The sequence below is a fragment of the Carassius auratus genome, chromosome 21 (assembly GCF_003368295.1).
Source record: "Carassius auratus strain Wakin chromosome 21, ASM336829v1, whole genome shotgun sequence".
In the NCBI taxonomy this organism is placed as follows: domain Eukaryota; kingdom Metazoa; phylum Chordata; class Actinopteri; order Cypriniformes; family Cyprinidae; genus Carassius; species Carassius auratus.
This window is the reverse complement of record NC_039263.1, coordinates 17,898,575-17,970,663: the sequence shown is the minus strand read 5'-3', so window position 1 is coordinate 17,970,663 and position 72,089 is coordinate 17,898,575. Positions and strand designations below refer to the sequence as shown.

The 72,089-nt window shown below is 37.1% G+C and overlaps 2 protein-coding genes across 5 annotated transcripts; one reads left to right on the top strand and one right to left on the bottom strand.

Annotated features, from left to right (window-relative positions):
• Positions 1-32,690: 32,690 nt before the first annotated feature.
• On the top strand, positions 32,691-46,030 carry LOC113038776 (SWI/SNF-related matrix-associated actin-dependent regulator of chromatin subfamily B member 1-A). Of its 4 annotated transcripts, none has more exons than XM_026196422.1 (10): positions 32,691-32,833; positions 33,726-33,837; positions 33,982-34,090; positions 34,339-34,476; positions 36,018-36,145; positions 36,233-36,399; positions 36,517-36,707; positions 44,873-44,884; positions 45,330-45,461; positions 45,592-46,030. In XM_026196422.1, exons 1-10 carry the CDS (start codon positions 32,750-32,752, stop codon positions 45,629-45,631), a joined length of 1,113 nt encoding a protein of 370 aa, XP_026052207.1. In that variant the 5' UTR covers positions 32,691-32,749; the 3' UTR covers positions 45,632-46,030. The 4 variants fall into 4 exon arrangements, with proteins under 4 accessions (XP_026052207.1, XP_026052205.1, XP_026052208.1 ...); XM_026196420.1 differs by having other exon boundaries at positions 33,961-34,090; XM_026196423.1 differs by lacking the exon at positions 44,873-44,884.
• Positions 46,031-49,274: 3,244 nt separating this feature from the next.
• LOC113038775 (stromelysin-3-like) lies at positions 49,275-70,143 on the bottom strand. Its single transcript, XM_026196419.1, has 8 exons — positions 69,908-70,143; positions 61,925-62,223; positions 55,342-55,485; positions 53,204-53,337; positions 52,053-52,291; positions 51,754-51,958; positions 50,686-50,946; positions 49,275-50,584 (listed from the first exon to the last, which is right to left on the bottom strand). Exons 1-8 carry the CDS (start codon positions 70,010-70,012, stop codon positions 50,457-50,459), a joined length of 1,515 nt encoding a protein of 504 aa, XP_026052204.1. The 5' UTR covers positions 70,013-70,143; the 3' UTR covers positions 49,275-50,456.
• Between the last annotated feature and the right edge of the window lie 1,946 nt (positions 70,144-72,089).

Below are 72,089 nucleotides of genomic sequence, written 5' to 3'. Positions count from 1 at the left end.
TTTATCTCACAAATGCAAACTTTATGTTAAATAATATAATTTTATATCTCGCTATATGACATTACATCTAGCAATATGAATTCCGATCTCACAATATATCTCAGAAGATGTCCTTTACTGTAGCTCAAAACTGCCACTCTATACTGTAGCTCACAATATATCTTTTTATATCTCATAATTGAAAATTCATACCTGGCAGTAGGATCTTTTATCTATAAGACCAAAATATGACTATATCTCACACTTGCAATCGTATATTATGCCAACATATCCAACAATATGACTTTATACATCACAACTACAGAATTATCTCTCAATATAGCAACTTCATACTTCACAATACAAATATAGCTTACAATATTGATTTTTATCTTGCAATATGACCTTATACTGTCTAGGAGATGCAATTTTATAGCTCACAGTATTGTTTTATCTCACATTTCATTTATAATATCTCATGATATTAATTTCTCACATTTCCAACTTCATATGTGACAATTGGACTTTTTCATAAAAGCAACTTCAAACATCTGACAATGATCTCGCACTTTGTAACCTTTATATTACAATATATATATATATATATATATATATATATATATATATATATATATATATATATATAAATATATATATATAAAATTATATTACATTATATTATATTATATTATATTAAAATATTATGTCCCCAGTATCAAAGCATTAAAAGCACCAGACACTCCACCAAGGCATATCAGATTCAGTTATTTCATGCTATGTTCAATTCTTAGAAAGTTCTGTCTAAAAACTGTGTGGCTCATTAGCAATAAGAGATTTGGGACGCAATACAAAGTTCTAGATGTTTTATAAGATGGGCTTAATGGCATTTACTGAGCTATGGCACTAATGAGAAAGTTACTCAGTTCTTACAGAATTATCGTTTGAGCTAATTAGTTTACAGCATTCAAGGAAAAACTGTAGCCTGAGCCTCAATTAATAAGTTTTATGTGGGAAGCAAGGACTAATTGAGATAATAATCGTATTAAACAGATTCATCACAGAGAACTAATTTTCCCAAATGTAATTGCAAAATATTTTATATTCAGCTTGAGCAATTAAATGGGCCGAGCTTACAAATAAAGCACATGTAACGTCTTATGCTCTTGTCTGGCTCCCTTTTATCATCACAATAAAAGCCTTGAACTTAATTACATAACTTGAAATTAACTTGAAATAATACAAAACAGGCATATGTGAGTCATGCTCATTTCAGGCTTGATCAAGCTGACTGCCTTGTTTTAATAAAAGAAGACCGTTTGTCTCTGTCAGTAAACGCAAAGCCGAGAGACTGTTGTATCTTCTTTCTGTCTCTTAGAAGCAAAGACAGACACTGTGATTCAGAAATGGCCTGTGAACGTGTCTCTGCTTTGCAACGAGCCAATATTGAGCTTTCATCAAAACTCCTCCGTAGCTATGCAGCAGTTGCATGAATTAAAGAGATGAAATGCTTGTATTCTGTACTGCATATCCATTGCCTATTGATGTTTTCCTCACAAACACACAGTTGGACTGCTGACTGCATCTTCTGTCTGTGAAGCGCCTCTGTGAGCAGTGGAACAGGCTGCTTTGTGCTCAGCACACAGTGACATCCTTCCCACTCCTGCTCATCCATTTCTAGTTTTCTAGGTTTATCAGAACTGGGTTCTCATAAGGTTTTGCTATTTCACATTCACAAGAATTAATGCATGTAGAAATGTTCTATAACTCATTCTGTCAGATTCAGCTGTTTTTGTATCTATTTGTATGTATTTTCTTCATATCAGCACAGAATAAGATAAACTCCCTTAGTAAAATAAAATAAATCCCATTCCATTAAAAGTAAATATTTAGAATGTTATTCAAAAGGCAAAGAATGGAGCATTAAAGATAAATTCCTGTAGACAAAATTAAATTAAATTAAAATTAAATTAAAAAAATGGGATGTACTTTAAAAAGGAATGGACAATTAAAGATAAATTCATCTAGTGAAATAAAGATAAATCAAATTAAATTATTAGATTAAATAATAATGAAATGGTATGCAATGAAAAATAAAAGGAATTCACAATGTCATACAAAAAGAAAAGAATAGAAAAAAGAAAATAATTAATAAAATATATTTTAATCATTTTAATAACAAGGATTAGAATATTATAAAAAAATAATAGAAAGGGTTTTTTGGGGGGCTGATGATGATACCGATATTAGGGAGTAAAAAAGATTGATACAGATACATTGGCCGATATTCTTTATGTAGGCTAAATACACATATAGTATACATACAGTAAAGTTTGTCCAAAGTTTTGACTTGTACTTTATACAGAATACAGTATATAGCCTACATAAACAGAATATATATATATATATATATATATACATTAACAATTTTTTTTTCAATGATAAATCAAATGTGGTGATCAAACACTTATGAACTAGAGATGATGAATGTTTGTGGTAGATGACATTCATTTTGGATGAATGAGCCAATGAAGAGTGCATTTATTTTTTTCAGAACAAAGCTTGATAAATTGAAAGTAATAATCACGGTCATCATTGAAACATAGTTCATTAGTCCTCCTTCAGACTGAATTACAGAACAGTTTCTGTAGTAAATGATAGATTGAATTAGATCTAAGCAGGTCTACATTACCTGGATGTTGTCTTTGTCATTCACCTGAATCGCCTTTACTCAGCTGGCACAAGACTTCCCCTGGCTGAGCGAGAGTTTAGCTGAGTGACCAGCTTAAATCCAGGTTATTTGCTTACCAAAATAAGTAAAGATAGTTCTTTTGTTTGTTTATTTCTCTTTCCCATTATAGAATTGAATATGTAACTTCTGTAAGCATTTTTATTACAGAACAGTGTCCATGGTGATTTTTTTTTTCAGAAATGCAACATTATGCCATTTATTTGTTTATTTATTTGATTTTATTCTTATTTTTTTTTATTGTTTTGCTATTTAATTATACCATTTTTCATGCAAAAAGTATAACAATGCCAATCATTTCTCCTGGAGAAAGTAAAGCTATTGTGTAGCAGCAAGCAAAACAAAAGTAGCTGGCAGTGAAACACTACACACTGAATGGCATGTGCAGTAACACAAATTACTTATATAAAAAAAAAATATAATAACAACCTTCCCTAAAGGAAGCTGAACATGCTCAACAAAGAGAAGCAGACGTCAATGAAATTAGAAAAACAGAACAACATCCCATTAAGCGCCAGAGTTCATTTCATCTGACAAAAATGTGACAAATATAGTAGTTGAGGCAGGGTATTTGACAATTAAGCAATAAACTTTATTATTCAAAATGAGTCTGGCATCAGTGCACTTAACATTAAACTTCACTTCACTTATATATTATTAGAGTAGCAAACAAATATCGGCAGCATATTCAATGATACCGATATATCGGCAACAGGCTCATATCAGATAATATCAGCTAAATTATATATCGGTCGGGCTCTATTTAGAATGTTGTCCAAAAAGATACAACTTTTTTTTGACATTTTATTAAATTAAAAATAGGATTTATAATGTTCATCAAAATAGGGAAAATGAATCCAAATAAACATATATCATCTTATAATTATCTTATTATTTATGTACAATTAGCACGGAGGGGGAAAATACTGACAGATGTTACGTATTCAATTCTATAAAAATTTAAAGAAAGAAACATAAACAAACAAAAGAACTTACTAATTTTGGTAAGCAAATAACCAAAACTAATAACATAAGCCCAAAAAAAATTAACTTAAATTTGGATTTAGAGTGCTTTTAGGCACTTTTAAGCTGGTCACTCAGCTAAACTCTCGCTCAGCCAGGGGAAGTCTTGTGCCAGCTGAGTAAAGGTGATTCAGATAAAGACAAAGATAACAGGTAGCTTTCTCCAGGTAATGTAGACCTGTTTAGATCTAATTCAATCTATCATTTACTACAGATACTGTTCTGTAATTCAGTCTGAAGGAGGACTGATGAACTATGTTTCAATGATGACCGTGATTATTACTTTCAATTTATCAAGCTTTGTTCTGAAAAAAAATAAATGCACTCTACACTGGCTCATTCTTCCAAAATGAATGTTATCCACCACAAACATTCTTCATCTCTAGTTGAGCTAAGGCGGTAAAAGTGTCTTGATGGATAGCTAACATTCTTGCTAACAGACCTGGGGCTGTTTGGACACCATGGGGTTCCTCTCAAATAAAACCAGTGTGACATATAGTTCCCCTGAAGGGACGTTCTTCAAGCTGAAAACCTACATTGCGTGATTCAACCATAAGGTCTGGCACAGAATCTGCAAAGCTGAAGCCCTACGGGTGCTCATTCATAGTCTCGCTTCCAACATCATCTTACTATCTCTTTAAAAAGCATCTCTGTATTTGGTTGGCCTGCCACAGGGAATGTAGATTATGGAGGAAACAAAGAACATTCTATTTCTTCTCTCTAACTTCTTGTAAAAAGCTCTTGTAAAAAAAAAAAAAACAACAACAACAGTTTGTACTGTTTCTCCCATTTTCTGCATGTATCTGTTATCCTGCAGTTTTATAGATGTTATTTTGTATTGCTGGATACACAGTTGTTAGGCTACAATTGTTCTTAAAACATGGTTCTTACATCACAAAGGTCTTTGTCTTGTCTGCTGCCATATAATTTTGTAAGGTATTGACCACAACTTTGCTTTTAGAAAAATTCTTTTGAATTTAACAGCCATCATATCCTTTTTTATTTTTCAAAACTGCTACATTATGCCATTTATTCTGTTTTTTGTTTTTTTTTTTGCTATTTAATTATACCAATCTTCATGCAAAAAGTATAACCATGTCAATCATTTCTCGTGGAGAAAGAAAAGCTATTATGTAGCAGCAAGCAAAACAAAAGTAACTGGCAGTGAAACACTACACACTGAATGGCATGTGCAGTAACACAAATTACTTATAAAAAAAAAAAAAAATTATAATAACAACCTTCCCTAAAGGAAGCCGAACACGCTCAACAAAGAGAAGCAAACGTCAATGAAATTCGAAAAACATAACAACATACCATTAAGCGCCAGAGTTCATTTCATCTTGTTTGCATTAAAATTAGCCTCTGGGTAGTCTCTTTGCACCAGGGGAGAATCTGGATTTCAATAATTTATAAGATGGCTAAAAGAAGAGCTGGGGAAAAGGGCATTTTGTGTTATTTGAAGGTGTAAATAATTCATAAAGTATGAGGGAAGAACAACAGGTTAAACAGAGATATAATGTTGACAATGCTGCAGGCTATGTAGGCAACACTGGGAAACCCTGAGAGAGATTGGAATGAAATATGTTCTCTATAGATGTAATGTGAAAGGAAATGTTCATGCATAGGCCTGCATGTACAGTATTTTTCACATCAGGATGAAAAAAGAAATCAGCGCTACCAGTAAGAATCACACTTTGAATTGCCATCTTGTACAATTGATCAGTTCTAAATGAATTTGTGAGCAGTAACTGGTCCGAAATCAGTGCTTTAAGCAAGAACTGATTCGGCTGCGGGGATTTTCAAAACAAAAATGACTTTCTTTGGTTGTGTACACAGGAGGCAATTTGAGCCAAAAGCTGTGTTTATATGAAAGCAATGGCAATGGTTGATTGTGACTGTAAATCAAATCTTTCTTCTAGGAAAAACGTTAGTTGGGGTACGCAAAATAATAATAATAATAATAATAATAATAATAATTAATATCATTGTTATTTGTTTTCAACGAGAAAGGCAAAACAACACCATTTGGGTTTGAATTGGGGCTGGGTAAATAAATCTATGCATCGCGAATCGAGAAATGATTCCGCATCGATTCTGAGATTTTCCGCATGCATCGCAATTCTTTCTTGAATTGATTCTGAAATTAGTTTTTAGTTCTTATCCAAAGCGACTTACAATGCATTCTATCAATTTTTACCTATCATGTGTTCCCGGGGAAACAAACCACCAACCTTGTGCTTGATAAGGCAATGCTCTACCAATTGAGCTGCAGGAACAGTAACACTGGAGCAGGAACACTGTTTCACAGTTTTGAACAGCAGATGGTACTGCATGCTTTAGAAACACCCGTACTCTGCTCGTTTCCAAATCATTTCAGACACTTGAACCTAAAATAATCATTCATAAAATTAGAAGAGTTTGAAGCGAATTACAAAGGTGTTCACAGTGGGCTGTGTTTACATCAATCTTGCATACTAAAAGCATTGTGTATATATATATATATATATATGTGTGTGTGTGTGTGTGTGTGTGTGTGTGTGTGTGTGTGTGTGTGTGTGTGTGTGTGTGTGTGTCTGTGTGTGTGTGTGTGTGTGTGTGTGTGTGTGTGTGTGTGTGTGTGTGTGTGTGTGTGTGTGTGTGTGTGTGTATTAATATATAACAAATGTGAATAAAAAAAAAATACAATATTAAAAAAATGAAACAGCTCTGAGTTACACTATCAAATAGTACCCGAGATGAACAATCAGAATCTGTTCTAGTCGCATCACATTCCACCCCTCACATCTCAGGAAGGTAAGAGCTGTTTTTATCCCTTGGAGAACGAAAACATGTCTCGTGTGATAAGCTTGCAATCAGAAAGACTGGGGCAAACTATATAATTTTGTTTATTTCACAGAGGATTGCAATTTGTAGAGCCATCAATGTACTGTTCCGTAAGCCTGCACTTACACCACTTTTTGTAGCTTGACCTCACATGTTAGCTATGATTAGATTCTTGAAATTCTCTTCTGATAAAAAATAAAAAATAAAGAAATAAAACAATTTGGTTGGTTTTCTTGATTGAATATAAGACAGGATAGTTTTTGAATAGTAATAGTTTACATGCCAAAAGCTAATGAAAGATAGCAAGAGTGAATCTTTACATATTTGCGGTTGAGGAATAGTGTTTACACTACTATAATATAACTGATAATGGCAATATCACCCAATAATATGTTGAGCAAAAGCCAGGATCCAAAATTAACTGTCAAATGTGTGAAAAAGTGCCATTTTAACAACCAGTTTATACTTTTTCATTCACATCTTTATTGTTTTATATAAAAATGTTTCTACTCTATTTACACTTCACACTGATGCCATAGAAGAACCATTTTTGGTTCCATAAAGAACCATTCAGACAAAGGTTCTTTAAAGAACCATCTCTTTCTTAACTTTTTGTAATCTGAAGAACTGTCTTTCGCCACAAAGAACCATTTGTGAAACAGAAACATTCTTCAGATGTTAAAGCGTTAGTTCAGCCAAAAATGAAAATAATGTCATTAATAACCCTCATGTCGTTCCAAACCCATGAGACCTCCGTTTATCTTTGGAACACAGTTTAAGAGTAATTTTTAAAGTAAAAAGTAGTAATTGTTTTTCTACCAAAATGTATTTTCGATGCTTCAAAAAATTCTAACTGACCCTCTGATGTCACATGGACTACTTTGATGATGTTTTTCTTACCTTTCTGGACATGGACAGTATACCGTACACACAGCTTCAATGGAGGGACTGAGAGCTCTCGGACTAAATCTAAAATATCTTAAACTGTGTTCTGAAGATAAACGGAGGTCCTACGGGTTTGGAACGACATGAGGGTGAATTATTAATGACATCATTTTAATTTTTGGCTGAACTAACCCTTTAAAGGTTCTTTATGGAACCATTTAGACAAAATGTTCTTCTATGGCATCATGAAGCACCTTTACTTTTATTCTCTGAATATTACACAAATAGTGGAAAAACTAAAATGTAATAGTTTCTGGACAAAAAAAAAAAAAAAACTCTGCTAAATAAAACCAGACAGCTGACTGGCACTTCAACGTTAGATGGACTAACTGTGTCTTCAACTTTTTATAACAGGTACAAAGGAAAAACAACTAAATGACCGCAATGGCAAAAACAACAACAATAATAATTATGTGAAAAAAATAATGCACAATGATAGAGACATGGACTAGCATTCAGTAAGCATACCACAACAAGTCCATAATTAACTCACAACCAACCCTAACTCTAACTGCTATACAAATGTGGCAACAAAAAAATTCCATTCCATTCCTGGATGATAATAAATATTTTTGACAGTTATATTTTCTCAATTTACCAGCCATTGGCAGGTGTAGCAAAAAGTTTATTTGGGCCCTGAATGAACACACCTGGCCTTTTTCTGAACCTCTCCAACTGTGCTTGTGAAATATTATTTGGATACATCATTTACTTCATTTTCTAAATTGCCACATGGGATTTGTAGTTTAGATATAAATGACTAATTGAACGGAAAGACAAATCACAACATCCAGTTAATTTCACTAATTACATCAGTGGGTAATGAGATGGCTGGCGCTCATTTGCACGGTTACCGACCTATCCTAATGTGAGCAGACGGGACTCTCTATTTAGTCAACAGGGATTCCCGCATAAATCAGTTCATATTCAGCTCACTATGCAGCATAATTACTATTCAAATAAATTCAACCCAACATGCACGATTCAGAATTCTTTTAGAAATCCTCATTTTCAGTCTTTCTTCAATTTGCTTGTTACAGTAAAATCAGAAAGGGATTTTCTAAAACTTCTGAATCTTAAGTTCCTTCTTGCTGTCCACAGTGGCATGATGGACAAATAATGACTCATCCCCTCTTTCTCTAAAAACATGACACAGCAAATACAGACTGCCACTCACTGGAATTAGTCCTGACAGGCATATCATAGGACCTCTTATCTCTCCGGAGTGCATAATGTCTCCAGATAAAGTTAAGATTTGGAATAATTTGGCAAAAAGGGGTTTAAAATTGAATGACACGGGTATTAGTTGGATAACCAATGCCTGAGGAAAAATCTAACACCAAAAAGTTTTTTTTTCTATGATCCATGGGACAACAGAATAAGAAAATATTCAAATAATTCCCAGAATAAATGAAAATGCACTCATAAATGAAGTATTATATAGTGATGTTGTCATCCGTGCAATAACTTTAAACATGGGCTCTGAAAACAAACAAATCAAAACATTATCACAAATGCCTTGTAACAGTGAGCTATAGGCTGTATACAAGCTTTTAAATCAGTATTATTGTCATATTTGATTTCATCAACACTTATCCAGCAGGATATTTAAAAAACAATTAGGTGATGGTCTTGCAAATAAAACATTTGAGTCAAATGGGAGGTCTCAAAGGGTTGTGTCAGATAGTTTTTAAGCACTTAGAGGTAAATAAATGCAGCTTGTTCTTTTCTTGTGAGTTTACAATTATACCAGAAAGCAGAGCCCTTGGTATAATTTGTCAACTAATAAACCCATTCATCATTTGATAGAACTCTTGAAAAATAAGCATCAATCTTTGCTTAGATAAATCTGGTGTTCCGCTGGGCAAAAAAAAAAAAAAACATAATAAAAAAAGTTTCGCAATTTTTTACAATTAATAAAAGCCTGTAATCAAAGTAGATGGACTTATATTGAAAAAGCACACGTTCACTTTTTCTTTGCTGGTATGCAATCACTGAACTAATGTGATAGTATAATTGTAGCCTGTAAAATCAAGCTTAATTTTATATAATTCAGAATGCAAATGAGATTTGGATCCAGGTTTGTGCAGACAACTGCAAGCTGTTCAAGGCAAAAAGAAAAAAGCAGTGAGCCGCCACCAGAGTTTAACGGAAAATTAAGATAGAATAAAAGGAAAATACACAAAATGGTCAAGCATGTTCTCCTTACTCAAACAGCAAAAGCTCCCTGCTGAATAGACCAGGCTAGATGAGCTGCCCTGGCCCATAATTCATAAGGGCCTCAGACAGCAAGCACAGCCCATGAGCAGAGTGTGGAGAAATACTTTACAGGTTAGTGTGAAGGATGCCTTTTTTTGTGTCACGTGTCTCTTTAATGTGCAGACTGCAAATCAACTCTTCTTCAATTGCCCTTTATAATGACTAAAAAGGCCCAAAAAACTAGCTAAGTGTGACAATGCTGTTAGATCCACACTGAGATGGAGCTTTACTTAAATCATCAAAAACACTGTGTGTGGGAGTTGATTATGTCCTGCTCAGCCATGAGCGACTATTTCATGATGCACCATTGTGTCAAACATTACATGGAAAATATGATCAAATATTCACTGAATTCTTAGCTAATATGTATAACGAACAAAAGCACTAAACTTATCACTAATACATTTGCAACTGTCTATTCAAGTAACACTTTAAAAAACAAAATAATCCTCTCGTACATACACAATCAAACTACCCTCATATACTAGCTGACATTGCCTAATAAGCTTACTCTGTAATCACAGAGGCATTGCTTTTTTGAGAAAACTCTTTAGCTGTCAGTAAGCAATGTACAACTACAGGAGGCCACCCATAATAAAAGCAAATTAGAACACAATAATGTTCTGTGTTAATATTACTTTTATTTAAGCAAAATTCCTTTGATCCCTTCGGGTGTAAGAAAATAAACTTATTAGGAGCTTATTAGGGGAAAATAGCATGCAGTTTCAAGGGCTCATTAGCACACATCCATATCAATTCAAAGCTCTATAAAATAACACAATCAAAAACTCAATCATGGGGCTATTAAATGCACCATTCTAAAAGTATATCTGACTGGAAATAATAAAACTGACATTGTTAATTTAATATGAAGGTTAAAATTTGATTATTTTTTTTTGTACAGTTGTACTGTGGACATGTGGAATTTTATAATTACTGTAAACTATCCACCTTAATCATGTTTATATATATATATATATATATATACCACTACAATTCTGGAAAAATGTTTTTCAAATAGTTAATAATATACAAATGCAAGGTTTCTGTATATTAAGATAAATAAAAATAAAAAAATGCATATTCATTCAAGAGTGCCCCGTCATTACACGTAAATGAACATCAGGCTGAATTTTACAATATACTGTAGATGTGCTTTGTATAATAATACACGTATTATTACTTACTATTTATAACATGTGACAGAATAAACCAAGTTATTACATGCTATATCCAAAATACTAAAGCAATACTGAAAAACAAAACTTTTCTTTCACTCATATGCAGTCCATATGCAAGTAGTGATTTGTCTTCTCCAATGTTTAGAAGAAACCTACATCATCACAAACAATCAAAAACAATAAAAACTGATGACAATGTTCCAATTAACAAGCCCATATTTCCGCCAAAAATATTCATAGCAGTGACCTAAACAGAGCATGCTAGCAGGCAGAAAATAAACAGAGCTTCAATTGTTCAACTGGTTCTGTGTCTGACGCAGACAATGCTCTGAAAAATACTTTTCACAAATTTTCACAAAACCAAAGTAAATTCTCCCAGGGATCTGCTTTCACTTGAATGGCGACTTGCCTTTAAAGCGACAGCCACTCTGAAGTCTGACTGCTTTGCGGTTTGGGAGTGGAGTGGTTTGGCTCTGAAGTAAAGGTGGGCAAGAGAAGAGGTCTGGAACAACACTAGTGGCAAATGTCCTCCTGACAAGGAGGTTGAGTACATCAGTGGCTGGCTTTGTAACTAGGACTACACTCTGTGCTCCTCAAGACAAAGAAACTTAAAAAAAAATATATATATTTTCAGAGACTTATTCAGGCCATTTTGGAACAAAACTGCATGTCCACGTAAATGTTAGCATTGCAGATGCAAATAGACGGAACATTTACAGACTATTGAGTAGGCCTATGTAAAGCCTCAACTGAATGAAACAACAAAACATCATATTCTAATGTTTTTGTGTTTTATATGCATGGAGTTGGTTTGAGTACAGATTGTGTTGGATCCTTATGTGGTTTGATTGAATCTCCTTTTAAACCAACAGGACTGAAGTTACTTGCAGCTGGTTCCCTGTAAATGAACTGGGTTTGGTTCATTTACATTTGACTATATGCGAAAATACTCTCTGACTCAGAACATGTGCAAAAAAATTGATTCTAGGCCTCTGGTCAATGAGCCCAAGCAGCTTCATGTAATGAGAAGGACTGCAGAAAAGGATGAAGACTCTGTAAACATCAACACTTGTGAAATATATTCTGATTCCTACTGTGACAACCCAAATGCTTCGGAGGAAAAATATGAATTATAAAAAAAAATACAAGAAATATATGAGAGAGGTAAAATAACACATGAATTTTTCTGCATAACAGCTTCTGTCTATTGAGTTTATGACATTGATTCAGACTACATATATCAATTTAAGTTAGTTTTAAGCATAAATCTAAGAGAATTTATTGGTTAATAATTTTTAACATTTGAGCATGTACATGTCAGGTTATCATGGGATATTATTAACACCTCTGTAAAAGGAATAGGACGGGTCTAAAGCAGAGATTATATATATTCAGCATAATCCATTCTCATCCAGAGGATTTTAATTATGGGATAAACACTATCGGTCTCTGCACCTGCCAAAAGAAGCCTCTTTACCAAGACACAGATTCTCCCCTCATCACACGAAAGGTTTTATTCATTTATGCCTATTTATTTATTTGATTATTTTTGTTTGCAGCAAGATGCAAGTGATGAGCTGTTACAGCTCATTAAAATAAAAATAGAAAACTTATTCAAGCTCCTAATATAAAAAAAAATAAATTTGATTATAATAATGTGTTTTTGTATTTCAAAGGACCAAAGCATTCTTTGACCTTTCTCTGTCGTTTCTCTTATTTTTATCTCTGATTTTTTTCATCAGATATGTTGCTTGCCTATCACAACTATTCATCTCAACATTTTATCTGGTTTTATTTCAATCCAATTATAGATGTGTGGTTGTTTACATTTTTTCTTTCTAAATCTGAGATGACTGCATTATTGCACTAAAATATCTTCTTTTGTAGGAAAATATCCTAACTGGCTTGGTATGATTTTTTTTTTCTACTAGCAAGCACATACTCTAAATAAGATAGATCATAGGGGGTCTCTCTCCATGAAGTACCCCCAGCACTGCATGGTTTATATGTCTCTCTATATCTGACACATCCTCTTCAGGCCTTTCAGTCTCCATTAATGAGCTGATGAGTTGAATCAGATGCAGACCAGGGGGTACTCCAGGACAGGTTTGAGAACAAAAATTCAAAATGTGCTAAAAATGTAAATGGCTGTATACTGATTATAGTTTTATGGTTGTTTTATTTGCACTGGTGTTGTTTTTATTGTCCTGGTGAGGGTATTTTTGTAGTATTTCAATTAGCTTTAAACTTTTGTTTTAAAGTTGCATTGAAACAGACTTATACATGTTTAAAAGGTAATCCTAATCTAAATACTTGCCTTCAATTAGTTATGCCACATAAATTGACATCAAATTAATATTTATAAGAGTTTATAAAGTGCCCATCCTACTTTCATTCTTATGGCCCTATTAAATCATTATTTTTGATGGTATATACATTATTAGCATGATGTTTAGATCTTGCAAAAAATCTGATCAAAGAATACACATCAGACAAGAAGGTCTTTGATATAGCATTCAACCAACTAGACTGACTCCACTTTAATAAGTCAGGTCATTACAAACAGCATACCAAGCACAAGGCTTCCTTCATCAAACACAAAGTGATCATAAATAAAGAAGAGGTTATTCATTACATTGATTAGTCAATAAAACAAATCAGAACACAGCCCTCTTATCGATATTCATGATATAATGAGAGGGAGAAATTTGTAATTTCATAGTACTACTACTACTACAAGTATTAAGCTAAAGATTTGAATATGTAAAAAGGAGATTATTATCCTTCCTAAGCTTTTTCTCCTCCCTAAGATTACAGGGTTTACTGTTAAAGAAAATGATGATTGCTATAATAATACAAAATAAAAAAAAGTACTCTAATGATTGCAGCTGGCTGCATACCTTAAACAAATGTGTAATGCTGAAAGAGTGCAATTATTTAGTGTTATTTCAATCTCTTTATGTTCCTATCACTCTGAAACTGGCTTGTGTGTGTGACTGACTTTACACAACTTTGGTGTCCCGTTGTTGATTTTTTTAATTATTAGAGACATAAATCATATAGTCAACTGCAGTCAAGTCTGCTTTATTGTCAATTTATGTCAAACAAACAGCCATTTGTTGAAAAGAAAATGGTTGTAAATGTTTAAGTTTCAGGTGTTGTTTTGCAACCCATTTTTGGAAATGCCTTGTACTTCTTAACTATGCAGAGGGGTTACTAAGTGCCTCAGTGAACAACACAAAGGCACTCTGATAACCACAACATAAAAATGTGAAAAAAGGAAGTTCACATGAAAAAATTACTTTGCAACAAAAAAAGTAAGAGGAGCAGCAGCACACAAGGACAAATATGGTCATCGTATGAATATCTGCCCTTCGATGCTTTGTGCCATCAACAACTAGAATAAATCAGAAGAGATGAGCGAGGCCATAGATGCCGCAAAAACAACAAGAAAATACATTTTAACAGTCTCAGGTTTCAAAACAAAGGAGAAAAGACACTGACTGTGAGAGATAAACAATAGATAATAATAACAAATATGAAGGAAGTAAAAAAAGACATTTGAAAGTGACATTTTTCATTACCCACTCAGTGGGAAGATGCCACTGAAGAAAAGTGAAGTAAACGAATGATTCAGCCCCCCTGAGATGGCCTGCCAAAAACAGGGAGCTGGCAGGAGGAGATATAGCCAAAGTATTCAGCTCTACGCTCAACTCGTATCCATAAACGACAGTGATGTACTGCCCTCGTAAAGACGCATGTAGAAAAAGATTCCTGCTAATTGGCCAGAGAGTGAACGAAGATCTGTGAAGTGCATGAAAATTCAAACAGAGAAGTTTCTTCTCGACTGTGCTCACTTATTGTATGTGGGTTTCATACTCGCTCGCACATCTCGGATAATAATTCACTGCTCTTTTCTGCTAGGCACAGAAAGATAAATGGATTCTGATTCCGTACAAGCAGAGAACGAAAGTAGCAGACGAAGGAAAAAGTACCTGGAGCTTCTCGTCATTTATTATTCCACAACTTTTTGAGCAAACTCTGATTGAAAACTTCTGCAGTTCATTTCAAACATACAAATAGCCTACCAAAATGTAGTAATTAGAAATTGAATTTATTAATTATCTCTGCGGGTCTGCTGGGATGAGGCAGTGGGCTTATTATGAAGTAATTGCTTACAGTTTAAGGTCTATTTCACAGCTGAGCAGCCTGCTAAACCCCCAAGTGCAGCATCTAGAACTTTTCTCTGTTTATGACAGAACTGCATATTGGGAGGGATTAGCTAGAGGTCACCAGTGATGCTCATTATGGCAAACTAAACTGCCAGGGGTGGATGATTAAAACACACATAACAGCTGACAAAACAGTGAAAATGAGCAATCACGCTTCAGCTTAGCACAGTTGTGCATTCAGATGTTTTATTTCTGCCAGGAAATAAGTATTTGATGATTATTTGGACCTATAGCAGATAAGCATTATGATGGTGCTGTCCACTCTTCCCGACAGGTTTATTCTAGTAATGTGGGTTGTTAAAATGGCACATGACATCTCAGAAAGACTGAAATCATTTGCACTGCTATTTATACTATTATGCCACTCATGTACTGCAGCACTTCATTATAAGTCAATAACAAATCTTAAGACATAAGTTCATGTACTTTCACAAAGGAATAGATAAGAAGCAATCAGCCAAATTCCCTAAATATGAATGAGTAGTTTATGAGAAGAAGTTTTTTATGCAAGAGTCAAATACTGAAAAAAAAAAATAATTCACTGCAGAACGTTTGGATCCTTGAGGCAAATTGTTCCCCAAGAGGAGTGGGATACTTGTATGAAGTCTCCAGCTCAAAGTACTGGCTCTGACGTTTTGAATATTGCAAATTTAACAGCTAGTTGCTAGGCAACCATACATTCCATCCCTCACAAAATTAAATAAAAAGCAATTAGCTGTGGACAACAAACGTATGCAAAGTCTGGTAAGTTTCCAGCATATAAGGATAAAAAGTTTTTGCAAAATGAGAGTAATAATAAAAATAGCAGCAAGAAGCAATTAGTGGAATCCAGCAAGCATATGAAGCTGTGATATGGAATGTTTTTTTTTTTATATATAAATATAAATAATTTAATAAATGTACACTTTACACATGATAAGGCTCAAGTGTTTTGAAGTTGACTTCAATTTGTTACACACTGCTCCTTGACATCTCAAAAAAGAAAGAAAGAAAGAAAGACTATTGTGCAGATCATAAGAATATTTTAAGATATTGCCTAAAATATGCATTAAATGTGCCAAGTAAATGTATTATAAATGTATAAATATTTAACATGTTAGAAAAGCTACATTATTTTTTTTTTTTACAAATCTAAAGGCAGGGGCCAAGAGATTCATATTGATATGCTCAGTGTTTTTATTGCAATGCAATGATGGCAGAACAAGTCCAGATGTCAAGTCCCTGGTGAACTCTTTACAGCTTACCAGCAGACGCTCTTCAGAATCCATCCCACTGATGTTACACAAGAGTGTCTACATCACAATGACAGGCCAGATGGAATAGAAAAAACTTGTTTGGATGAGAGCCAACAATGCTCACCTCCCACACTGGCTGAATGGGGTGTTTGACTTCAAAATAACTCTGGAATGAGAGCAGAGCGCCTTCCATCCATCCAAATGCCTGCAAGCCCCCAAAGAGAAATGAATGCCTGTGGTTTGAACAACAGTTGTTTCTTGCTTGTTAAGCATCTGGGCTGTGATCAAAATGGTTTCAGATTCTCATGTTTAGGGTGACATTGCTTAAAAGGGTAGATCAGGACTCGAAAATGAGGATTCTGTCATAATTTACTTATCTTCAAGTTGTTCCAAATCTGTGTATCTGAGTTTCTTTCTTCTGTTGAGCATAAAAAAAAATATTTTGAATAAAACTGATAACTGAAAAACTGACAGCAGCCATTGAGTACCAAAGTATGGAAAGCAGGTGGAAGGTGAGTAGGCCTAAATTAAGACAATTTTATTTTGGGGTGAACTATCCCTTTAAAATAACATATGGCTTTCTAGAATACTTTGTTCTGACTGGTCGAAATACTTTGTGTGATTACCTCAGAACAGTAAAATAACTGTTTTTCTTAGTGTAAAGAACATTTGAATAATTCAAGGAACCTTATTTCAGTATTAAGAATTAGGGATGTAAAGATTAACTGTAAGCCGGTTAAAAATCGAATCCAAAATGTGACGATTCAAATCACGTAAAATGCAAAAAAATATATAAAAAAATAAATAAATAAAACCTTGATTCAGTTAGGGGAATAGGAATTTATATGAATGTATGTCTGAGGGGAACTTACTGTCTTTAGAAAAGATTAGAGGGTATTTTTTTCTTTTCATCCTCTGTATAATGCATATAAAATTTCATAGCTTTGTCTAAATATTTTATGCAGATATTTTTTTATGATAATTTTACAAAACTGAAGACAAACCATTCTGTTTTTGTAGATCATAATTTAAATGCAGTTTTTGACCCAATGTTAAATGCAGAGAGCACACAAAACCTTATTTCGTTTACATGAAGAGATTTCTTTTGTGTTATTCATTTTATTTGGGGCTTATTTTAAAATTTCGATTTAGTTTTGATATTTACATTTACATTATATTGAAATTTGGTTATTTAGCAGATGCTTTTATCCAAAGCAACTTAGATGAGGACAATAGAAGCAATCAAAACAAAAGTGCAATAATATGCAAGTGCTATATTATTATAGGTTTATATTTCATTTCCACAAAGAAACGTGCAGCATTTTGTCCAAACAATAACAAAAGGACACATTTATTTTATAATTTGTCTGAAATCTCATTTTGTTAAAAAAAAAAATAATAATAATCATGAATCTAATCATGAAATCAAAATCCTGAATCGAATCGCGAGTTGAGTGAATCGTAACATCCCTATTAAGAATATTTTTCCACTAGGTATAAACAACTTTTTACCCAATGGAAAGGATCCATTAAAAGTTCTTCATGAAACCACAGATGCCAATAACAAAGCTTTATTTTTAAGAGTGTACTTGGCTTAGTGATAAGCCCATCTGTGTTGTGACAATGATAGATCACTTACTTATTAACTCTAAAGCAGTGGGAGATCAAACAAGTTACTCCTGTCAACAAAGCAGGTCCCTACAATAACAATAACTATCCAAACACATATTTTCAGAATCAAATCTCAGATAAAGGCAGGTAATAATCATGCTTCCACTTCCTTTGCACCCTTAAGGGAACTCATTCAAAATTTAATTTGAAACGAGTAAATAACAAAAGGTTTCTTCTAAGAAAAAAATGAGGTGAACACAAAAGTGAACAATTTCAGGATAACAAAAACATGCATTTTGCCTGTTGCAAAGGATGTTTTTTCCCCACATTGTGGGGAATTGTGATTTTCAAGCATTATATTGAGAATCACTTAATCTGTGTAGCAACTTTGTCATCTAACAGAGATTTCTATCCATCTGTAATTGTATCTTATACATTGAGAGAGAGAGAGTGTGCAATTTCAGCATCTGGACGAAAAGAAAACACTAAAACAGTGGAGATTCCAGCCCATTACTGGAGTGTTTTAGTGCTGTTAAACTAATTTGTAGGTTCCTATGCACGTAACACACACATAAAACAACTTTAACAATTATCTACAACATATCAGCTTATTTACCTGTCAGGCAGAAGCAAAGCAAGCTCGGAACTTGTTTCAAGCATTTTGAACAAGTTTTTGATCTCTTTATATTCCTCTCTCTTTATATAATCCATTTGAGATATTTGACAGTGTACGTTCTTGTTGCCAGATGAGAAATTAATCATATTTCATACACCATCCAAACTCATGAAAAAGCTTTAAAGTTCATGTAGTGGCTTACCACATATGGCGCGATACTCTAAAATACACTCGGAACAATCAAAAGACCAAACGCTACATTTAATGTCATATTATATCACGCGTGCACCTTCACTGCTGTCTGATTATTTTAAATAGAATTTTAAAAAAACTCTATACAATTATTTTAGTGAATCCGTTCACCCTTAACGGTCGTAGTGGTGGAATGTTTGATTAAATCTCCCAAATTCGTTTAATTCAAGCAAATTATGAAAATTAAGTTTATTTATTTATTTATTGTTGCCAGATATATTTGGTTCTGAATACATTTTAATAATATAATTGAATGTCAATGTTGTATACTTTTTTCAAAAGTTGCTTAGATTAGTTTAACTGCTACAAATTATGAGCAGCTTCAAAGTGGATTTACTCAGAAGCACTGAATTATTGGAAACTAATTCTGACCTAAAGCATAGCAGCTACTCGGATTTGAGTTCATTTTCAGAAATGCACTGGTTTGCTGTTAATTATTCCATCAATTCATCCATCCATTTTCCAAGCTGCTTGTCCTATATGTAGATTGCGGGGTGCTAGAGCGTATTCCAGCTTTTTGGGCCACATCAATTATTCTTTACTGAAAACAGAAAAAGCAGTGCTCCAGTGCAAACATAACACATCTTGATATCAAAAAAAAATTGTTACATTGGTGTAAATTGTGTCTACGGAGGAATCTCTCCAGGAGGTCACAGATTACACGCTCAAACGGGACAAGAGGTAGACAGAATGTGTAAAAGATGCAATCATATTTTTGTTGAGCCTTACAGGACATCCAGCATCAATAGCGGCAAGTACTCACCAGGAAATGAGACTGGCACCTAGCTATCTAAATTTAATCTCGAACTGAATAGCTGAGCAGGTTTGCATGTCGATATTGTGGGGTGTCTGCAGATCCGTGCACTGCATCCCATGATCCTGCCACCTAAGGAGATTTAACCACAACCAACATGCTTTCCATTAGCCAACCCACAGGAGCAAGCAGGCAGAGGATATAGGAAGCTGGAGATGGAATTGGGGGCTTTGTGAAGGACATCTTCAGGTGTGACTGACAAGCAGACAAGGAGAGGAAAAAGCAGCTGATAGAGTGACAAAGTGGAAATAATATTCACATGTATTTACACATGGCTGTTTCCTAAGGAAAACATTACTTTTCTGCCCTTTAAAAAAAGTATGTGAGCCCATGGATATACCGTAAATTTCTGTATGGGTCGTACATTTTGATCTGATCTGCAGCAGTAGTTCAGCAAAAAATGTAAAAAGTTCTCACCCTCAGGCCATCCAAGATGATGTGTGATGAGTTTGTTTCTTCATCGGAACAGATTTTGAGAAACCTGCCGTGAACGGATGTGGTCAAAATGAGAAATCTAAAAGGATGATCAGTTAATATCTTATTAAGCTGTTTAAAATCTCATTCTCATGGTATCCTTTCACTGCTAAAGATCCACTGGTGAGCAAGTGATGCTAAATTTCTCTAAATCTGCTCTGATGAAGAAACAAACTCATCTTTACATCTTGGATGGCCTGAGAGGCAGAACAGTTTAGCAAGTTTTCATTTTTGAGTCAACCATATAATCCCTGTTTATAAACTTTTCACACAAATAATGATGCATTTTCATGTCTTTATTAAACTTTTAAAGCACTTGACAGAAAAAGTATGTGAACCCTTCACAACAGTCTCACTCTCCTCTTTATAAGATGGCCTTAAAGTAAAATCCTAGTAAAATCTTCTCATAACCTTTGAAATGAATTGTCCTGGAGGATTGCAAGCTGTCAAGGCCCCGAGGGATGAGGTTCGGATGTTTAACATTTTATGACCAATTAATACAGACGCTGAAGAATTTATAAACATTTTCTTGCAACAGCATACATCTGCAGAGTGTGAAGATTGTGGCAGCTCAGATTTGCAAGTATTTTTCTACTATTAAAGCAATTATACACAAGATAGACTGTTCTTATTTACTTTCCACATATGATAGGAAAGCTTTCAGCAAGGTAAATTTGCCTCATTTAGTTTTCTCAGGAGTCAGAGACAGGTGTTAATTAACACATGCTTGTGTGTGCAAGTGAATCTGTAGGTGTTTTTACGAGCTATTAAATGCATCACACTAAGCAACAATTTCTCGCAGGTACATCACCTTCACGACTGGCCCTTATTATCCTTTCATCTACCTTCCAAGAAGCGCCAGGTGCCACTCCCAGCCAGTCCCTTTATGCCAAACCGATGCCACTTTTTGCTGACAATAACAAGCAGAACGTGGCATTCATTATCAGCTCTGACAAGACCAGGCTTCCCTGGAGAAAAAGTAAACTTGCTGCACTCTCACCGACTACTGCGCATCATTCTGCAAACTTTTGTCTGCTGTGCTGAATGCAATTTGCATCTGTACTGAAATTCATATTTCAGTACCATTCACAGCTCACAATGGCTTCAGCTCTCATGCTGACCTTGCGAAAGGTTCACGCATTTGCATGCCAGGAATTGTGAACTCCCAGAGGATGGCCACAATGTACTTCAATTTAATTTAGCATCATCTGAAAGCAGTTCGGTCGTCAGTCGTCTGAATTAATTTGAAAATTACAGAGTGTATCTTCATCTCTAACTAGCATGGAGAATGTGACTCAACCCCCTTAGCAATGATAATAGTATTTATATGAGATACTTAGACAGGGAGCTTCTCAGACTGATATGGATTCCTATAGGGGCCTCTACACAACAGGAAACTTGGGTTTTAATTATGAGTTTAGGACCACCGTTATGAGTTTGCAGACTCAGCTTTATCATTCATAATGGAGGGTGAAATTGAAGCACGATTCCCTTCTGCGCTGAAGATCAAAATATTTTATATATATTATAATTTTTGTTACTCCAACAGGCTTAACAGAAATAAAACTTTGAAATTATAGAATTTAAGGCATAGTTCAAAACCACATGATCATCAAGGTTGCTTTTATTTGAAAATATCACATCACATCACATTATTAGATGCAAAATATTTGCCCACCGACAAATATAGCTGCTGCACATTCAAATATGATTTTCAAGAAATGTAAAAAAATTCAATAAAATAAAAAACCTGGGGAAAATAAATGCAGAACATGTACACACAGGACACTATTTACATGACTATATGCATGAAACCATTCAGAAAAAAATGTGCAGAAATGGGTAAAAAAAAACAATATATTGTCATTTTAAAGCTTTTATTTTATACATTATATTTATATTCATTGAAATTAAAAGCTTGATATTAATTCTTAAAATATAATTGCTCACATTTCATGCATCAAGACACACTGCACTAGTGAATTAACTAATATAAATTAAAACCTTAAAGCATTCCATTTCAGATTATAGTTTTGTATTGCTATAGCTGCAGTTGCTTAGCCACATTTAAAAAGAAAAATGTCTAGGGTTTATAATGCTAAAATGTGTGTATGGCTTGATTGTGAAAGTATGTGTTTGTTGATGCCTAAAAGCTTCTGTCTTCTTAATAAGCCTGTAGGGAATTTACAAGTCTATTCCCTAAACTAATTTTGTCTAGCTAAATTAATAATCTTAAACTAACAGAATTGTTTTTGTTCTTCAGGATATGACTGAATTCATGCAAGTATTCTGTCTTCTACTATATTTGTAGAGAGACTCGTCCTGTTACCTGACTGGTTAAGTTAAGCCCTATATGTTGTTTTCCATCAAACCAATCATCTCAGTAACCAGCTCTGGCACAAGTACAAATGCACACACAGCTGTCTCCACATTATGTGCTTTATTGTCTTGTCAGTTACAATCCGTTTCCAAGGCATGCTGCACATTTATAGGTCCTGCTAACCTTGATCAGAGTGACATATAGAACATGGCAGCCCTATGCTTTTTTGTTTTACACTTGATGTGGCTTTCGAAAACCTTTGTACCAGCATTATCCATGCATTTCACCTGAGCATGACGCACACTTTCTAAATGCCCTTGACTCTAGCTCTAGCTACGTTTCACATTACACAGTAAATTAGAGTGTTTTGCACTTTTAAATGTGTGAACAACAAGTCCTACACAGAACACCTCTGGAAGCCTGAAGTTGAAACACAGATTGTTTATGTCATCCTCTGACTGCCTCATGCATACAAAAGCAATGCAAGCAGGGAAAAAAACACAAATTCTATCGCACCTCTGTACACTTTTCATTCTCGTTCATTTTGTTTACTGACACGAAGCGAAAAAATAGAACTAGAAGACATAAATCTCCCGCCTCTGAGGTAATTTTCATCACTGAAGTTAGTGGTCCACATTATCTGATATTACTGTCAACAACAGCCTGGAGCATGACACTTGCATTGCATATGCAGAGCATATGATTTACTGTGTAATATGACCAAGACAAAAACTGAAGAATAAAAAGGGGCCATCAGCATCCATGAAAATTATTATGGAATACATTACCCCCCTAAAAACATGAGGGCTTTTAGTAACAGCCAAGCCACATGCTATGTGTGAAATGAAAATATGACTGCAGCTTTTAAGCCATTCCTAAAAAGCCAAATGCTGTCCAGCATTAGCCCTTTGCTGAAATATTGTCTCTCTTTTACCTCTTATAAGCCTCTTTAGCTAACCAGGACCCTGTTATTTAATAAAAGTGCTTTAGTTTTGTCCAGGCCACACTAATCAGCATTACTGTCAAAAGCCCCTCGACCTCAAAAAGACTGAGTTTGGGCAGAATACACAAGCCTATGTGATAAACTTTATGAAGTACTAAGACAAAGAGGCTCATTTAAAAAACAATGTGTGACCGATTGAATCTCTAGAGGGTCGTCGGGCTTCCCAGAGCCCAGGTGTACAGGAAAATGGCTCTTTCTGCAAAAGCCCCTCTTACTCTCATCATTTTTTAAAGTAGGGCAGCCGTCACAGCTGCTCCGTGAATCAAAAGTGAAATTTCCATTGGAAATGTGGAGCTTAGCACTCTGGCGTGACGGAGAAATGTTGCAGGTGGACGAGTGAGACAGCATGAAGTAGCCTGTTACCATCCTGAAGAGAGACATTGCATTCTGAGAGGAGACGCAGGGCAAACAGCATCAATCTGGCTGAGCTGGGTACCTTCATAGCATGTGAATGGGTACTTTTGAGGATGCCTATGAAAGTCAAGCAGCTTTTTTTCTTTTTTTTTACCGGAAAAACATGGCTATACTGACATTTCTACAAAATGATATGTTGGTTTCTACACATTTCGCAGCACCTTCAAAGTTAAAAGGGATTGTTCATTCTAAAAGGAAAATTCTGACAAATAACCAACCCTCAATTTGACGGTAGCTACTGATTTTCATAGTATTTTCCCATACTATGGAAGTCAGTGGCTACCGTCAACTGTTTGGTTACCAACATTTTTTTGTGAAAGTTGTGACATTCGCAAAGTATGACAACCCATACTCACAATTGGTGCTCTGCATTTAACCCATCCAAGTGCACACACACAGCAGTGAATAGTGAACACACCGTAAACACACACCCGGAGCAGTGGGCAGCTATATATACCCACCGCCCAGGGAGCAACTGGGGTTTTCATTCACTCTCACCTACAACTTTTGCCAGCACCAAGACTCAAACCTGCAGCCTTCGGGTTACAAGTCCAACTCTCTTACCATTAGGCCACAGCTACCTCTTTTTGTGTTAAACAGAAGAAAAAAAACTTTTGGAACAAGTAACTAAATGATGACATAATTTTACTAGATTTTATCTGAAAAAAAAAATGACTGTGAATGACAATATTTTATTATTTTGGTCTTTTCACATTTGAAGGCATTTTAGAGTGAAATGGCCAGAGATTGGTGCTTAAATAATTCATTTTCATCCAAAAAAAGAACATGAATGGCAAAATCTTACTACATTGGTTTCAGTATGCATTGCATCACCTTCCAATTTAAAAGTCCAGTGAGTGTATTGTGGTTGAAATAACGCACATAATGTGCAAGAAACCCTACCCTAAACTTAACCGATAGTGTTAACAAGAGTAAACATGAGATAAAAGTGCATTTGCTGAAGCAAAAAAAGTTTTCGAGCTCTCTTGTCAATACTGACTTGTGTTTCACGCTCTGCATCGTAAGTGTACCAAAGAAAGAATTAAATGTCGTTGGTTGTTCACTGCCACTAGTGATCATTTTAGCTGGAAACTGAAGTGAGCTGTATCTATATAAATTTAGCAAAAATGCAGAGGCATGTTTTTTCATTGAGCCTGTGTGTATTGTTTTAGGAAAATGGTTCTGAATGACAAAATAACTGCAATTTAGTAGCACAGTATGCTTATGCATTGCAGTGTACCTATGCTATACACACAAGCGCTCTTGTATCTTTTTTTCATTGTGGTGTGCAGCATAGAATTCGAGTTTTATGCCATTTGGCAGAGGGTCTTTCGGGAAATGAAGGATTTTTTTCCCAATGTAATCACGCTAATGGTTTCCAAGTCCACAGTGGAGTCGGTGCGATCTCTGGCATGGCTTCATGCTTTTAGACACGGCAGGCTGACGAGCGCTGCCTAGATTAACATTTCATTTTAACGGTGCCAATCAACTCAGGTAAACAGAGCAACTCGCTGTTCAAACCTCAGGCGGATATATCTCACCAGATTGTGATGCATTGGAAGGATACTAAGGGTAGCAAATAGTCAAGATGAAGTCCATCTCTCTGACAGCCTCCCACTGCTAGGTACAGACCCCATCGTTCCCCTTTCAGAACCCAGTGCATTCTTGACAGCTGAATTGGATGCTTCCCAGAAGGAAAATAGGATTTATTCCAAAAATGAATGGCAGAGAGTATAAGGCAGCAGTAAGATTCTGTAATAAAAAAAAAAAAAAAAAAAAACCTATGAAAAATTTACATTTTTAGAAGCAACTGATAAGGTCCTCCAGTGAAGATGTCACTAAAGCTGGTTAACATCAGCTGCCCCTGTTGGATCCTTCCAGAATTGCACCATTATGCATTTGGAAAACAATTTTATTCAAAAACACATCACATGCAAGTTATATTTTTATCGTCTCATACATTATTTTGGAATTAAACCCATGATGTTGCTAAAAAAATATTCCCATGTAAAATAATTAAAAGTAAATATAGCATATAAATGTATATTTTTTACATTTTTGCTTTCCCTAGGCATTCATAAAGCTCAAACAATAGAGAACAGCACCAGCAGCATCAAGGTCATGGGTTAGATTTCCAGGAAAAATTTGCACTCTTAAAATTTAAATGTGTAATGTCAATGTAAATATTAAAAACCTTCTTCAAAGCAGAACCAGGCCTGTGTGGAGCGATACTGGGCATGCTGTGAATTCATTTTTAATTTGTTTCTGCCATCCCAAGCTGACATTTCACTATAAACATGCATTTTAGTAGCTTTTGGCAAAGCTCTGTGTAACCTTCACTCTTGTTGTTCATCCAAACGTCAACTGTATACACCTAAGAACGAGAGCAAACATGATGGGGCAGCCATTTTCCCTGATGACTCCCAACTGCAAAAAGCTGATTGTTTGTTTGAATCCTTCACTCCTCTGAGAGATCCAATGATTTAAATCCCCATTTTTACTCTCAGGGATGTCTATTTGGAATTGAATTGAAGTGTTTAAAGTTGTGATTTGAATGTATATAGAAGGATCAGACGCTGAGCACACTCTTGTCTATTTGAGTTAGTCGGAAACATTTGATGAAAATCCCGTCCTCATCCTGTGGATTGTGCTCAGTAAAGCAGTGGAAAGACAGGATTGTCAGAAACATGACAGTAGTGCGAGTGGATTAGGCAAGTGAAACATTCACAAAGCTCTGTGTGTGTGTTGAAAATTGAGTTATTATCTGAAGACTTAGCATACAGTTATGATACATAAATACAAAAGTACGGCTAAGTCTCATGCATTGGTCTGATTTGCATCTACTCATTCATCTGCAAGCATTTTTGTGCTGATCTAAGGAAAAAAAACATGACAAAATGCAAATGCAATCAACTCGATCTAGCAGCATTACGCAGTATCTGGAGTGCATCAGCTGTGCTTTTTCATGTGAAACCTCGGGGCAACTGTCCAGCCTATGAATAAAACAATGTTCCTATCATAATTGTATAAACACTTTAATAATAAAGGAAAACAAGCATGGTACAACATTTTTATTTTGCATGCTACTAAATAAACAATGGAAAAGTCGTTTCGCAACCAAGCTTGAAGTAATTAGCATACGTGAAAATAAAACCCACTGCTCCAAATCAATTCTTAAGGGTGTTTATAGCAACTTTCCATTGCCACGGGCGGTTACTTGTTTTGGTTTATTGCTTCTGTTCTGCATTCATATTGGTAAACAGTTCCAGACTCAGCATGGAGCACATTTGTTTTGATGCATGCATGTTTATTTATGTAAATTTGATAGATAGATAGATAGATAGATAGATAGATAGATAGACAGACAGACAGACAGACAGACAGACAGACAGACAGACAGACAGACAGATAGATAGATAGATAGATAGATAGATAGATAGATAGATAGATAGATAGATAGATAGATAGATAGATAGATCAAAAAAGAGCAGAGTGAGCATTCTGCAAAGCATCTTCTTTTGCATTCCTCTGCAGAAAGAAAGCCACACACGTTCGGATCGGTGTGTGAGTGAATAGTTTTCATTTTCATTCTGAGTGAACTATCCCCTTAATAGTGACATTTGCAAAGGAACTGTCCTCTTATGGTCTATCAGCTCATGCAATAGTGTCTCATTCTCATCAGTGAGAGGTTCAACACATCTTCAGTGGAATTACACCGGGATTTAAAAAGTCCATAGCGGCATCATCAGGATAAGGCAAGGAATCATTTTTACTACTAAAGAGTCACTTGAATGCGAACCATCCCAAATGACTTATTAAAGTGCCTGCCTCTCTTGCTTCTCTTCAATTTTGTCACGCTCTCACTCGCTCTTAAAATTCATGCCTTGTATGCTCAGCTGCACTCATGACAACAATGCATCAATCACTGGCAGTCGTAATTAAAAACACAATCATAATCTTCTAGATGGGTTCCTAAATAACATTTAGACACATTTTGTTTCGAACTTTCCAATATTAGGGGTAAAATATAGAGAAGATCTACATATAAATTTCTAAATGAAATCTGTATTATTGATAATTAACTAGTACATTAATTCTAAATAGAAAATTCTGCTCACCAGTTCTCATGGCAGGTTTGAAATGCATTCACATATCCATATACACTTAATGGAAGCACACAAACTGTAGCACAGAAAATCGATTACCGGGAATCGGCAGAGAAAAGGACAGCAGCTCACAGCTGTCTGAAATGCTAAAGAGTCGAGCTGATGAGTGAATGGCGTAGCAGGCCATAACACTGACAAAAATGGAACTAGAAAAGAAAGGAACAGAGGAAAGAGGAGTAAATACTTCTGGCGGGTTTCCAGGTCCATCTTCAGAGTGTCGGCGAGATCAGACTTTGAAAATATACACAGATGATATCATGGGAAGGGGCAGAAGTATATTGATTTTTCTCTTCATGGACGTTTATGAGATTTGATGTTTGCAACTACACTAAACTACACTAAGGCTGTAATCTTATCTGGCTTTCAAAGAAAAGCAACTGACATTTCAGAAAACGCATGAAAAGCCTTGCATGCATAATTAATAGCTTTAATAACTCCTAAGGCAAAAAGCAATATGTCGTTGTTATAATTGAACTGAATATACATTACTCTACCCTGGTGTTCAATTAGTGAACGATCATAAGGGACAGTCATGTTGACGAAGAGAATGGAACTGACCACTAATTAGTGTTTCACAAGATTAAAATTCAGGTTATTTTAAGCTATTGTACCAAAGGAGTAATTATTGTACCACATTCAAGGTGTTTTTTTTTTCCCCAGTTCCACAAATACAATTGTATGATTCAAAGAATGTGAATAATATGATACAGTTTATACTGTGGCATGCAAAATTTTGCAAAGCCCTTGCAGAATATGTGAAAACTAGAATAATTTTAACAAAATATTTGTTCATGAGTCCCTTGTTTGTTATGAACAGTTAAACTGAGCACTGTTCTTCAGAAAAATTCTCCATGTCCTGCGGAATCTTCAGTTTTCCAGCATCTTCTACTTATTTGGAGTCTTTCCAGCAGTGACGGATCCATCTTTTCACACTGAGAACAACTGAGGGACAAACACAACTATTACAAAAGGTTCAAACATTCACTGATGCTCCAGAAGAAAACACAATGCACAAAATATGCACATATTTTTAACAAAATAAGAACAATATCGACATCTTCACCCTGTTCAAAAGTTTTCATTTTCATTTCAGTTTTGATTGGATTTCCTCCACACAGTTTTCAAAATGGTTTCAAGTTGGTCACCAACAGAAAGCTGCTTGGTTTTACTGATTAAAAGTAAGCTGTGCATCATATATTGCTACAGTTTAAAGATATTGACAATTTTTAATCTGCAAAATTTCAACAAACTCTCTCAAAAATAAAGGTTCTTAACTAGAATTATTGGCTCCATGAAGAACCTTTAACACACATAGAGCCTTTCCATTCTCCAAAAGGTTCTTTATGGTGGAAAGTGCAAAAAAACAATTCAACAGTCTTTAGAGATTTTGATATCCTAATAATGTAGTTGCTTTGACACAATCTGTATTGTTAAAAGCACTATATAAAGAAAGGTGACTTGACTTGACTGCTAGATTTTTTATGTGTTCTCAGACACTCTACATGAAAGAATCCTGATCCTGCCGTCTTTTTTGTTGTTGTCTTTTCGACTTTAAAATGTTTGCCAGCACACTAATGCATCTCTCTAATAAAGAATAAAAGCTTTCTGTAGGGTCAGAAACAATCGTTCCAGTGTGCATGGAGCCTGGTCCAAGTGCTGCATGTCCATATGTGTACTAAATTATTATGTCAGGAATTCATCATAATAATCCCTTTCAGGAAGACAGGTTTTTATGTCTGCCATATTGAATAAATTGGAAGTCCTGTGGGCATTGTTAAGTTTATGGCCAGCACAAGTGCTGAATTATGACCAGACATACTGAAAAACATGAATATTGTCCTTCAGATGAATATGCACTTACAAATCAAAAGTATAAATCTAACATATTCAGGTAAGAAACATTTTTAAAATGCACACAGTATCACAAAAGCGACAAAAGGAGGTCACCTGTATGTGAGAAATATGTAATTTGTCTGCATTTTATTTCATTGCCTTTTTTTCAGTTCTCTTTTGGCCTTGAATGCTTTGGCAGGCTTTTTTGACTGAATTATTCTCAAAACATAAAAACGTTCAAACTGAGCAGTCATACAGGCTTAAAAAGTGACTAAGAGCTGAAGGACCAGTGAAAATGATTAACTTACAGACTCCAGCACAGTCACATTGAAAACCATGTCGATGTGATGAAAGCAAAAAAAACAAAAAAAAAACACTCGTGTTTAGGTTGAGGAACATTAATACAAGATTGCCATCTAGTGTTCATAGAAGGAAAAAAGACAGCACTATCTAAACCGGAAAAGACGATTTTAAGAATACTGATGCTAATGAAGCAATAAATCAATAAATTCTCATTCGCATTTTGGCTGTTAGTGTTTAACTCCCTTAATATAGAAAAGCGCAGATGTATCACTCATAAAATATGACTTAGCCACTGCCGATAAAGGTAACTGCTATTCAAACAGGCAATGAAGTGTGAAAACTACTTTAGATCTGTGGGATAATCCCATCATTTCATTAGGATTACAGACCAGTATGAGAACAAATTTCTTTTCAATTCCAAAGTAAAGAAACGCATATAATGAGATTGAGGTTTCTTGTTCCTCTGAGGCTCGGTTCTGTCTTTTCTATTATCTTCCATTGTGTCTGAAACTCTAAAGTGAAACTATCTGAGGGGCACTCTTGTAAAATTATAATTTCCTTTATTAATTGACTTTAGAGATTGACTATGTAATAGGGTCACATAACACATAATAGGGTCACTTTGCAGAAACACTCGATTATAGCACCATATAGTGTCTCTTATGTAACAAGAGCTAACTCAGTGTACAAAAGTCTAGCTAGGTAATATTCTTTCTTTCTCAATTTGACACATCACGGTTAGACTGGGATCAGAAATAATGGGATAAAAAATGTAAATGTAATTTTAATTAAAGTTTTAGCAAAGTTGTTGCGTTTTTGTCATTTTTTGTGTTTTTTATTTTATAATCTAGTTTTTATTCATTTTTATTTCAGTTTTAGTTATCATCTTAATCCAAGTTAGTATGAGAAATGTCACTTAAAAGGTTTTTTATTTTAGTTAACATTTATTTATTCATTCATTTATTTATCTCTTTTTGAGTAATCCAAATATTTTATGGTTTCTAATTTTATTTTCTCAGGCTTTTCCTCAGTAAGGAAAAATACTGAAGAATTCTTTGCCATACTTTTATACAACCACAAAATCCAATTTGCAATACCGATCGACTGCAAATGGAAATATGTCAAAGGAACTAACAAGATTAATTATCTAACCTATCCAAAAGTATAAACATGTTTCAATGAAGCAAAGACAAACTTTTTGAGAATAAAAAATTATCTCCAAAAGCAGTGGTCAGGGATTGCTACACAGATCCCTACACTAGAAAAAAAATAAAAATAATAAAACTGTGCCGGGATGTTAGATACTTAACTTAACTTTATGTTATGGAGATTTTGGGCTGAATTATTTATTTAGGGATTTTTTTGCCCAAAATGTTATTACGGTATTCCTAGTTTATCACATGCATAATATAATTCATTTGCATATTTATTTTTCCTCCTGAAGGACATGAACGAATTGAATCAAACTGCTTCAGGAGGAGTATTTCACTGTGAATCACATTGGTAATGCCTGATTAGTAATGTTCCAATCCAAAGGATAATGTGAAGTTTAATGCAGCAAGTTTAATGAAAATACAGTATGTGTTTGCATTGATGAAGGGAGTTCAGGCTGTGACCTGTGTTAATGGTTTAGACCAGTGAGATGCCAGCTTCTATCTATCTGGAGCATGTTTCAGGTGCATTTAAAGTGCTACAGATGTAAGAGTTTCAACACCTTTTTAGGAAATAACACCACAGGAATGTAAAATGAGCACATTTCTTCTTTCTAATGGAGATGTCACACCTGATTGCCATTTTAAAAGGTCTGTTTTTATGTCTGTTCTCTTTAATCGCAAACACAGTTCCCTCCAAACTTTTCAGTCGAATTACCATAGTTACATTATTGCAAATACATTTAAATAATTTAGCTTTAGTTCATATGGCTCAGAGATCTCAAGCACGATGTGCTTTAATGAAACCCTGGTTGGACTAATGGCTAATTCAGGTTTAATTGTTAATATTTTTAGCAGCATTAAACGTATGTGTCTTTTTCTTACAGCTTTGTGTTTTGGCTCACTGAAATTTAGTTTTTATTGTTTTAAGAAGCTTCTCCCAGATTGGATCAGTTTTTTATGTTAGCCAATTGAATATTTATTAAATAAACAACTTAAGGCCATGACTGGATAAATGTCATATTTGAAGAAGCACAGAAGAAATGCTTTAGTTTCTGTTATAAAAACAATTAGATAAAAACATAAATGTACTTGTATGCATGTGTTTACTGATAAAGCATATGGCGCTAATCGCAATCAAATATATAAAATATACAGCAAATATACTAGTCCAGTTAGGCCTATTCTAAAGTTATTACAACCGCTTTTTAATAGGATTCCCTGTGCATATTGTAATATAGTGAGCTGACCTCCAACAGAAGGCATTTCTGCACGCCTGCAGCGCAGAGCCCCAGCGCAGGAGCGTTTCCACACTTCACCGCTTCCTTCATGCGCATGCGCGCTGTCGCTTATTGTGTTCGCAAAGATGGCGTTGAGTAAAACATTTGGACAAAAACCGATAAAATTTCAACTCGAGCAAGATGGGGATTTTTACATGATAGGTTCAGAGGTATGCCTTCTGTCTAACAGAGAATTACGCGTATGTTTACATCTGAAATGCGATAATGTAGCCTTCATATTAACACTATAATATCATCTTCGACTTCTCTTTGTTGGTTGTTGCCCGTTAAAGATGCTGTTACCTCCATATCGACGTAATAAATTAATTATTAAATGATCGATGGAGGTTGCAAGCATCACTGTTATTCTGTAAAGTGTAGAACTGATCTTAAAGTCATAGCGATTTTATATTTAGGGAAAACAAGTTGGCAGATAATGTTATAGGCTATTATAACGGACATTTTAATGTACTATAAGCATGTTAAATAGATAGTTCACACAGAAAATAAAATGTATGTCATTACTAACCCATTCTCGTGTTGTTCCAATCCGTTATGATATTGTTTCTTCCATTGTAACACAAAAAGGAGATGACAGCCTCAGTCTCCATCCACTTTCATTGTATCTGGTTTCACAGTGGAAGTCAATAGTGACTGAATGCTGTCAACAGTCAGAAGAAAACTCCATGTTTTTAGGAGTTAAATCTTATATAAAACAGTTAAATACTATATGAACAAACCTCTCTGTAAAAACCTTCAGAATATAGACTGGAATAAAATTATAGTTTGCTGTATGTAAGTTCCATAGAGGCAAATATTTGTGACCTAATGTAGGATAAAAATAAAAATTAATCTTAAAACTGAAAACTACCTTTATAGATATGTGTTGAAATTAATGCAGATAGATACATTCAAATACATGAAGTGTAATTAAATAAACTACTACTAAATCTACAAGTATATCAAAAACTAAAATAAACTAAACCTATACTAAAACTAAACTAAAAAATCCCCAAATCTCAAAAGTTTTTTTTTTTTTCCTTGCTTAATCTTGCTCTTTAGGTTGGAAACTACCTGCGTATGTTCAGAGGCTCTCTGTATAAGCGGTACCCATCACTATGGAGACGTCTCGCGTCCGTGGAGGAGAGGAAAAAGATCGTAGCATCATCACACGGTAAGTGTGTCCTTTCCTTTTAAATGGTCTTAGGTCCAGAAAGCACCCATATGCAGCACCTACCTCCTAGTCTCCTAGTCCTGCTTCAGGACAGCAGTTTGTGCAGTGTTCTTTTTGTGTTAGATCACGGTTACACAAATTTAGCCACCAGTGTGACTCTGCTGAAGGCGTCTGAATGTGAGGAGATCTTCGAGGGGAATGATGAGAAGTACAAGGCAGTGTCCATCAGCACAGAGCCTCCAGCATTCCTCAGGTAAGGAGACCGCTGATTTGTGTTGATGGTATATATAAGTCAAAATGCAAAACAAGAAAAAAAGTATAATAAGTACAGCACAATGTAGTGGGGTTGTTTTTATAAAATATATCAATTTTTGAGTGGTGTATTCTATATAGTCTCTTGATCTAGGTATAAATTATTTAGATGTGAACCTATTTGTGTATTAAGCATGTAGCCTAGAAAGATTCTTTTGGAGTTTGTTGTAACTCTGTATGTGAACTTAGGGAGCAAAAGGCGAAGAGGAACAGTCAGTGGGTGCCCACCCTGCCCAACAGCTCCCACCACCTGGACGCAGTGCCTTGCTCCACCACTATCAACAGAAACCGAATGGGACGGGACAAGAAAAGAACCTTTCCATTATGGTGAGATGAGTAATGAGAGTTTGACTAGTGCTCCCTCTGTTTTTTTTTGTTTCGTTTGGTTTGGTTTTGGCTTTTCGTCCATGTCTATTAGCTTTAAAAACATACACTGCCATTCAAAAGTTTGGGGCGTGTAGGATTTTTTAGGAAATTAGTACTTTTAGTCAGAAAGGCCACTTTAAATTTATCAAAATTTGTATTCACATTAATACCGTATATTAATATTAACATAATAAGAAGTAATAAAAAGAAATGTTTATTAAGAACCAAATTAGCATATTAAAAAGATTTCTGAATGATCGTGTGACACTTACCTGTGGAAAATTAATCTTTGGTATGACATGAAATAAACTACTTTTATTTTAAATTCTATTCAAATATAGCAATTTTTTATTTTTATTTTGAATTGTAATCATTTTTAACAGTATTACCATTTTTACTGTATTTTGATCAAATAAATGGAGCCTTCTAGTATTCATAATAGACTTACCGACCGCTAAGTTAAGATTGTTAATTTTTTATTTAAAATGTTGATAAAACTACATTTTAACAGTCTTTCCAATCTTTCCCTTCTGAGAAAACAGCACTCAATTAATCATGGCATAATTTTGTCTGATATGATGCTGCTAGAATGAGAATGGCCCTCTTCTGCTTCTGTATGAAATATTGCATTAGGAACGAAAATGAGCTCATCGAGCTCATTCTGACAGGTCTTTAAACATTTCTTAAGTAAGACCTGTCAGCAATCATCAGTATGTTACTCAATCTAAATGCAAATAAGAAATATAAAACTCTGGGTAAACATTTAGGCCACGGTTGATTGTTATCAGGGCAATATCAAACCAGAGGATGTTTATTAAGGAATAAAACCACATTTCGTCTACGTACTTCTCATGACTCGGTTGTTTTGGGTCAGAGGATGAAGCAATAGTCCCAAAAACACTGGCTTGTTTTTGCTAAGAGGTTTTTTTTCAGGTTATGTTGTTTATCACTGACAGAATCTTTCTGGTTATGTTCTGAAAAGCAAATACTCTTGATAGGCTCACTTTTCTCTCTTCCTTCTTCCTGACCTCCCACATGAGTAGATAACCCGATGCTCAGAAAGTCCCCATTTTAAGACAAACAAAAATTAACCAGATGCATTTGTAGTTCTAGGTCCTCAATCGACCCTTCATCATTTTAATGCTAAGTGGACGTGCTCCTGGGATATTTATCTGAATTTAATGCTCTTTGCAATATTGTCAACATTCCCTTCTGAAGGCTTTGGTAAATGTTAGTGATTGGCTGTAAGCAGCTGTTTGGTTTCAAGCGCTGCTCCAGTGTGTTCAAAACAACTTCGTTCTGCTGTCATTACTTACAGGACAAGCATTTTAAGCATGAAGGTGTTTAAATATCAAGCATTTGTTGTGTCAGAGAAGGGTAGGACATTGAGGAAAAATGTAGGCTGTTGTTTAGAATGTGCAGTTTAGCACCACATGTTGCGCACATGGTGCTTATTATCATTAGAGTGTGTTTATGGGTATCTGCTTTTCTTCAATGCATAGTTTCGATGACCACGACCCTGCAGTGATCCACGAAAATGCTTCCCAGGCAGAGGTTCTGGTGCCTATCCGCCTTGACATGGAGATTGATGGACAGAAGCTAAGAGATGCCTTCACCTGGAACATGAACGGTAAGGTGGAAAAAAAATACATATACTCGTTTGTGCTAAACACATTTAAGCAAAGAAGTGTTACTCTGTCTGCTTTTGCATATCCAGAGAAACTTATGACTCCAGAGATGTTCGCTGAGATCCTGTGTGATGACCTGGACTTGAATCCTCTTGCCTTCGTCCCTGCCATCGCCTCGGCTATTAGACAGCAGATCGAGTCTTACCCTACCGACAGCATTCTGGATGAGCAGACGGACCAGAGAGTCATCATTAAGGTGTGTTTAACAATGCTATCCAGAAGCAAAGCAGGGTTCTTTTTGGTCATCTATGGGAAATAGTCTTTTTACCTTGCTTGTGATTTATTCCATTGTTGGCCTGCATTGTGCTTTCAGCTAAACATTCACGTTGGGAACATCTCTCTGGTGGACCAGTTCGAATGGGACATGTCAGAGAAGGAGAACTCGCCAGAAACATTCGCTTTGAAGCTCTGCTCTGAGCTGGGACTCGGAGGAGAGTTTGTCACCACCATCGCCTACAGCATCCGCGGACAGCTCAGCTGGCATCAGAGGACGTACGCCTTCAGGTGGGCAACACGCAAACACTTCCAATAATGGCACTTCCAATGGGTTAATGCAGTATTAACTCAATGCAGTAATCCAGAAGTAGATGAGTGGGTTTTGATGTAAAGTCCCTTCAAAAGCACTAGATTCCCTGTCGAGTCATTTAAGGAAAGTTTCTTGTTTTCAAAATTGCTGCTTGCAATGATTTAAACGTGCTTACATGATCTCCAAACTCATTTATAAACAGTACGGTGGGTGTAAAGGAAGACTCGCTGTGGTTTTGTCTCTATGTGGCTTACTGTTGAGACATGATTTGTTCTTTGGTATGTATAGATCCTGCCACCTCGCTGTCATGAGGCAGGGGATAAATTATTTCCCTAGCCTGTAAGATTGACTTGGAATTTACCCAATAATTAGTAGGTATTTTGTAAACAGTCTTAACCTCTTCACACCCGAAGAATAAAAAAAAATTAAACTGTACATTCCTTTACAGTGATCTGACTTTTTGAGTTTAGACTGAATTATTTTTGTTGCTTGCCACAATAACTTGCTAACGAGTGTGAAAGATGCTTATAGTTTATGTGTTCAGTAGGGATGCACCGATACCGGTATCGGGCCCGGTACTGAGCTTTTGTCCTCGTACTCAATGTGCGAGGTTGTCAAGTGAACATACATTTCATCACTGGAAAGTTAGTAGTTCGGTCGGAGTAAAACAATGCACAAGTTACTTAATGGTAAGGAGGGAGAGAGATAACACTCGCGCACTTCTGTTGTGGTCTTTGATATTCACTCACTTAGCACACGCATATGGATTAAAACTAAATCGTCAAAAAAAGGTAATTTAAAGTGACATTCACTATAAACATCATTTATTTTTTCATTTATTTTCAACCTAAGGCATGCATGACTTTCTGGCGACATTACTACTGTCCCTATCGTTCTGCAACAGTACAAACACATGCACGTGTTGCGCGTGTTTGGCTTGCTTGAGATTTTCTGCATTATATGAGTGGCTTTTGGAATATAAATCGCAACACATTTCAGATAAAAACTAAAACAAAAAAACGCCTCTTCTATTTGTGAAAAATATTAGATTTATAACGAGTGGCGCGCCAATAAAAGCGCACCATTACAGTAATAAGTCGCTGCAATGGAGCAGCTCTAATGCTATTAAATTACAGGTGATGAACCATATAGCAAAAAAAATAACAAAGAAGGTAACAAAAACTTGTAATACATGTTAATGGGCATTATTAAGTGTGAAAATAACAGAAGTATATACAGTCAAACCAAAAATTATTCAGAGACCAGATATGATTTTTTTTTTTTTTTTTTCACTAATGGGTGTAGGACTCAGTTCATTTATGTAAGTAATGTTAGCAAAATAAAGTAAACTGGGACAAAGTATACCCAAAAAAAGTCTTAAAACAGTGGACTACCAGTAAAACGTCTCTAGGTTACGTATGTAACCCTAGTTCCTCGAGGGAACGAGACGCTGCGTCAAAAGCGCTTTGGGGAACGCGCCCAGCGTGCGCGACTCTGAATATCGTGTGAAATCAGACCAATGGAAGAGCGTGACGTCACCGGCGGAGTGACGTAAGCGACCAGGAAGCTATAAAAGCACGTGCCACGCAGCTGGCGTCAGCTTCGAGTACCAGCAAGCGCCGGCAGGGGTGCCGGGGGGTATGGCTCCGAGACGCAGCGTCTCGTTCCCTCGAGGAACTAGGGTTACATACGTAACCTAGAGACGTTCCTCTTCAGGAACTCGAGCTGCGTCAAAAGCGCTTTGGGGAACGAGTACCAACGCCGCCAGACTACCAAACCCCTGCCTAGTGTGTATCCGAAGAGCACAGCTTAGGTCAGGAGGACTGAAGCGCCTGGAGTGACTGGCATGTCTAGGCCATAGAATCTGACAAACGTGGAGGGCGTGGACCATCCCGCAGCGTTGCAGATGTCCAGCATGGACACACCTGCTAAGAAGGCCTTGGAGGCCGCCATACCCCGGGTAGAGTGAGCCTTGGCTCCCGACAGCGGGGGACGACCAGAGGACTCATAGGAAGCGTTGATAGCCTCGACTATCCAACGACTGATAGTCTGCTTAGAAGCAGGAAAACCCCTCTTGGGGGGACCGTAGCATACAAGCAATTGATCGGTCTTCCTCCACAGGGCAGCTCTGTGGACGTATGCGTCCAGCGCTCTAACTGGACACATACAATTTAGCTTCGCCTGGTCGGGCTCCCGAAAGGGAGGAGGACAGAAGGCCTGCAGTACGACAGGTTGTGGTGTAACAGAGGGAACCTTAGGAACATATCCCGCTCGAGGGTATATGAACGCTTTAGTCATGCCTGGTGCAAATTCAAGATAAGTAGGGGCCACAGAGAGGGCCTGAAGGTCTCCTACTCTCCGCAGAGAGGTGATAGCCAACAGAAAGGAGGTTTTAAGTGTAAGGTGTCTGTCTGAGATATCTTGAATAGGTTCAAATGGGGGTCTGCACATTGCCTCTAACACCACCACCAGGTCCCACGGGGGAATACGGGACCGTACTGGAGGTTTCAGCCTCAGCGCACCGCGGAGGAAACGTGTAACTAAGGGGTGTCTTCCCAAAGACTGGCCATCGAGAAGGGCGTGGTAGGCCGCAATAGCCGCCACGTAAACCTTCAGCGTGGAGTGGGTCAACCCTGCAGAGAGCCTAGCCTGTAGAAACTCCAGAACTGTACCAATCGGGCAGTTTGCTGGGTCTAGCTGGCGGTCTCTGCACCATGAGGTGAAGAGTTTCCACCTCAGGGCGTACAGTTTCCTCGTTGAGGGAGCTCTGGATTGGAGAAGGGTCTCGACAACCTCGGTTGAGAGACCGGCTGCTAAAAGTTGTGCCCCCTCAGGGGCCACACCCACAGCTTCCACAACTCCGGGCGAGGGTGAATTATCGTACCCTGCGCCTGCGAGAGGAGGTCTGTCCTGATCGGTATCTCCCACGGAGAGCCGTCGAGGAGCGAGACTAGATCTGAGAACCATACTCGGCCCGGCCAGAACGGGGCTACTAACAACAGACGGACCCCGTCCCGGCGCACTCTCGCCAGAACTCCCGGGAGCAGAGCAATAGGGGGAAATGCGTACAGACGAAGCCTCGGCCAGGTCTGTACCATAGCGTCCAGTCCCAGAGGAGCTGGATGAACTAGAGAGAACCAAAGGGGGCATTGAGACGTCTCTTGAGATGCAAATAGGTCTACTTGAGCCCTGCCAAATATTCTCCAAATCTGCTTCACTACTTGTGGGTGAAGTTTCCACTCCCCGGGCCTCGGCCCCTGCCTCAACAGTATGTCTGCTCCCACATTTTGTTTCCCAGGAATATATACTGCTCTTAGTGAGAGGAGTTTGCTCTGGGACCACACCAGGATCTGGTGCGCCAGCTTGTACAAAGGGCGCGAACGCAGACCTCCCTGGTGGTTGATATAGGAGACCACCGATGTGTTGTCGGTGCGCACCAACACATGGTGACCCCTTAGGTCTGGGAGGAAGTGCTTCAGTGCACGAAAAACTGCTAGCATTTCTAGACAATTGATATGCCATGTTCGATGGCGATCGCTCCACAGACCACGGGCAGGGTGGCCACTCATGACTGCACCCCAACCAGTGAGGGATGCATCTGTCGCTAGCGTTACACGGCGACAAAGAGCTCCCAGCACCGGGCCCTGTTTCAAGAACCAAGGTTTCTTCCATACATCTAAGGCACGTAGGCAGCGCCGCGTGACCTTGATAGTGCGAAGTAGATTGCCCCTCGGGGAAAATCCCTTGGTCTTGAGCCACCACTGCAGGGGCCTCATGTACAGCAGGCCAAGAGGTATCACGTTGGACCCAGCTGCCATCAGACCCAACAATCTCTGAAATTGTTTGACAGTGAGTGACTGGCCTTGTTTGACTCTCTCGACTGAGATGCGGATCGACTCGATACGAGCAGGGGACAATCGTGCCTGCATCGTGGTCGAATCCCATACTACGCCTAGATAGGTGGTTCTCTGAACCGGAGAAAGTACACTCTTCTTGGCGTTCAGTCTCAAACCCAGCTCCCCCATATGTGCGAGGACGACATCTCGATGCCAAACCGCAGCCTGCTCTGACTGAGCTAAGATCAACCAATCGTCGATATAGTTGAGAATGCGGATGCCCTGCATGCGCAGGGGGACCAGAGCCGCGTCTACACATTTTGTGAACGTGCGGGGTGAGAGTGCAAGGCCGAAGGGAAGTACTCGATATTGGTAAGCTTCGCCCCCGAAAGCGAACCTCAGAAACTTCCTGTGATGTGGAAGGATGGATATATGAAAATATGCGTCTTTGAGATCTATCGTGACAAACCAGTCCTGGGACCTGATCTGTTCTACAACTTGCTTGATTGTGAGCATTCTGAATTTTAGTCTCATAACTGAACGATTTAAGACCCTCAAGTCTATAATCGGACGCAGCCCCCCATCCTTCTTGGGAACTATGAAATACCGGCTGTAAAATCCGGACTCCCTGTCTTGAGGAGGGACCACCTCGATGGCCTCCTTCTCTAAAGGGTTTTCACCTCCTGTTCCATAACCAGACCCTGCCTGAGGCCGACTACTGTCTGAACGACCCCGTTGAATACTGGCGGCACGGAGCCGAACTGAATGCGGTAGCCTTTTTCTACTGTGTGCAGGACCCATCGAGATACATTTGGCAGTAGTTTCCACGCTGCTAAATAATCTACTAAGGGAATCAGTCTCTCGAGACTGATCTCTGGTGTAAGAGGCCCCCGCAGGGGCGGCGAGCGTCTCAGCCCCGCTACGCGCACGGGCGGAAGATACTGAGAGCGATGCTCGCTGGGACCTGCTGCGCCCTGGATCACTGGCAGGGTTAGCAGACCGGCCCCCAGAGGGCGCTGAGGGGAGACGGGCACCGTGTACTGCGGTGTGTACCGCTCTACCCCAGCAGAGGCTGCCCTCTGAAACCCTGGGTTGTTGGCGTCAGGGTTTCTTGGCCGAGGACTTCTTAGCTTCAATAACCGCCCTGAGATCTTGTTTGGGCTGGGAAGTCCTTGGCCGAGAGCGTCGTCGAGACTCTCGTTCCCGACGCGGAGGAGCACGAGAGGCGACGCTCTGCTTCTGAGCCTCGCGGTACGAGGAGCTAGGGAGCGGCTGGGGCATCTCCCGCCCAGATGCCCCGAGGGAGCGACGAGGGAGGAACTTATGGAACGCCGCCGCTTGCTTGCGGGCCTCCTGAAACCTGTCGACGACAGAATTGACTGCGTCGCCGAACAGGCCAGTCGGCTGGATCGGGGCGTCCATGAGGCAGACCCTGTCCCGCTCTTTCATATCAGACAGGGTCAACCATAAGTGCCTCTCCGCGGCCACCATAGCTGCCATGGACCGCCCAATTGCTCGAGCGGTCTCCTTGGTGGCGCGGAGGGAGAGATCAGCGGTCCTTCTTAGCTCAGAGATATCATGGGACTTGATCTCCTCTCCCTCATCTAGCTCCTTGAGCAGATCGGCTTGGTACGCCTGTAACACCGCCATGGTGTGCAGACACGCACCAGCCTGACCTGCTGCCGCATACCCTTTGCCCACCAAAGCCGAAGTTGTTCTTAGTGGCTTTGAGGGCAATGCCGGGGCCTTTAGAGACGACGCCGCACCGGGGGACAGATAGCTCGCGAGCGTCTGTTCCACCCGGGGCATCGCTCTATAACCGCGCTCTCCCATCCCCACTACGTTCCCGTAGTAGTCTGACGAGGGGATGTAGAGGCTGGCCGAGAATGGGCGTTTCCACGACCTGGAGATCTCATCGTGCAGGTCGGGAAAGAACGGCAGGCCCCGGCTGGGAGGTGGCTGACTCGCGCGCAGGAAGCGTTCATCAAGCTTGCTTCTCTGCGGTTCAGCTGCTTTCTCGGTGGGCCAATCGATGTTTAGCTTGGCCACCGCGCGAGTAACCACCTCCAAGAGCTCCTCATACTGCGGCGAGTGGGGTGGCGAATCCCTGTCGAGCGACTCCACATCAACTTCCTCCTCGGAGGAAGAGAGGCGAAGCGTCGACCCCTCTCCCTGAGTGGAAGGAACCGCTGAGCGTGCTTCCGACTCTAGGGATTGGGTGCCGGATCTGGCAGAAGTGGAAGGAGATAGGGACTGGCCCGTCTCCATTCCCTCCACCAGATCCACTTGCGAACCCCACGAGTGCAGCCGCCGTTCTGCCTCAGCAGAAGCGGGACCAGCACCGCGGGGAACGCTGGCGAAGGCCCCCTCCTCGAAGAGGGCCCTCCGGGAACGAAGCATACGCACCGACATCCGCAAACAGTGCGGGCAGTCGGCCCCCTCGAGAGCCGACTCGGCGTGCTTCGAACCCAGGCAAACCACGCAAAGGTTGTGTGTATCCCCACCCGTTATATATCTCGGGCAGGGAGGAACACACAGCCTAAAACGCGATTTGGAATCGCCAGAATGCTTAACTTTCGCCTTGCTTTTGGGCATTGTCTAGGAGCTCTTAAACTGGACAGACAACAGTAAATAAGACTCACAGACAAACAGTTTGACAATCACACACAGAGCGCTTGCTGAGAGACGCGAAGCTGACGCCAGCTGCGTGGCACATGCTTTTATAGCTTCCTGGTCGCTTACGTCACTCCGCCGGTGACGTCACGCTCTTCCATTGGTCTGATTTCACACGATATTCAGAGTCGCGCACGCTGGGCGCGTTCCCCAAAGCGCTTTTGACGCAGCTCGAGTTCCTGAAGAGGAACAAATTTTGGACCAAAAATATTTCAGACCTAGTCTGCATGAACCTGATGACAGCATGGCCAGGAGACAACAGACAGTCATTAAGGCTAAGGTTTGCCTGATTAAGTATTGATAGATGTGTAAATATTGTCATACTAACAGCTGTCTGAATGTTGTTTTTTGGTTGATTGTAATTCATTACATACCTTTCTATCAAAGTAATTTAACATTATCAAGATGAATTTGTGCTTACACAGTTTAACTCTGAGTTCTTGTGATATTTTATTACCATCTTCTATAGAGATTAAACTGTGATAATGTGTAATGTTAAAGGTGTTTTTTGAATAAATTTGGTTTGACTGTATCTACTTAATAAATGAAGTTAACCAGCTAACATTATACATACTCTTTTGGTTTCTCTACCCAATATTAAAAATTTTTTACAAATGCAATAAAAATATCGGTACTCGGTATCGGCAAGTACCAAAAAATTAAAGTATCGGTATCGGGCGAGTACTGGAAAAAGTGGTATCGGTGCATCCCTAGTGTTCAGAATAGATTTCTAAACACTTTCAAGCTAGGAACTACTATGATAAAACTCATATATTGCAGCAACAAAAAAATGGAGTGTAAAGTGATGTGGTGTTTTCGGTTGCTAAAAAAAATGGTTATGGAAGGGAACAGAGGTTCATATTTATTGAAACAATTTTGAAAGTAGTTGATATGTCTTTCAAAAAACCTTAGCGACCCGACCCCGCATTTTTAAACAGTGTATGTCTCATATTTTGGTTCTTGCGTGTATAATATTTATCTTGATATCAGTGTTTGTTTGTGCTGTTCTTGTTGTGTTTGTCCTGTATCTATATTCTGTGTCAGTAGTGGACTGATTCCATGATTTACTGTGTTCTAAGGTCGTATCAAGTGGATTTTCCATCACTGTTTATTATGTGGTCATATATACACTCATTCCCAAATACACATGGCATGTCTTGTTTACACCGCTAAATTAAGACCATCTTTAATGCGGTCTGGCCATTACACTGGTTCTTTATAATCTCATTTATCATCTCACAGCTAGCAGACAACCATTCAAGCATTGTAACATCTCTTCATTGTGCCCTTGAAGTAGTTTTATGTGTGTCTTACATCTGTTGTTTATGAAATAACTTTTTTTTTCTCCTTGCAGTACAGTCCACACTGATTTCATTTTCCTTCATAATGTTTCATAATTCAGTAGCTTTTCTCTTGCATGACTTGCAACACTACTTTTGCCTTTCAAGGGTTGAGATTTGTGGGGCATAGCATATTATTAGCATGACATTGTCAGTAGACCATAGGGGAAAATAGTGCATTATTTGCTTTGTGGTTCATTTAGAGCTGTTAAAATGTTACAACTTAATTTCTTATTGTTTTTGTTTTGCTATAACGTTCTAATGGTTTGCTTTTCCCACTGTCTGTTCCAATAGGTCTGATTTCAGGTCAATATGCTTCAATATTTCTTGATCTTCTCTCCCTCTTACCCCCACGTTTCATTCGCTGGGAAGCTGAGTACTTTCATCTTTTCTTATTTTATTAATTTTTTTCGTATATCTTTGTAGGATTGGTCCCTGCATATTGAAATCTTGCTCATTTATAATGCAGTTTTTTTTCTAGAAATGAAAGAAATAGCTTAAACATAGTGATCCCAGAACAGACAGTGGTTTGGTTCTGCATGTGCTGCCACATCATGGCTTTTATTTTTATATGATGGTTAGAAGTAAATCGTATCAATATAGAAAAAAAAAATTTCCTTTCAGAAGTTTTAAAAGATATTTCTAGATATCACATCTATGCCTCAGTGGTCATCTTTGAAGCATCATTGGGATTCCATGATGTTTAAGCAATGATGTCCACTTCTAACGTCATATGGCTCATTTCCTGTAGTGAGAACCCATTACCAACAGTGGAGATTGCCATTCGGAACACAGGTGATGCCGACCAGTGGTGCCCCCTGCTGGAGACCCTGACAGATGCCGAGATGGAGAAGAAAATCAGAGATCAGGACAGAAACACAAGGTGAGAAATTTCTTGTCTTGTTTCTACATGTTTTTATTTTATTCATTTTTTTGGCATGAAATATATATAATTTGTATAGCTATTAGTACTATTACACATGAATAATATAGCATTTTGTATTATTTCATAGGCGTATGCGAAGACTTGCCAACACGGCCCCTGCCTGGTAAAGACAGGAAGCTGTCGATGCTGCCACTCAATAAGCTCACAGTCTCTCGAAGGGCCTCAGGGTTGCTGGAGGGCTTTGCACAGATCCACACAGCTCTAGATAACATTCCTCCAGCCTTCTGACCTCCTCAACCCACACAGCATTACACACGTTCTCTATACCAGGCCTTTAAACTCTGATCTGGCATCAGCCTGGCTTTACAGTGCTCACCGGGGCTGTTCGTGACGTCTTAGTAGAATGCCTATTATTGCCATTTCTCTGGTCTCCAGTTATAGAGACATCTGTATAGTCTGGTTGTAAGAACAGGAGGTTGTAGGAGTATTGTGTTTTTCGTTAAAGGTGCTAATGCAAACTATGAACTTGACTTGCTTTTTTTAAATAAAGACAATGGTGAATTCTATGCCTGTGGTTCCCTGTTTTTATATAACTGTTGTTTCTTCTCAGTGCTGAGATATTGCTCTTTGAGTCATGTCAGTTCCTTTCTTAAAAGCAGTGGGAAGTTGGAACCACAAATTGCAATTGTGTTATACTTGTATGCTTACATTTTTTTTTTATATAAGCCATTTATGTTTGAATGTTCATTTGCGGTCTCTTTCTGTGCATTAGCTCATCAGCTGGGACTAAAATCTGTTCTCCTAACCACATACGTCATGCGCAATGAACCGCTTACTTCAGTTTACAAAGCATTCTTTTGAAATGTGAGATGATGTGTCTTTAATGTGTATGGAAACTGGAAGCAGTTCAATCAAAACCTGCAAAGCCCTCATCAGCCGATGCCTGTTATAGATTATGCATTCCCATTATCCTGCGCCAGTCTATCACAGCAGTTCAATTGGAGGTTCTATAAAACGTAATGGAAATACAGTAGAATTAACAATCCTCTTGACATCAATTTATTAAATGTAGTCTTTCTGTTTACTGCATATTTATTAAAGAATAGATGTAATTGGTTCATACTGATACAATTAAACTGCTTTACCTGATCATGTGTGGCTAAATCCCTAGAACTCTGGAAAGCCATATTATTTTCAAGATTTCATTCCCTTATAATGTTTTTTTATTCTTGCACTTGACCACTAAAACCAAAGTACAAAATTCCATGCGACAGAACTGGATAAAATATAAATAAGTGAAGTACTATTATTATAGGTCACTTAAGTAACTTACTCGTGCTTGGAAACCACAGCTTCTCAACATTAGTCACACTTGATAACAGTTCACTGAACGTTCTGGCAGTAAACAAACAAATAAAAATGTGCTGTGCTAACGAAGTAAACACATTTAGTTGAAACAAATGTTATTTTTCTCTTATGTACAAATGAGTTTAAAGCTGAGAGGACAGAATGTGAAACGACATTTCTTCTAGAAATTTCCAAACACTTTGGAGGGGAAGTAGTGGTTAGAGAGTTTGACTCCTAACCCTAAGGTTGTGGGTTCGAGTCTCGGGCCGGCAATACGACTTAGATGCCTTTGATCAAGGCACTGAGCCCCCAACTGCTCCCAAGGTGCCGCATCATAAATGGCTGCCCACTGCTCCAGGTGTGTGTTCACAGTGTGTGTGTGCACTTTGGATGGGTTAAATGCAGAACATGAATTCTGAGTATGTGTCACCATACTTGGCTGTATGTCACGTCACTTTTTCACTTTCACATAGGTAAGCTAACAAACTCCCTTAGGTACAGTGTTGCCAACTTAGCAAGTTGTTGCTAAATTTGGCAATTTGGCCGTCTACCCTAGCAACTTTTTCTTATATAAAATATATATATTGCTGAGATTTGATGCAGTGACACAATTTTGCACTATGATTACGTAATGACGTCACTTTACAATGACAATCTAAGTTTTGAACATACCTGTTATCTAGTAGTCATTATACAACTGTCTGAATGTATGTATGGTTCTGTACAGTGGAAAAATAACTCTTCCACACCAGCTCAAGCACTTCTGCCAGGGCAAATGATGTTTGACAGATAAATATGAAATCTGATTTAATAATCTTTCATAGTTTGTTTGTCATTGCTCCGACAAACAATATGAACATTAAAGTCTCATGAAGTTCGGCTATCAGCCTAAGAGACGTTATTGGAAATCTGACTCTCGGCTGACTTTTTAATCAGATCATGATTCAGACTGATCAGGACCAGTCATGTTTTTGTAAAAAATGACAAGAGGTTTTATTCCACACCAACTGTTAAAAGCCACATGTTTTTAGTTATACAGTTCTCTTTGATTTATAGAAAGTATGTCAACATACAAAACAATCTGCTTTTTGATTTAATGAGAGAAATATTGCGGGGGTCGATAGGGTCAGATGTGTGCTCATGCTTGTGGTTAAACCAGTGCAGACTTGCTCAACCCTGAAGGCAAACATCCTTTAAGTTCAAGATGTAGACATGTGTTTTACAACATACTCTTAGAAGTGGTACACATGTATGCGTAACAACAGCACTTTAAGACGTCTGGTACAGCGTCTGCCATCAGTGGCTACCGAACAAGAAAACTGTGACACTTCATTAATCATGCAAGAGCTGCTCTTAACTCAAGTAAAAAAAACACAACTCTTATGATTGTGGTAAACCCATTCAGTAAGCATGATTATGAATTCTGTTTCAAATCCTCTTGATAACCAATTATAGGAGTTTGCATTTCACCAAGGCAGTGCAACATCTGTAGTTACAGAGGCAAAGCCCTACAAAATGTGTTAACTTGGCAAAGGATGGCGCCAACAGATGCTTCACATAAAATGGATCTGAGGCGATGATGTCATCATGTTACAATGTCATTGTTTTACAAATTCGCTCCGTGTGATAGAAGCGGGGGAGAAGAGGGGAATTACAGTCTGTAAACAAGCCAAGACAGCAGGACTCTGGAATTGTCTCGGCAGGAGGGCCTGCAGAACAGCCGTCTTCCTTTTCCACCCCGAAACCTCTGATAGAACGTACTAGAAGCTGACAGCTGCGCACACTTTCTCTAATATGAGAGTGTTTCTTCAATTATCTTCAACTATTGCATCTGATAACATGTGGTGGAAATGACATCAAAAAATACTTTTGAATAAAATTACATAATAATAAAATTCCATTGTCTTACTAAGGCTAATATCCTAGTATTATATGCATCTTTAATACACAAATAAATAATATTTATGCATTTTCTGCTCAGACACACCCACATACAAAATTAAAATTTTCCTGGGAATTATGCATAATTACAATAGTTTTATTTGTATTATTATTAATATTTTTCTTAGATTTATAAGTAAATAAAATGTATTTTAAATACAAATATTTTTTTTGCTGTAAAATAATTGTATGATGGATTGAGTCCAATAAGATTGAAAGTCTGAGTCAAGGGGAAAAGGCAACAAAAATAAATGGAGGCATGGTAAATAAATTCCAACAGCTTTAATGGGATTCTCATATAAAAATGAAAAATATAGTCTGTTAATTTTAACATAAAATCACCACCTTGGACATAAAAGTGATTGATTTTAAAGAAATGCAAACATTGATTATACTATCAACCACTTGTGAGGGAAAGTGATGTAGAAACAGAATCTGTACGCTGAAACTTCATAGTATGATGATTCATTTGAACAAAACCTCTTGTCGGCATTTTCTGAACCGAATCCAGACAACAGATAATTCAGAGTACAATAACCAAAGAGGTTTTTATTGGAGCTGAAAATAAAATACACATTTATTTTACAAAACATTTACACAGTAAATTGATCATTAAAAAACAATATCAATAGAAAGATTCGATTACATGACAAACATTATAAAAACAGTGAATGAGAAGTGTACAGCTTCCCAGGATAGAAAGCCATCACTATGATGCTATAAGGATTATATTCCTCAGTAGCCACACTATGCAAAACGTTTAATTAGATACACGTGAACAGCATCAGTGACCTGCACTGTAAAATATACATTATCACTATTGCAAAGCAGGTCTACATAAGTCTCTTACAGACTTAAGTTAAGCATAAATGGACGTTCACATTGATAGTTAGTCCCAAAGGTCACTTGTGTCACGTCAAATTGCCATTTCTCATTCAAATTTAACGGAAGTCCCAAAATACTGAAAGTACAGCATCACGGTTCTACACTTTAAAGCCCAGGCCTTTCAAAGCTTCAAATGAAATACAACATGTTCAGTAATCTCTAAATTGTTACATTGTTGCTCTGAGAACTAAATTGTTGGTTTTTAGGACGCTTTAATATTTGATGTAGATGTTTACCTCAAGTTTCTGTCACCTACATTTGTACTAAAAGTTATCATTATGCCCTTCAGTAAAGTTTCTGTTTTAAATGACTTGCCTTATATATTTCCACTGTAAGTGCATTAGGTTTAATGCAATCTTTTCTTGTTTTTAAAAACAAAATGGTCTTCTGTGGTAATCAACGGCACGTCACTAATGGCACAATATGGTATTTCTCAAAAAGAAGGGCCGTGATGTTTTCCTAACACTATCAATACTGCCAAAAATATACAAATAATAAATAACCAAGTACACAAAATGTATACGAAAAATATTTTAAGGCCAGAATTTCCTGCTTTTCCTGAGAAATGAGAGTCATTGTTTTGCAGATGAGAAGACCCAGCAATATGGTTAACTGGCGCAGATGTAGCCACAGACTGAATCCACACAAAAAATAATAATAATTTGATCCAGTGGTCTGATTTAGAGACTGTCCATCTGACACTTTGCGTGATATAAATAAAAACACCAGACCTAGTTTGGTTTAAAGTTAAACATGTGGAAACTGCCTGTTACACTAGTTGCGTGCCAAAGATCAGCATTACATAGTTGTACCAGTGGTTCATCGATACAGGGCTGCAGAACAATCAAAGAAATCCATGCCAATATATCGTGGGTATCCCTCCAGCACCTTCACTTCTACTGGGTCGAACTTCCAGTACTGCTTCCCTCTCAAGAAGTGGGCAAAGCCTGTGGAGTAATAACGAACAAAGAAACATTCTTTTTAAACTCCCTCCATCCTTTATAGATTCAAAAACATGCAAGAAATTATGTCTCAGTGACAGCCGTACCAAATCGGTCCTGGAAAGCAGCGTCGATGTCATCAGGAACGCCCCTCCAGTCCCTCATGCTGCGAGGGTGGACCGAGTCTACCCGGTTTTCCTTCAGGTTGAATCGCCAGTAGCTTCCTTTTTTGAAGAAGTAGATCTTCTGGGCCTTATCTTCTCCCCACATGAGGGCGGCCTGGATGTCAGTCACTGTTAGACCTAGTCTTCGTACAGAGTCCGGCCCTGTGATCTGCCGCTCTGCATCAAAAACCCAGTAACTCTGGCCTACAGAGAGATTGGTGGGTGTAATCAGTTTATGAATTCTCCAGTCATCATGAACCCATGATTTAGTTTAATGATTTAGGTTTACTGGATCATTAGACCACCAAAAGACATCTGTATTATAAATGTATACACTTTTTTATTTTATTTTTTTATTTACATATATATTAGTGCTGTCAAATATAAATCACATCTAAAATAAACGTTTTTGTTTGCATAATATATGTGTGTGTTCTGTGTATATTTATTATGTATATATAAATACACACACATACAGTATATATATTTTGAAAATATTTACGTGTATTTACAAGTCTAGATTTATATTCATATAATTTATATAATAAATACATATATTTAATATATAAACATAACCTATTTATCTGAAATGTATTGTGTATGTGAGTATATTTATATATACATAATAAATATACAGAGCACACATACATATATTATGTAAACAAGAACTTTTCTTTTGGATGCGATTCATCGCGATTAATTGACAGCACTGATATATATATATATACATATATAATTATGATTATATATAATTAATATGGCCACCATGAAATGATTTCTGACTGTTCATGTGACACTAAAGACTGGAGTAATGGCTCTTAAAAAATGTTGCTTTGCCATCAGAGGATTAAATTAAATTTTAAATATAATAAAATACAATTTAAAAAGAGTTATATTACATCAATATTTAAGTATATTATTGTTTCACTGTATTGTTTGATCAAATAAATGCAGCTTTGGTGAGCAGGGGAGTTATTTCAAAAACATCTTGTTTATTTTGAGACAGTTTACCTTGGAAGAACCAGATATTTCCAGATTTGTCCTCAAAAGCAGCATCAATGTCACCTGGGATTCCTCTCCAGTGCCTGGATGCCAGTGCAGGATATCCAGTCTGGAGTTTACCATCACGGATCCGCCATACATAACCCGACTTAAAGAAAAACAGCTCGCCTCGGATCATAGATACAGCATCAAAGTCAGTTTGGCAAGCATCAGGCTGAAAATACAGGAGATAAGGAGAAGAAAAAAAAGAGAGTGAGAAGAATAAAGAAGAATTCCCAATATCAGATACAATCAGCCATATAACTCACCACTGTGCTTTCAATCTCATTTGTTTCTGTGACCTTAGGAGTTCTCTCCTCCGTCTTTACTTTATCATCTGTGTGTCTGGATCCATATAAAGACTGTATACCTCGCTTATCATCTTCACTCAATTTGAGTGGGTAGGAGAAAGTGTAGAAAGGCGACATCACTGCGCCTGGTGCCATGGAGTGCTGCAATCCTAAAACATGACCGATCTCATGAGCAGCCACCTGGAGGAGGTCAGTACCTAGAAAGCAAGAGGAAATCAGTTTGTTTGTAATAAAACAAACACATTTTTGTTTCTGCAGGTGGCGAAGTTACAATAGTAGCAAGCGACAAGCAACAGACTTTATGAGTGAAACAACCGATTCATTCAATCTTTGATTCCTTCAGGAAAAAAACAAGTGGCTGGCAAGTGAGTCCTTGAACCATTCTCTCAACCGATTCATTAAAGTGGCCCATTAAAGGTTATGAAATGTTCATATTTTGCTCATTTAAAGCAGAGTTTGTGAGCTTTTCATTTTCCAAAGTGGCACCTAGTGGCAAAGAATTAATTTGCATTTACCAACGCTTAAGACTAATAAGTGTGCGGCCAATATGCTAATGCTTCATGTTGACGTCATGTTTTAAAATGACTCGTTTCAATGATTCACAGTCGATTCTTTATTTTGAGAGACAGTAATGGTGCACTTTCAGATTTAAAGCTTTGCAGGATGTTTTCATTCACTTAGATCTGTGTTACACACACTGCATGAAATGTCATTTTCAAAAATACATAATAGGAGTACTTTAAAAGCACTGATTCATTCAGGTATAAAACAAGCGAATGGCTTTATGACTGATTTTTGAATCATTCAAACAAATGATCCATTCAAGAAACTGATTCATTGAAGGACAATCCAACACTAAACTATGTTGCTTGGAGATGTACAAACAATGATTTTGCTTTATCGTCATTTTTATGTATTATAGTCAGCACAGCTAAAATGGTCAAAGCAACTTGCAATATTTTACATGAAAAATATGTAAAATGCTAAAGTTAGTCAGACTTTTGATGAACACTCATATAAAGCAATTCTCTATAATACTTGCAGTTGTGTGTGAATAGAGCTAATTGTAGCTAAAAAGTCACTCCAAATAAACCAGGACCCTCACTCACCCATACTGTTGCCCACTGTCCAAGTCTCATCATAGTCAAAGTGAATGTCTCCCTCTCGGTAAGTTCGGGGAAAGAAGGCATGAGCCAGAATTCCTCCTGGGCCGTCAAAAGGAAGATTGTCTCCATGCCAGTACCTGAATGTGAAACACAGTCTCTCAGACGACAGCACAAAACCAGTGATTCCCGTACTCTTATTTCATCAACATGCCCGAAGAACTGATCGCTGAAAGAATTTTATAAGCACACCTGATTACATAGAATGATAAAATGAGGGTAAGAATAATGACTTGAACAGAGACATTGCTGTTTTCAACCGTACAGCATTGTAGCCTACTGTAACTGTCACACCTCAGTAACTTTCCTGATTCCCTTGTCTTCAATGGAATGCTAAATACCACCTTGTTTGAATGACACTGAATAAACTGAACCCTAAATTTTCCATTGTGAAATGCTGAAGGGTTAAATAACCCACGAAGCCCTGCAGGATTGTAGATCTTTAATCCTGGCAGACATGAAAGGTCAAAGAAGGCCACTATTCTGTTTAAATCAAACCCACAAATGTCCGGTCCACTGCTATGCCATTGATGGAATCTCGGACTGAGTCAGGACAAATGGAACTGATCACATTCCTAGAGTCCCACACTTCACTGAACTGACGTCCAGATGTTTCGCTTTATGCCAGATGGATCTAGATATTTCCTTCTCCTTTGAAGAAAAGTGGTATCCCTCATTAGAGCTTCATGCGTGCATATCTCAGAAACTTAACAACTGTACATTAGCGCTTTATCAGGAAGCCAAGTTTTTAGAGGGACTTTCATTTTCAAACAAAAAATGAAGAGAAAAAGCCACTGGTTTAAGCAAAACTTCCTTTTGAAAGAGACATGACATTTATATGGGTCTGGTGTGGCACCTACTGTAAATCAAGCACTTTTCTCCTGATTCATCATTTTGAGTTTAATGCTTTTGAGAAAATGGCCTCTAAACATTTGAAACAATTTTCAGACATTTGTTGTACTGTATATATCCTTCAACATACCTCATGGCCTCCATTCATGCTTTTTTCCATTCCATAACTAGTGGTGAAAAGGAAAAGACCATTTAAAAAAGCTAAAGTGACGCCAACAACACATTAAAGAGCCCCTGAAGTAACATTATCACTTCAATTTAGAAGCACAAATAGCATCATTTGAAACCTAAAACTGTTTTATCACAGAAATACACAAAAGTTTCCTCCACACACGTGTAAAATGATAGAGCACGCCACATGTTAAATAGGGGGAAGAAAAACTCAAACAGCACTTTGTAGTAATAATGTGCTTCCACAAGTCATGGCTTTTCTTACTATGGGAATTTAAGAAGTAACACACGTACATGAATGGACGTGCAGTGTAAATTTTCGAGCTATAATCCTAAACCGACACCTCCTCTAATCTCCAGCTTCTAGAGGAGATGAAAAGCGTCTGTGCTTTACTAGTCAAGTGGAAACCTTTTCTCTTTGTGTCAATGAACACACAAATCTGAACTCACAGTAAGGTGTTAGAAGCTCTGTCAAATGAGAGGCCAGGGAAACAGTATTTCATCGATGACATGCAGAATATAAAAGGCCAGTCAAAGCGTGATGAATATGTAATTTTTTTCATTGCAGTGTTGTTTGCGATAAATCTTAGGATCACAGTTTCCATAAAAATATTAAGCAGAAATTTTTTAAAAAGAAACATTTCTTAAGCACCAAATCAGAATAACATTTTCTGAAGTGACACTGAAGACTGGAGTATTGGCAGCTAAAATATTAAATATTACCAACAGATAAAATAATTCCAATTTCTATAAAACATACTGTAACATTATAAATAAGACTTATTATTGAAATTACTGTAAACTGCAAATACAACTCATTCATAAATATTTGCGGTTATGATGGCAAAACTCTGCAAACCTACAAAGTCATTACATATGCAAAAATGTTAACCAATCACAACAAAATGCATTTACATGTTCCTAAAGGTTCAATAGAAAAAAGCATCATGCAGGGTGAAAAATGGTCATAAATGACTTCTTGATCTAACATTATAACTGGACCTCAACTGGAGTGAAAATAATAAAATGATTAAATGTACGTTATGAACCCTTTTTTTTACCTGTTAAAGTCAATCATGATATCCGCCCGGCCACTGGTGACCTCAGTAAAGGTGAGAGGGGTGACGTCACTCCAGACATGCAGTGCCTCTCTCAGCACATGTCTGACTTTCTCTAAACTCAGCTGCCAAGGCGTCCGCATGATCCTGTAACACGAGCACAAACACTCATAAATGCTCATTACAGACCACCCATGCGTTTTTCATTCAGTCTCTGGTGCATTGCCCCAATAATTCCTTTTATTTGAACATGTTTGCTACCTTTCCTGGAAGTGAACCAAGGGACTGGATCATAAGCTGGCTGTTGTGAAAGACAAGCTCAGTCTGAATGGATTAGACACGGTATTACTACAGTGCTCTCTGACCATGATAACAGAACGCATGTGATACTTGATATTGTGACAGTGATGGTACCACTATCCGGGTACATGCATATAAGCCTTACATATAATAATATAACAATAATATAACATATAAGGAATACATAAGATATTTCAAGACTCTTTTGTTTCTTGTCATATAGAAAGATCTTTTTTAATCCAAAACAATTCACTGTACACTGCATTACTGAAAATCTTAGAGGCTTTAAAGGGATAGTCCTGTTGGAATGTTCTGTTATCATTTCCTCACCCTCATGTTGTTCCAAACCTGTACGACTTTTGTTCTTGTGTGAAACACAAGACAATATTTTGAAAGATTTTGGTAACTATACAGTTTACGTTTCCATTGACTTCCATTGTATGAATAAGAATACAATGGAAGTCAATAGTTATTCAAAATTTCTTCTTTTGTGTAAATTATAGCTGAAATGTGTAAAAGATTTTATGTGGACTATTCCTTTTATAACTTTCTTTTTAGCATTTATCTTGAATTAGAGCTTTTCTGGTCCAGAGTTTACTATCACACTCTTTTTATTCTAAACCAGCAGTTTACCCATTTTTAATGCTTTTTATCAATTAAAATGCTACTTTCATCTTTCATAGAATGAGCCCACGGGTTTTAACTTCTCTCAGATGAAAGACACACTACATTTTTAAAGCTTGCTGAGTGATGAAGGCATGCATGCTTATTTTCACAAGCAGAATCCCCACTGAGCACATTTAAGCTGGTAGACCACAAATCTGTATCATGTTCCACAAAACTTCCCTTTAGCACATTTCATAAAAAAGAAAAAGAAAATGTCTTAAAGCACCTTATCTGAAGTATTGTTTGGCTCCCAACCAGCAGCTATAGTGACTGTTACCTCTGCTCTGTGTTGTTTTCATGCTTGGACACCTTCATGCTTGGACATTATTAGCTCTGTGGGATAGGGATCGCTCTGGGGCTGCATGTTGGAGCCACAAACTGTCTCAGATTGTGGGGCTTCTGCAGTCTGCAAGCCCAGACAGGAGCTATGACAGCAGGAGAGAGCCCAGTGTGGTACTCTTTAAACATTGTCCTTAGTCACTGCTACAATTAGAGAATTCCTCCCTATTTGCTGACCTAGGACTATGGCTACTACCACAAAGGAATTAATTGAAACGTAAATCAGGTTAAGTGGCTTTAAAGTGCTAATACAGTGGCCCCAAATAGGTTTTATAGATACTTATATGTCAGGGCTTTTCAAACTGAGGTCTAGGGACTCCCAGGGGACTAGAAGAGGCATCTTTGGGTTTGTTATTTTATGTTATTTTATTTATTTCATTTAGCAAAAAAATATATATTATCTTTAAAGCATCACTTACAAATAGTGTTATTTTGGATTCAACAATCCAAGCAAGTGGCTTATTTTCTCTCTTTTTTCTTTTTTTTACTACTTTCAGCAATAATGTCTAACCATCTGGTCCAATGATGGCTTTAATGAACAATATTAGTACACATGTCATTCATCATGATTTACTGAAGGTGTGCCTCACACTTGACTTTAAACATGCAAAATGACTTCAGACCCCAATCGATTGCACACACATGTGACATGAAAGACACAGATTTACTTAAGGTTACAGGCTCATTAAAGTAACTGAATTGACAGTATGGTGGGGTAGAATGGGGGGGGGGGGTTGTTTGAGTTCATTTTGCACATGTACAGTCTGTCATTCAGTGAAGGGACAAATTACAGAGGACAGTGAGTTGCTATAGCCAATAAACAACCTTCAGAGACGTGAGTCACGACAGCTCACAGTGGCACAGCATTAGAATGCTGCTGACTGGGGTTTACTGGAGATAAAATATGTGCATGAGTTGCTGTTTTGACATTAGATTCTGATGAGGCAGCACTTAGTATAGGCTAAAAATTGTTAAATGATTTCAGTTTTTTTTTAAAGGAACCATTAATGTTCATTTTCAAGCTGCAATCCACCCCCAAAATAAATAAAAAATTAAAACTTGTTTTATGTAAATTTACAGTACAGTGATGAATTATAGGAGATGGATCAATATTAAAATTCAACATTTTTCAATTCTTAATTTTTCAGCGGATGATGTAGGACTCACATGATAATATGATAGTCTTGCAAGAACCAATTTTCTTTTAAAGCAAATGAAAACCAAGCTTATTTTGGCTTACAATGAAATCGTATGCCATTTTTCATTACAAATCCTCATGTTGTACTTGTAATACAGGACTTTATTTAAATTGTTATAACACAATCACTTCACTTCAGAAGGTCTTCATTAGAACTAGAGGTATTTCATATTGCTTGGCGAGAAAGTAACCTGTCCCACCGAAAAACATTAAAAACTGCTAGATCTGATTACTTTTTGTCTCTTTTAGAAGAAAACAGAAAACAAACATAACCACAGGTATTTATTTAATACAGTGGCCAAATTAACGAAAAATAAAGCATCAACAAGTGTTGACATTTCGCATCAGCACAGTAGTAATGAATTTATGAACTACTTTACTTCTAAGATCGATAGTATTAGAGATAAAATTGTAACCATGCAGCAGTCAGCTACATTATTGCATCAGACAGTGCACTATAGATCCCCTGAGGAACAATTCTACTCATTCTCTACTATAGGAGAGGAAGAATTGCACAAACTTGTTAAATCTTCTATTCCATCTAAGCTCCTAAAAGAGGTGCTTCTAGAAGTCATAAATACTCTTCTGATTATTATTAATTTGTCATTGTCATTTGGATATGTCCCCTAAACCTTCAAACAGGCTGTTATTAAGCCTCTCATCAAAAAACCACAACTTGACCCCAAAGAACTAGTTAATTACAGACCAATCACAAAACTCCCTTTTCTGTCCAAGATACTAGAAATGGTATTATCCTCACAATTATATTCCTTCTTAGAGAAAAATGGTTTCTGTGAGGATTTTCAGTCAGGATTTAGACCGTATCATAGTATTGAGACGGCTCTCCATAGAGTTACAAATGACCTGCTCTTATCAACTGATTGTGGTTGTATCTTTCTATTACTGCTATTGGATCTTAATGCTGGGTTCGACACCATTGAACATTCTTTGGCATAGACTAGAAAACTTTGTTGGCATTAATAGAAGTGCATTAGCATGGTTTAAACTGTACTTATATGACCACCATCAATTCGTAGCAGTGAACGAAAAGGTATCATATAGACCACAAGTGCAGTATGGAGTACCACAAGGCTCAGTACTAGGGCCATTACTCTTCATGCTTTACATGTTAACCATGGGAGATATCATCACGAAACACAGTATTAGCTTTCACTGTTATGCTGATGATACTCAGCTCTATATTTCTAAATAAAACAGAGGTGTCAATTATAGGACCTGAAAACTCTGCATGTAATAACCTAGAACGCTGTCTAAGACTTGATGGGTGCTCTGTCAGTTCTTCATCATCAGTTAGGAACTTACGTGTGCTATTTGATAGCAATTTTTTCTTAGAAAGTCACATTTCTAGCAATTTTCCATCTAAAAAATAAATCTAATTAGTGACCTATGCTCTCACATCAAATGCTATAATGTTAATGTGTTTATGACCTCAAGGTTAGATTACTGTAATGCTCTATTGTGTGGTTGTTCTGCATGGTTAATAAACAAGCTCCAGCTAGTCCAAAATGCAGCAGCTAGAGTTCTTACTAGAACCAGGAAGTATGACCATATTAGCCCAGTTCTGTCAACAGTACACTGGCTACCTATTAAACATCATATAGATTTTAAAATCTAGCTTATTACTTATAAAGCCCTGAATGGTTTAGCACATCAGTATTTGACATCCACTTCATTCTCAAAACTCTGGCAAATTGATAATACCTAGAATATCAAAACCAACTGTAGGCAGCAGATCCATTTCCTATTTAGAGTCTAATCTCTGATATAACTTACCTAACATTGATTGGGAGGTAGACACACTCTTTCAGTTTAAATCTAGATTAAAGACTTATCTCTTTAACCTGATTTATACATAACACACTAATATGCTTCTAATATCCAAATCCGTTAAAGGATTTTTAGGCTGCATTAATTAAGTAAAGCGGAACCGGGAACACTTCCCATAACACCCAATGTACTTGCTACATCATTAGAAGAATGTCATCTACACTAATATTAGTCTGTTTCTCTCTTATTCCGAGGTCACCATAGTCACCAGATACAGTACGTCTCCAGACCAGATGGTGGAAAGGTCCTCTACAGCCCTGAAAGACAGCGGAGACCAGGACAACTAGATGAGCCCCAGATACAGATCCCCTGTAAAGACCTTGTCTTAGACAACCACCGGAACAACACCACAGGATACAGATGATTCTTCGCAACAATCTGACTTTGCTGCAGCCTGGAATTGAACTTCTGGTTTCATCTGGCCAGAGGAGAACTGGCCCCTGACTGAGCCTGGTTTCGCATTATTGATACACTATTTTCCTAATTAATTTTGTTCAGTTGCTTTGACACAATCTGTTTTGTTTAAAGCACTATATAAATAAATGTGACATGACTTGACTTGACTTATTGACACCCCCCCCCCCCCCCCAGAGCTGTGTGGAGTAGTTTTCATGATGGATGGATGCACTTTTTTGGACTTTAAACCACAATTTGCTGCTATAATAAAGCTTGGATGATCCAGAATATTATTTTAATATAACTCTGATTCTGAAAGAGTAAAGTCATGTACACCTAGGATGGCCTGAGGGTGAGAAAATCATAGAGTCATTTTCATTTTTGGGTGAACTGTGGTTCTTTTTCTATCCCTTTAAGTGAGCATTGGATTGCATTAATTTAAACAGAAAATTATGGCAGATAATATAATATAGTATAACATAATAATAATAATTATTTATAAATATATACATCATTTATATATAAATATGACATTTTATGGGGATATAAAGAGTTCAGATCCCATGATTTTCTAAAGAATTTTTTTTTTTAATGTTTTGACTTTTTTTACAGTATGCAGACACAAAGATTATTCTGTCCTACAGCAATGTGTCTTGGTTCAGATGGAGAACCATGGGAGATTTATAGGCTGTAAAAGCCTATAAATCTTTTTATGGAAAGGACCGTGTTTTATAGGAAGTACCATAAATCAAGGGATAGTTTTAATCAGAGGTTGTAAGGCTGGATTTCTTTGTCTGGATCCACATCTCACCCCCTGCTGAGCACTGAAGGGAAACTAGAACCATTTGGGCTCTGCGCCCATAACACACATGAGTGCTCTGACATGTGACATCTTCTCCTAGTCAGGTCATGACCTCTCTGACTTCAGATTACAGAGAGTACTATGTCCGTTGGGAACCGTCTTTGACAGAGATATATGAGGCAAATCAGTCAAAACATGAAGTGGTGACCAGACAAGTTACCATAAGTAAGGCCATCATGTCAATCAAAAGGCTTCTTAAAGGTATAGTTCACTCAAAATGAAAATTCTGTCATCATTTACACTCTCTCATGTCATTCCAAACTGTGTAACACAAAAGAGGATATTTTGAAAAAGTCACTGAGATCAATAGTCAATGGATTTTCATTGTGTGTTTAAGAAAACAAACCTTGGGACATTTTCAAAAAAAAGTTATATTCTCCAGAAGAAAGAAAGTTGAACAGATTTGGAATGATGAGGGTAGGTATAATTTTCATTTTGGGTAAACTATTCCTTTCAAAACCAATGAAATTCAGCGAGCGACTGTGTGTTTAAATAAAAGGGGGCTTGATAGATATTTCTTGCTGTGTTCTGGAGCCATGCAGTCCTGGGTCTGAGACAGTTTATTGCTTCTAATTAAGTGGGTGTAATAGTGAAAAGAGTGTGTGGTCTTTTCTAGAACTGATAACAGCTATAAGAAATGTGAGAAGATAAAGAAAGAAACATTAGAAGTGAGTATTTCCTATGTGTATTTCTGAGATAAAAGGCGAAAGTTCTTATTACACTGTAATAAGAAAAAAAAAAACTTTAATGTATAGATTCAGTTAAATGTGTGTTGACTGGGAGCTAGGATACCAAAAATAAGCTATATTATTGCCTCAGTGTGGCCTTTGTTGTGTAAGGCTCAAAATAGTGCCTTGGCAATGCATCAAAGTCATTTTCTCCCATTTACAATTTAATGTTTAATTCATTTTATGTCTATCATCTCATTAAGTGTAGACACAGCAAGCAACCGCAACCGCAATCCGTGCAAGTCTTACTTGTATGTGAGGTCTGTTTTGTCCCAGCGTCCTCCGAACAAATCAAAGCGTTTTTGGCGATGACGGCCCCCAAGCAAACCTCCTTTGAGGGTTGAGTAATTAAGGACGCTCCCTTCCTTCTGTGAGGGGTAGTCTGGGACTCCACAGCGAGGTCTGTTCCAGAACTCAGTGTCATTCTTGGGAAGAGTCGAGTGTGGAAGTACTCTTTTATTGCTAGAGTCTTCACTCAGGGTGTCCTGAATGTGATGAAGCCGGCCCCTCTTCTTCAGGCCATGGTGATGGGTCTTTTGAGGCCAGTCCTGTCAACACACACATAAACTGTCAATTAAATGTGCATTTGACCTTCTTTTATAGATGCTACACTATTAAATTGGGTTTGTTTGATGGCTAAGGTGTGGTTGTGTTTTAGTGTTATGTTATTTGGTTGCTAGAGTATTCTGGCTGGTTTACAGGGCATTGCTAGACCAAAACTAATAAAAAATAAAATGTCAACATGAAAATTTGAAATATAAAATAAAGTGTAAATATATGAGAAACCTAAACAAGTGTTGCCTTTGAAATAAATTAAGTTTAAGTGGAAGCAATAATATTGCTAAAATTTGAACTGAAATAAATGTAATAAGTTTAATTAATAAGAACAGAAATGTAAAAAAATAAATACAAATTTAAAAATCACAAAACATTGTAAAAAATGTAAATAAAATATAACCTAAAAATAAAATGTATATACAAATAAAATAAAATAAAATAAAAGGTTATTCAAATTATTAATATAAATAATATAAAAATAACACCGGATGCTAGGGATTTTTTGGCAATGCTAGCTGTATTTTTATTATTAACAAAAACTGTTCATTTCTTTTTTTATTATGTTTATTGATATAAAGCTCAAATAAAATATACATTTTACATGAAAAACACAAATGTAAACAAAAATGTGAAATTTACTCAAATAAAAAAAAACTGAAATGAAAAATAAGTAAAGTTAATTATAAATGCATTAAAAACAAAATGAAAAAATATGAACTAAAATGTAAAAATATAAAAAAACTAAAATATTAAAATAAAAGCTTGAATATGAATGAATAATACAATAGAAGTACTAAAATAACTATAATTTCTAGGGCATTGCTAGGTGGTTGCTAGGGTGTTCTGGTTGGACAAACAGTAAGGTGAAGACGCAAATAAAGTCTTGCTGTCTAAATTGGGAGCAAAATTTGTGAAATTATAGTTGTGCATCAGTTGGTCTTACGTCACTGATAATTTGCAAGAAGCATTATCACAGTCAATTTCCTCACCCAAATTTCAAGGAAATGGTTCTGTTAATGGGCTGGGAGGTTAGCTGCCTGGAGGGGAAAGTTAGATTGCCCCAATTTCTGTCCTTCCCTAAACCTCATCGCAATTCTGTACTCCAGCTGTGTGGGTTTAGAAGCCTCCTTCACACTCTTTTCCTTCTCTATACCTCTTTCTCTCTAATTTGTGCTTGGTTTAGAGGCCAGGGGTGGTATAGGGTTGAACTATTTCTTTTAAATGCTTTTAAAAATCCTTCCGCCTCTCGTAGCCATAGGGAGTCTTTTAAAAGCTGTAATTTATGCACAAACTATATTTAGACAACCATAAAACATTTACAAATGTAAAGCAGGAAGTCTGAAAAGAAAAAAGTCACTTGTTTAAATTTTAGTTTATCATTGAAAGCAGGTCCAACTATCATAAATATATAACAGACTAAAGCGAGTGGCTTAAGAGGAAACGAGTAGCCAATTTCTTAAGGTTTTGGAATTTTTTTTCGTTAAACAGCCATTCTGTTTAGCACAACAAAGGATGAGTGACAGGACATTTTGTCAATCTCTCTATCTCACATTGGCTGTTAAGTAGTTCTTATAAAGCACATATTCTTCATGACCATATTCCACATCCCTAAACATACCCAATACCTAAAATTAACAACTAACTTAGTATCTTTAAGTTAGGAGTCTATTAAGGCAAAAGTCATAGTTAATGGTTTGTTAATGGCGAGAACTGGACCTTAAAATACATTGTGACCAATAACAGTTTCAAATTCAATGCAAACAGACAAACTGCTTATTGCTGGTTATCAGGTTAGAAGATAATGTAACTCAAGACCAATTCTAACAAATAAAAGGAAAAGCGACCAAATTTTTGTGGGCAAGTCGAGACGTAGTACCTTAGTAAAAATCCGCTGACATGTGAACTTGATAGTGTTGCTAAAACATGACCCCACACCCCCGGCAATGAGGAACCGCACAAATTCCACAGATAGAAGTGAAGAATTCACTGCGCTTTATCTACTATGAGTTTGTTTCTCTTAAATCTGCTGAGTGTGCATGGACTTTCCATGCAGGCTAAACCGTCATTAAATGGTCAAACATGTTGAAAGCATGTAATTTAAGCAGTCTCTAAACAACCTGGAGACAGGCAAGTTTTTTGTACAACAGTCAAGATTGTTTATTGTAGAGCAGTGGAACCTCTCAGCGATGACAAACTGGCTTCGAGTCTACTTAGAGAGCGACGGAGGTGGAAGAAAAACACCCGGGTGTCTCTGGTTCAGCGGGAGTCAAGGGTTAAAGGTTAAAGCCTACATCAACAAAACAGACCCCTTGGGCCAAAGTAAACGCACATACTCCCATTTCAAACCAAAACTCAGTAGACAGCCAATGTTTTTCCCCTTTTAATAGACCAGTCCTGTATAACCCATGCATAATTCCTGAACAAATCAATCTAAAAGTTTTGGTTCCATTTTAATTTTCCAAGGGTTTTTGTATGTTTCCCAAGACTACATTTATTTGATCAAAAATACAATAAACGCAAGAATATTCTGAAATATTTACTCCAGTCCTTCAAGAATCAAGCCAATATACTGCTTAAGAAATATTTATTTCTTATTATCAAAGTTGACAACCGTTATGCAGCTTAATATTTTTTTTTGAAAATGTGATCATTTTTTTCAGAACTCTTTGATGAAAAGAAAGTTTAAAAGTTCATTAGCATTATAAGCTATCACTTTTAATACATTTAATGTGTCTTTATTACAGAAAATAGTACTGTCCTCAAACTCTTGACATAGAGTGGACATAAAAAGTCTACATAAAAAAATCATAGAAATACTATAAATTGATATGACTCATTTTTAACTACATTTTATAATATGCTGTCAGTATTTCATAAGAGGTGGAGGTGCTCAGTGCAAACAAGATGGCTCAGGTTGCTTATGTAATAATACATAAGTACATATTAGCAGCTGAAACTGCTAAAAGCATGTAGAGTCAAAGCCATGTCTCGAAAGAAACAGCCAAAACATAATTTTCTCAACAAACAACCCAACTATCAATCTATCATTAGATCTTGCTCCATAATTGTGGCAGCTCTAAAAGCTAAATTAAACTGAAACGTGCCTGGAAAATAAAAACTGTCCTTATTTACTTGTCAACATTTTCAACTGGAACTATGAGCGTATTTCCATAGGACACAAAAGGAGGGTTTAAATTGGGGGAATAATATTGGGTGAACTGTTCCTTTAAGACTAATTTAAAAAAGATCAATGTGACTGCACTATTGAGGGACTACATAAGTCTTTGCATTCACATTCACACACACACATCTCATTTTAACAAAAGCCCAAATCAAAGAACCTTTTCTTAACCAGACATTCCTCAAGCCTGGGCGTATTTTACAGCATCCACCTGCATGTAGTGAAACATGTGAAAATGGGAGTCCGTTCAGAAACCCACTGAAATGTCTTCAGAATTACCATAGACACATGTTCCATATAAAACAAAGGTATCTCTTTCCAAGCCTCATCATGTTGTGCAAATGTATGATGTTTTTATGATACCTTCCTGACAGATATATGCCTCTCATCAGCTGACAAACAAAACCAACTGGGAATTATTTTACCTTAAGCTGCAGTCACACCTTTACGCATTCAACCATCAGGCATTTGTGCCTGCGGGAAGATCTGTATGTTCTAGACAATGCAGAAGAGCTATTATTTTTATCACCCACATTTAGAATATCAAATATCCAACATTTGGGGATAGAAAAGGAACAAACAGGAATGGAAGAAGCACCATAAACAAACTTCTATTTTCACAGCATGTGCATCTGTAGGTCAATAGGTCAGCGGGTAAAACTCTAACATGATACATTTTGTTATGCTGAAACAAAACACAGAGACCCAGAGCCAGAAAGAAGCCTTTGGGGGAAATCCAGAAGAAAAGAACTGACATGTCAGTGCAAGAATAAGGTTTGGGGAGAATAGGAGTGCCTGGCATCATGCCATCTCCATAAGGTTTCTTAGGATAACTTCTTTGTTGGCAGCCAAATCTTTCTCTTTGAGGCATCCGGATGATGTCAGCAACTCTTTACACTCATCAGCACAGCCAGCATCAAGAGCAAAGCATCATGAATTTCCAAGATACGCCCAAAATTACTTTTTTTAATTTGGATGACTGTTTACTACTGACTCACTCAGCAAGCCATAGAAACACAGCCAAAAGCACTTCCTACCATCTTACTTTGTTGGCTTGGCATTTTATTTTCTGTGCAACCCTGATCCAAACATCCTGGCTGCATGGGTCTCATTGTCTCTCTGAAACATTCCTTTGTCAAGAGAAAAATTACAAACAAGAAATTCCAGTCTGTTATATAGACATTTTCTGGCACATTAAAGTAGGCCACAACTAGAGATAATGAATGAGCATGCCAGAGGAAATCGGACTAGGGTAAATATTTACCCGCAAAAACCTCCAGAGATGTGCATGCTTTGGGGTTGTATACACAAGTGATTATACTGAAAAGGAAGACTGTTTAGTGGGAAAATGATGTTGATGGAAGATGTTCATGCAGAAAGTGTGTAGTGCATCTAAGGTAGACCATTAGTGTCTCATAGCCTAGGGAGGCAAAATACTATTGCTTTTGAATCTTTAAATAGTTCCCACTTGTTCCACCTTAATAAAGCGAAAAAGGTGACAACTAGGACGTATTATTATGGAAGACAACTGCAGTGAAAAGTTTGATGCATTGCCAGGAACAACAATGAACTTGAAACAAAGGTACTTCAAGGCCAAGTTCTTTTGTCTGCAAATTTCTGTAGAGATAGGAAACAGCTGTCGATAGCTTCTAGAATTTAAGGTCAGGTGACAGCAAAAATGGTGGTTTGAATCAAAACCAGGTACGTCAGGGTTTCTGGTGTCAGTCATGCTCTCGTTTGTGCCTACAGGCAAGAAATCTAAACCAAACGGCTCCACAGGTGGTGCGTTACAACTGACCCTGACCTTATATGCTCTATCCAACCCAAGCTTGTGTGCCCTTTTCTTTCAAATGTTGAGACTGGGTTATAAGGATAACCCAAACTAAATAATTGGTAGGGACTAACAAGGGTACCTAGAATGGGTAAGAAAATCTGTTTTGCTCTGCTTTTTTTTACGCTACATGATGGCTTACTAGATTTGTGCATGATTCAGAAATGAATTGAAAATACCTTTTACATTCCAATTCTATTCCTGAATATGAACCACAGGATGCAATTAAAAATCTTCTGAAATTCAAGGACAGAAAGTAGGACAGATGAATGCATAGAACGGTAGACAGATGGATAATAAGATGCATAGATTGATGGAAGGATAGACGGATGGATGGAAAGAAAGAATGATAGATGCATAGAATGGTAATTAGATGGACAGTTAGATGCATAGATAGAAGGATGGATGGAGGGATGATGGATAGACGTATAGAACGGTAGATGGATGGATGAAAAATAGATGCACAAAACGGTTGATAGATGATAGATCTGCAAAGAATGAAAGATGGGTAGATGGATGGATGGATGGATGGAAAGATAGATGCATAAAATGATAGATAGGTCTACAGGTAGATGTCTAGAACGATGGATGGATAGATGTGTGGATGATGGATATATGCATAGAACAATAGATAAATGTATGGATGGAAGAAAGATACATAAAATGAATGATAGATGTTTAGGTACATGCATAGATGGATGGATGGGTGATTGATGGATGAACACTTAGAACAGTAGATAGACAGATGGATGGATGGATGGAGCGAAAGACTGATTAATAAAATGTGATATAGATGGATGGATGGATGGATGGATAGATAGATAGATAGATAGATAGATAGATAGATAGATAGATAGATAGATAGATAGATAGATAGATAGATAGATAGATAGATAGATAGATAGATAGATAGATAGATAGATAGATAGATAGATAGATAGATAGATAGATCATCATTTTTGAATTTCACCCACCCTTGTGCACTGTACATTAGTCATGTTAGTGTGTTGACTGAGTTGTTTTGGCAAGTCTTCATGGATCTTGTGATGTGTGAACAATGCCTTAAAGAAGGACATCAGCTTTTCTTTTCTCAGGGGGGTCAACAAATGCAGTGGTAGCTATCTGGATCCTTGCATTTCCCCTCTGTCAGCAAACACGGGTTTGTTATCCTGCTCAGCGTGCCAGATGACTTGCCCCTGCCTGCATAATCTCCTGCTCCAGCTTTGTCAACATTCAAGAACAAATTGACAGCACATGCTCTGCATCAACGCATCGACAAAACATGTACACACTTTGTCTTTAAAAACGTCTGGAGCTGGTTTGATTGCAGGTGCCATTCCTGTTTGATTAGTCTGATTGCAAACATACAATAAAATTAAGCTGCTCTTTATAGCTAGATGCTTTGACAGCATGCAATATTTCATTGTCATTTTGTGGTTATGCTTTGTGTGTCTGGGGATATTCAGCATTCTAAAAGAAAGACAAAGTGTTCAGTTATTCTCTACCCTGTTACAACTCATTTCAAATCTTTCATTCACAGATTTGTGTTTTTAGACTGTGCAGAACAAAGTTCTTACAGCAAGATTTCAGTTCTTCGAAGATCAACAGGAAGTTTAAGCTATAAAAACTACATCATACAATTATAGTTTTTATGTTTTTTGATTGTTGTTGTTGTTGTTTCTGAAACCAATTCAACATAAAGAGCTGGGTGGATTCAACAGAATAACATTGAGCTATATGGATTAAAAGACACGATAATAAATTCAAACATTGTCTGCTTTTTCATGCTATAAGTGCACATGTATGTGCCTTCATTTGGTTGTTTCTGAAGGCAACATTAATGTATGATTAATATTCCAGCAAAAACATTGTGTTATAAGAAAATTAATTAATAAAGTTAAATTTTAATGTTCTATATTTTCTTCTCAACCTGTTATTGCATTTCTATTTCACTAAATATTTACTTGGTCATCGCTAAAGTTGACTAGGATATGTTTCAGACAATTAGACAGCATGTCAACTTGTTTTTGGAAGCCTTTTTGAAACAGTTTCAGCACCATCATACATGCCATTCACTTATTAGGCAGCAATGCAGTTGCCTTTTCAAACACTTTCAATAACTCACTGACCCAAACGCATACCTGAAAAAACTTTCTACGGCAGGTCCCACCCCTGAAACAGCTGCAGACTTACTGAATGTAAACTACACTAAGCAGTTTTGTTCTTTCAAAACAAAAATCTTATGATAAGTATGATAATATGATAAGATCCCACACATTTCACTGATGCAAATATAAATGAGCTCTCTGCCGGTATTGCCTTCTTCATTCACATCACACAAGTTTTGTTTATTCTAGCAGCATTTCTTGTGTAGATGCATGTGTAACAGTTGAATGGTAACGAATTGGTAGCAATGAATCATTCAAGTTGCATTCACATTTGAAATTAATCCTCTGTTAATTTTTGTATATTTAATAGTACTTCTATATCATATAGTGAAAAAGATGCTTATTTGTAAGTATTTGCATGGAGTGAAATTACTTTCGATTAAAATGTGTTTACATTATTTTTGATTTGGCTGACAAGTCTAAAATAGGCTACTTCATTGGATCTTTATATCTGTTATTTTGTAGTTGCTTACAATATTTTTAAATGCACTTACCGCTGCAGGTTTGTACCTGTGGCTGTTTCCGTCTGGTACCGGTAGAGAATGAATGCAGACTAAGCAGTATATGACTGCAGCGAGAAGCAGTGCAGATCGCATCATCCTGATCTGATTCAGAGTGCACTTTACTATTCGAGCGCGAGGGAAGGCGGGGAGAGAGCGCGCGCCTGTCTGTCGAGCTTTACTCTGACCAAGTGCAGACTAGCCGAGGGATTTTATACTCTCTGATTTCTTTGTTCTCTTTTCTTCAAATTACACTTTTCTTTTAGGGGCTGGAGTGGCAAGTTCACCGGCAACCACGTGATCCAGCCCTCCATTCCTCTGGCGCGCTCCGTCGCGAGAGGGGAGACGGTGGGTAGAGAGCAGGATTAGTTTTCAGTGATGTGGGTTAGTAGTAGAGGTTTTGATAGTGACTGTCCTGTCTAACAGTTGGAAACGGTAATGATTCATTTTATTAGTCGCTATATTGACGACGTGTCTGCTATGTCTATAATTTGTTTGTGATTTTGTGTCCGTGTTTGAAGTGCACCTGTTTCATTTAACCCTCGTGTTCTTTGCATAGCCTATTACCGAGTAATAAGAAATATGGCTTTTAATCATTTTTACAAATAAATGAATATATACACATAACCAATATGTAAATTAGTTTATTTCTTCATCATAACAGATTTGAAGAAAGTTAGCATCACTTCAATGGAACCACTGACTGCAGTGAATGGGTGCCGTCAGAATGAGCGTCCAGACAGCTGATTAAAACATCAGAATAATCCACAACCTGACTTAATCCATCAGTTAACATATTGTGAAGTGAAAAACAAATAAATCAAAGTGTTTTTACTTAAAACAGAAAGTTCTGACCAAAATACATAAGCCCAAAATACATAATAACATCTCCTCTCACATCAAATTCTATCAAAATGTTTGTTTGGAACTGTTTTTAAATATTTTAACATGTAAACAGTCCTTGTTCTATGCTTATTTCTCTCCTGATTTAGAAGAGGCTTTTCGCATTTTTCACTAAGCAATACAGATGAAGAACTTATAGCCAAAAAGCAACCAGTTTCAAGTCTTAATGGTGAATTAACACAGTTTTTTGCTTCACAAGACATGCATTGATGAACTGGAATGTGAATTAATTGTTTATTATTGAGATTTTTTTATCGACTGTTGGAAATCTCATTTTGACGGCAACCAGAAGATCCACTGGTGAGCAAGTGATGTATTGCAAAATGTATCCAAATTTGTTCCAGTGAAGAAACAAACTCATCCGGATGGCCTGAGGGAGAGCAAATTTTCTGTAAGTTAAACTATTAACACATAAAGCATTAAAGTCTGTCTCAACAGAACATAAGGGTTAATTGCATCAGATGAGAAGGTTTACCTGAGTGAAATACAGCCTGAATTTATTGAGGTTGAAACAAATGCTGTGTTCTGGATTTGGCACTGCTCAAAAAGTGGCATGCTTGATTTATTCACCTGACCTAAAAGCACCTGACAATGAGAAGACACATTTCTCAGATGCCTCTGGTTAAAGCGCATGAACGGTGTCATTAGTGTTGAGTCCATTGTTGGGGAAATTGCCTGCTCGGAAACGATCTGTAAATTAAAGGGCCTTTGCTGATCTCTTTTGAACAGCATCGGTCCGGGGTGTCAACTAAGGAAGTTGAAGTTTTGAGGAGAGGTCTTACAGCACAGCCAATATCTACACAATCTAAAACAAATCAGTGAGTTGGAACAAAGTACTGCATTAATATAAGGGAATTTCCCAAATGAATATTACCGTATTTATTTATTTTTACATAGTTTTACTTGTATTTTGAATTTGTGTTGTTTTAGCATTAACAAAAATGTCACAGAAATGTATGGATAATGATACGTTTTTGTTTTTTTTTTATAGTGCAACTGATGTTTCAGTGCCAAGTAGGAACAACTTTGTATTATCCTTCCAATGTAAAGATGATAATTTCCACGTCATTACTTTGTAGAACCTTAAATATAAGGGATTTTGATTTGTTTAACATTTCAGTCACTACATATACACATACTTTCATTTGAGTTTTTTTATCGTTTTAATTAATTTACTATTATTAAAAATAATAATAAAGGAGTCTGTGTGTGAATACACATAGTAATGTAGTTCTGACTGATTGTGTCTTTAATGTCTTGACAGTATTCGACT

Coding starts and splice junctions, on each gene's coding strand:
- LOC113038776 (XM_026196420.1), top strand. CDS start 32,750: ATGGCGTTGAGTAAAACATTTGGACAAAAACCGATAAAATTTCAACTC. Junction 32,834..33,725: donor TTTACATGATAGGTTCAGAG/GTATGCCTTCTG, acceptor CTTGCTCTTTAG/GTTGGAAACTACCTGCGTAT. Junction 34,091..34,338: donor GAGCCTCCAGCATTCCTCAG/GTAAGGAGACCG, acceptor ATGTGAACTTAG/GGAGCAAAAGGCGAAGAGGA.
- LOC113038775 (XM_026196419.1), bottom strand. CDS start 70,012: ATGATGCGATCTGCACTGCTTCTCGCTGCAGTCATATACTGCTTAGTC. Junction 55,486..61,924: donor AAAACAGACCTCACATACAA/GTAAGACTTGCA, acceptor CTCGTGTTACAG/GATCATGCGGACGCCTTGGC. Junction 51,959..52,052: donor ATGAGATTGAAAGCACAGTG/GTGAGTTATATG, acceptor CTGTATTTTCAG/CCTGATGCTTGCCAAACTGA.